At 37.5% G+C, this 72,089-nt stretch overlaps 4 protein-coding genes across 4 annotated transcripts in view; 2 read left to right on the top strand and 2 right to left on the bottom strand.

Annotated features, from left to right (window-relative positions):
• LOC140838693 (potassium channel KAT3-like) overlaps positions 1-2,920 on the top strand; it is a 3,374-nt gene extending 454 nt beyond the window's left edge. The window contains exons 1-11 of the mRNA XM_073205181.1: positions 1-31; positions 146-361; positions 471-626; positions 726-783; positions 875-1,192; positions 1,279-1,518; positions 1,606-1,704; positions 1,783-1,815; positions 1,955-2,140; positions 2,233-2,671; positions 2,748-2,920. The exon at positions 1-31 is cut by the window's left edge and continues 454 nt beyond it. Coding sequence (XP_073061282.1) covers positions 1-31; positions 146-361; positions 471-626; positions 726-783; positions 875-1,192; positions 1,279-1,518; positions 1,606-1,704; positions 1,783-1,815; positions 1,955-2,140; positions 2,233-2,671; positions 2,748-2,878 — 1,907 coding nt within the window. The 3' untranslated portion in view covers positions 2,879-2,920. The remainder of the gene's footprint in view (positions 32-145; positions 362-470; positions 627-725; positions 784-874; positions 1,193-1,278; positions 1,519-1,605; positions 1,705-1,782; positions 1,816-1,954; positions 2,141-2,232; positions 2,672-2,747) is intronic.
• A 6,149-nt stretch (positions 2,921-9,069) lies between these two features.
• LOC140838694 (uncharacterized) lies at positions 9,070-9,728 on the bottom strand. The gene has a single exon (XM_073205182.1). The coding sequence runs from the start codon at positions 9,664-9,666 to the stop codon at positions 9,223-9,225; it is 444 nt and encodes a 147-aa protein (XP_073061283.1). The 5' UTR covers positions 9,667-9,728; the 3' UTR covers positions 9,070-9,222.
• A 12,026-nt stretch (positions 9,729-21,754) lies between these two features.
• LOC140838692 (alkaline ceramidase TOD1-like) lies at positions 21,755-23,893 on the bottom strand. The gene is made up of 4 exons (XM_073205180.1): positions 23,541-23,893; positions 23,244-23,456; positions 22,332-22,889; positions 21,755-22,249 (listed from the first exon to the last, which is right to left on the bottom strand). Exons 1-4 carry the CDS (start codon positions 23,788-23,790, stop codon positions 21,912-21,914), a joined length of 1,359 nt encoding a protein of 452 aa, XP_073061281.1. The 5' UTR covers positions 23,791-23,893; the 3' UTR covers positions 21,755-21,911.
• A 27,863-nt stretch (positions 23,894-51,756) lies between these two features.
• Positions 51,757-53,713, top strand: LOC140837732 (gibberellin 2-beta-dioxygenase-like). The gene is made up of 3 exons (XM_073203846.1): positions 51,757-52,252; positions 52,736-53,093; positions 53,170-53,713. The coding sequence occupies exons 1-3, from the start codon at positions 51,846-51,848 to the stop codon at positions 53,410-53,412; spliced, it is 1,008 nt and encodes a 335-aa protein (XP_073059947.1). The 5' UTR covers positions 51,757-51,845; the 3' UTR covers positions 53,413-53,713.
• The last annotated feature ends 18,376 nt before the right edge of the window (positions 53,714-72,089 follow it).

Raw genomic sequence — 72,089 nt, 5'->3', positions numbered from 1 at the left:
ACATCGTGTCCCCATTCGATCCCTGTTATCGGTTATTATCTTTCTTCGTCTCTCAATCCTCCGGAAAAGAAAGTTGCACATAAATATATTAGAATTCATGAATTCAGTAGCACTTATTTCCGACCGTTTGTTGTTTATTTTCCAGGGCCTGGGAAATGTTTCTGATTCTTTTGGTCATCTACTCAGCCTGGATTTCTCCATTTGACTTTGCATTTCTATCTTACAAACGAAATGGCCTTCTCGTATTCGACAACATTGTCAATGGTTTCTTCGCTGTTGATATTGTACTCACCTTCTTCGTGGCATACCTGGACGGCCAGTCGTATCTCCTCGTTGATGATCGTGGTAAAATAGCATTAAGGTAGAGATAAGCATGCATTCATTACGTAATCGTGAATATGGAGTCCAGAAATCTTTCAGCACTACAACCTTGAACCATAATTGCTAACACTTCTTATTTTTGCCAACAGGTATCTGTCGACCTGGTTCATTTTAGATGTTTGCTCAACTGTACCATTTCAATTTCTCGGTGCTCTATTCACGGATCAAAATGGTGGACTGGGCTATGAACTGTTAAGCATGTTGCGACTTTGGCGTCTTAGACGAGTCAGCTCCATGTTTGCAAGGTTCCACGCCACTCTCCCTTCGATTTTCTTGAAACTTTTAGGATCACTGATACAGCATGCAGTAAGGTTAAAAGTTATATCTATTTCTCCTTGTTTCAGGCTTGAAAAAGACATCCGGTTCAGCTATTTCTGGACTCGCTGCACTAAACTCATCTCTGTAAGGGACTATTACTTCTGTATAGTGAATCCTCACGCTTAGCATGAATATCTAATATTGACACAATGTCACTGTTCTTGATCATATTCAGGTGACATTGTTCGCGGTACATTGTGCAGGATGCTTCAACTACTTGATAGCGCATAGATACCATGATCCATGCAAAACTTGGATTGGAGCAGTATATCCAAATTTCAAGCAAATGAGCCTTTGTGATAGATATGTAATCTCACTGTATTGGTCCACAGTAACACTAACTACAACAGGTTATGGAGACTTACACCCTGAGAACACGGAGGAGATGCTGTTTTCCATTTTCTTCATGCTGTTCAACCAAGGATTGATAGCTTATCTCATCGGAAACATGACAAACCTCGTCGTTCACTGGACCAGCCGCACCAGAAACTTTGTATGATCTGTCCCCCTCCCTCTGTATATGTGCTGTATTCGAGTGTTTTTGGAGCGAATTTTTACAGATTTGTTTCTATACCGCAGAGAGATACCGTTAGAGCTGCTTCAGAATTCACGAAGCGAAACCAGCTTCCTTTGCAAATTCAAGATCAAATTTTGTCCCATATATGTCTCAAATTCAAAGCAGAAGCATTGAAACAGCAAGAGGCCATAAATGGGCTGCCAAATGCTATTCGGGCAAGCGTTGCACGTTATTTGTTTTATCCTGTGGTTCAAAATGCCTATATTTTTGATGGAGTTTCACAGGACTTCCTTTTTCAATTGGTACCATTTCTTCTCCAGTAAAATAATCGTCCAGCTTTCTTTATAAAGAACCAAAGGAAACATATTAATCCTGGATTTTCTTGAAAGATCCCGGAAATGGAAGCCGAGTATTTCCCTCCTAAAGAAGATGTTATTCTACAAAATGAATCTCCAACAGATGCATATATAATGGTCTCGGGAGCTGCGGTAAGCTACCAAATCTCATATAAATTACAAAAAATGGTCGCTTTATGTTTATTTTCTGAACGTGGCGATGGTTGGCAGGATTTGATTGCAGATACCAATGGCCAAGATCAAGTAAGAATCATCAAACCAATACATTTGCCACACACACACACACACACACACACACACACACACACACATATATATATATATATATATGACATCGTGTATAAATTACAGCAAATACTTTCATATATATATATATATACAGATTATGGGAAAGGCATCCACCGGGGATATGTTTGGAGAAATAGGAGTTTTATGTAATATGCCTCAGCCTTTTGGTGTTCGAACAACTGAAATTTCGCAAATACTACGGCTGAACAGAACCACATTTATCAACACTCTTCGAGAAAATCCCGTGGACGAGAGCATTGTCATGAACAATCTTTTTCGGGTACTTATTAACCATTGGCACTGTACATTTCTTAGATATCCTTTCTTGAATCAACGCTTATCTGCAATAACTACTTTCTGGTTCTTTCAAAGCACAAAGCACGGAGAAGTTTCAATGATATTGAAGGCCAACACGATGCAAGCTTGATCCTAAATAATTGCCTCAACAGAGAAACGGGAGAATTCAAAAGTCAAACCAGAGAACAATTCATGCCCTTTGGGAACACAACGAAGTTTGAAGCAAAAGCAGACATTTCCAATTCAAGATTCATCAACGGAAGTGAAATCGATGTGCACCCACTGTCCTCTCATGAAAATGAAAATAAATCAAACAGGGCCACGAATTATGCCGATGATAATACACACGTTAGCTCCACCAATTCCACTCATCCTTCTTCCATAGATGTAACAAATTCCGCCAGGAAAAGAGTCACCATACATATGAAGTTTGGAAAGAAGAAATGTCCACAGAACAAGCCTGCAAAGCTAATCATTCTACCCGATTCGCTCAGAGAACTGTTCATAATAGCAGGTACGTGTTGTTTAGAACTTGCTGTACATTGAACTGTACCTGATATATCTAATCATCCCTCCTTGCGCAAGAACAGGCAAAAAATTTGGAGATGACAAGCTCACAAAAGTAGTAAACGCAGAGAATGCAGAAATAGATGACTTGAGAGTAATACGCGATGGTGATCATTTATTTTTTCTGCCAAGCCAAGATGCAGGCAAAGAATGATGTCCGATAGCTAGAAGTAACAACTATAACTCGTGGGAAACCGGAAATTACGAAAGAAGTCTATAGTATATAGTTATACCAAAACATAGCTTAAATCGATCATTGTCTTCTGTGGAGGAAATCATGATGAAGAGAAATTGGTGGTACTCCGTTGAATATCCGATAAGATTAATATGAATATGCTGTTTTCTTAGATAGATTTTTATCCTCTTTTTTGTAATTTAAATAAGGGATAGATTATGGTGTTTTTTTTTTTCATTTCATGTATATATGTAGTTTGTACATTACGAGATAAAGAAGAAATAAGATTTCTCTTTCAGCCCATATTTCTTCTACATAAATCTACATGGTATCTGATTGAATGGTCTCGGGTCAATAAAATATATATGATTCATTTAAAATTTAATTAAATAGAAGGGAGTTTGATTTTTTTTAAATCAAGAAACAGAGTTGACTTTTTTAGGTATGTGAGATCATTGATTAGCTCTATTAATTAGTTAGGTTAAATTTTTGAATTTTTCAAAAAATATTTTTTAATTGCTCTCGTCCGCACGTTCGGTTCAGTTGTTTATCTCTTTTTTATTCAATTTGTTTTTCTTTTCATTTCTCTAGTTTTGTGTTCCCTCAAATGAAACAGAACAAAATATAATCAAATATCATTTGAAGATTTGTAAGAGAAGTAGGTATTACAAAATTTGTATAACAGTAATATTGTAACAATTTTACAGAAATCAGTTTCTTTTGAGATTGTGATACGTTTATTGGGCAAAAGTGTGAGTGAGTCGAGTAGTGGATTTAATGGGTCGAGCAAGGTTGAGTGGGTCGAGCATGAGTGTAGTGGGTTGAGTAGGGGTCGAGTCTTGTTGCATATTTCAAATGGGGCATGGGTTGAGTGGGTCGAGCATGTAGCATATGTTAGTATTGCCCCCTGTGATCAATAGAAGACGTGGAAGAAAAAACAAGACAAATTTTCTTCTATTGGAGAATTTAGTATAAGATCTGGTTGAATGATATGCAATTTGTTTGAATTTAAATAAAAATTGATTTTATTAATGTGTTGAGTTTTGTCTTTCTCTTGACAGAGATTTTAATGTGTTTGTGGTAGACTGTGTCAAGTGGGTGGAGTGCGTTATTGTAATGTGTTTGTGGTAGAGTTTGTGTGAAGTGTAGGTAGAGTTTGGGTGGAGTGAGTTATTGTATTGTATTTCTGGTGGAATGGGTCCATGAATGGAGTTTGGGTAGAGTGGATGGAGTTTTGGGTTGAGTTGATGCATTTTGGGTGGAGTGGGTCGAATTTGGGGTTTGAGGTTTAGGGTTTAGCGTTTGGGTCGATTTTGGTTCGAGCAAATAATTTGAGTCGAGATTGAGTCTAATTGTTAAACATGCTAACACATAAACAATTTATATTTACGTTAAACATTTTAATATGCGATAAATAGAAGATTAAAATTGATAATCAAAAGATACTAATTGAGTTAACATAAAAATTGATAATGTTGTAATATATAATTAACATCTAATGATGATGACATAAAATATAATTAAAATGTATCTCAAGTATATAAATAATTTATAATTATGTAAACATTTTAATATGCAATATGTATTATAATTTAAGTAAGTTGTTAAAAGATATTTATGAAAATGATAACGTTATAACATCATCATAAATGCTACCAAATGTTAAGTTTTTTAGTCCAGCCTAATGTTAAAAATGTATCGTTTAGTCGAGCCTGATGTTAAGATTTAATGCAAAGACACTCACTCGACCAATCGAGCATACTGTTTGAATGTTTAATGTATCTCAATGAGTCGAGCCCCAATGTTTAGTATCTTGAGCGTAGGTCGATGGGTCTCATTTTTAGTCGTGAAAGCGTGCGTCGATGGGTCGTAAAGTTAACTTACAATCAAAGAATTGATTCATTCCAAGTTTTGTGGAAAAGTAAATCTGTAAAAAATATGTTATTAATTGTAAAAATTAAAATTGTTTTGTGTTATAGAGTAAAAAAATTGGGTCGAGGCTCGACCCAATGTCTCGACCAAACATCAAGCCTCGACCCACCACTCGGGTCGAGTTCTTAGCATCGGGTCGATCGACCCGATGTAAAGAACTCGACCCACTTCTTACAAGCTCGACCCAATGTTAAGTTTCGACCCAAAATTCGTTGTGTGTGTGTTGTGTGTCGAAATCGATCTATTAGGATGGGCAACAGCTCGAACAAGAAACCAACAAATAGATCTACACTCGAAGAACCTGCTAACCTTGAGTAGAGCTCGACCCAATCAAAAAATTAGTGGTAAAAATCAAAATAATAAGTTGATTGTCTCGTTGGATTTACTCTGTATCAATATCTTGTAGACTCATTGTTACAACGTGTATAGTGAAAAACAAAACAACTTTTAAAAAAAATGATGAACGTAGTGATGTGAGAACCCGAATTTCCAGCAAAAGCATTTCAGTAAGCAATGCAAAATTCCAGCAGAAGCTAGCAATTCCAGCATCAAGCTAATATTTCAGAAGTTGATATTTTCCAGCAGAGCAGACATGTAATTTCCAGCAGACAGAATCCAGCAGCAGAAGAGCGAGAAAGCAGCAGCAGCAGAAGAGCGAAGAAGCAGCAGACAGTTACTGATTGAGCTTGAACTTGTAACTGAAGCATTTAACACGAAATAAAGATTGTTAATGTCATATTATGGCCTTTAATGTGGAGGCTAACAGTCAGAATTTCATCTATAAATATCACTCTCAAACATCTGAATTGGTTTACCAAAAACCTTGAGTTATCACCTGAAATTAGAGCTAAGAGAGTGCATTTTCGAAGCTGTAAAATCCAGTAGCGAGGCAAGCAGATTTCAGTAGACTTCAACCGAAACTCTAGCAATTTACTGTAAGTGGGCTTATATGTAAATATCTTGAAATCCGTTTGATAATTCTGTTTTAAAGTTCAGTTTCTGTATGTTTGATTTCTGATTTTGAAGCACTGAAACTCCCTAGTGAACTAATGGTAGGAATATATATTCTGAACATTTCTGATTCTGAATCTGGCCTCACCCCTTAGAGGAGAAAACATATAGGGGACTGATATCAGTTTATCCATGAAATTCACTAACGTGCTCAGTGCTTACTAATTCTGAATTCTATTCTGTAATTTCTGAATTCTGATTACTGTTCTGAAAACAAGAGTTCTCTGTATATTATCGTATTACTGTTTCTGTTGAAAATGATTTCGAAACTGGGAGTTATTCCTGCCCCCGCTTACTGAGTGACAATCATATCACTCACCCACCAAACCCATCTCAGATAAAAACGAGGAAGAGTTGATAGAAGAAGAGGAGCAACGTCAGTTTTGGGGCTGGTGATGAAGATCGTTGTTATCAGTTCTTATTTACGTTTATTTCGCTGCATTTGTTAAGACGATGTTGTAATTGGTTTTACATTTCCGCTGTAAAACATTATTATTGAGTTGTATCAGACAATGAATATTCAGTATTATGAATAAAAGACTAGTTTTTCTGAAATTCTGTACTTCTGAGGCTTGTTGTTTTCGAATGTAAATTTGAGAGCAACGCCGGTGTCAACCAACCCCCGTCCCGGGGCGTGACAAGTGAGATGTAGGTCGTGGGTATTTTAAATTTTTAAATTTTATTATATATAAAGTTAAAATTAAAATTTAAATACACTAATCGACAAAATTAAATTCTAAATAAGTTTAAATAAAAGGTAAAAAAAAGTAAAATACAACTCGACTCCCTTTTATTGAATAAACACTTCCGACGCTCCCAATTTCCTCATTTTCCCATGGCCGGAGCTGGAAGTGCTCCAATGATGAGAAGCTTTACCTATAAATAAGTTTACCTATCGATGTGACGATCATTGTTATACGTAATTCTCCCGAAATTACTCTATTTTAATTTGGTTCATCGTCACATACTTCTGCGGCTTCTGATAGCTCTGCACTCACTTTTCAACAGCAACCTCATTCATCTTCTGGTACTAATTTTGCCCCTAAGGGAACTTGCAATGCGCAGTCTTCAACCAACACTAAAGGCATATGGTTCTTGGACGTCCTTGGTGCGACGTCTGCAACTACATCAGCTTACTCCTGCATCTGCATTCGGACCTTTTATCAAGGAACAACTTGAGGTTTTTCAACAGCTGTTTGGGCAGCACACATCTGCCTCCTCGAATAATATTATTGTTGTAGGATCTACTGCAATCCTAGGTGCAATTACACATGTTTTTTTTAATCACATAATGATTTTTCCCAATATTGATATTGGTTCCGGTGCGTCGGATCATATGTGAGGCCAGTTACAGGTGTGACGTACTACCCATTCAGCTTTCCTCAATCAGTTCGGTAGCATATGTGCCATGTTACATGTACAAGGGTGCTTGGTTCGGGTTCCATTTGGTTATGCTTACAACATGTGTTTTTTGTTCATGCACTTCATTGTAATATGTTCTCCATGAATATATTAAATAAAGACATGCATTGCTCTACCATCTTTTTCGGCTGATTCTTGCTTTTTTCATAAACTGTCATTGGGGAGGATGATTGGCAGTGCTCATTGTTGTGCTGGCCTGTGCCTCTTTAAGATGACATCTCCCTCACAGTCTCCCATCTCCACTATCTCAGGCTCTAATCTTTTTGTGTTTCAGTCCAACAAGGATAGTGATATCTTATTATGACATTATTGCTTTGGTCATCCGAAATTTTTGTATCTATAAAAATTGTTTCCACATTTATCAATTAATAAAACTCTGCATTTTCCTCGTTGTGATGTCTGTCAATTGTCGAAACATGATCACGCCTCATTAAAACCACAAACATATACATCATCCAAACCTTTTACACCAATATACAACGATATTTGGGATCCTTCTTTTGTGAAAAACGTCACAGGTACAAGTTGGTTCTTATTATTTGGGTTTCCGAGAACAATTATTTGAAGAAAGTCTTGAGACGCTTCAACATGCAAGATAGTAAGCCAATTTCTAGTCCTCTTCTTGTTAACTTCAAGTTATCTTCTGAGATGTGAACTAGTACTGAAGCAAATAGAATGAAAATGTCTCAAGTACCATATGCATCAACAGTAGAAAGTTTGATATTCGTCGTGATATGTACAAAACTAGACATTGCGCAAGAAGTGAGAGCAGTTAGTCGGTATATGGCTGGTATATAGCGAATCCTGGACGAGAGCATTGAATTACGGTTAAGAGGATTCTTAGAGATATTAAGGGTACCTCAAATGTTGCATTATATTGTGGAGGATCGGATTTTACGCTCAGTAACTATGTCGATTCAGATTATGCAGGTGATCTTGATAAAAGAAAATCTACTACTGGTTATATCTCTACACTTGAAAGGAGAGGAGTAAACTAGATTTCAAAACTGCAAACAATTTTAACGTTATCTACAAGTGATCTATGATACAAATTATACAAGAATTGTGGAAGTCCTTTCGCACTTAACTGAGTTATTTGAAACTATTGTTTGTGTTATCATTTTTTTAAAATTTTTAACATTAAAATATTAAACTAAAAGTCAATAGGATCAAATGTTATTCGATATGGGGAAAAACGTGTGATCCAACTAAAAATCAAATTGAGCAACAAAAAAGAAAATTGGGCAACAAAAATAACACAAAATAGCTCCCTGGAGAGGAGTGAAGAATACGTGGTTTGACGTGTTGAATTTTGTGAAGATGCCACGTTTAAGTAGTTGAGGGTGACAAACCGTGTGATTATTTATTGAAATATACGCGTAGTTGCGCCTGAGGCAGATGGATGATGTGTCCCACTCCCATGCTCAGATTCGGGCAATTTTCCATTTTAAATATTAAATCCGCTTTTAGCATCGTTTAATATCTCATTTTGAAGCATGAAAGGTCAGGATGAAATCCAAGATCATATAACAATTTAGCTATGAAGTGCAGCAGGTAAATTCAAGTGGATCGGCAACAAGAAATCTGGACTGATATGAATTGGGATTTTTGCATAAAAACATGCTAGAGAGGGAGGTATCTGTCAAATTTGTAAAAGAGATAGATACTGTCAAATTCATCGAATATAGAAAAGGTGAATGCGAAAAGCTGAGCTTCACCGTGTCGTTCAACTTGGTTCAGCGTTATTCTATACCCTAAATCAATTTATTTACACGAATAATTTTTAATTAACTGACAGAGCGGTGAATAAATATAATGAACGTACATTAGCTTGAATATTACGCACTGGCACTAATTAAAATAGAGTAATTTCGGGAGAATTACGTATAACAATCCCTGGTTTATTCACTAGAACATACGAACTTACACGGGATATCCCGACTTACCCTCCCAACACGTCAAGTAGTCTGCTTCCCCTCTTCCTCATTGAACGCCGAGACCGGAAACGCCCTGGAGAGTCCCGCAGCGGTGCCGAAAGTAATTTTCCCGGAATTAGGGTCCTGAATGGAAATATCACAGATAGTGATCCAGATCAGGAGCTCCTTGCTTTTGACACCTGTCAGCCTCTTCATTCGAAGATCTTCGACGAACGCCGTGACCTCGGTGTCGTACCAAACGCTGCGGCCGATGGAACGGAAGAAGTGCGTCTTGCTCTTCTTCTGCTTCAACCATACGAAGCCGGAGGACTCGTTGTAGCCGACTTCGACAAGGTCGTCTAGGGGAAGCAGGCCTTTGGGGAGGTGGATTTTCTCGAGCAGCTCCTTGGATTTCTGCTTGCAGATCGCTTCACCGGTGTAGACCTCGGCATTCTCGCGGTGAGACGAGATTAACTGGGACGACATTTCGATCCACTACGACTTTGATTCTCGTCAAATTTCGAGCGGTGATTGTGTAAAGGAGGCCTCGGGGGTTGGGATTTATACACGGACATGGAACCCAAATTACGAAAATATCCTCCTAGTGGTCCTGAGATTGTACACAGGGATGTCAACTTTGAGATCCGTGACAAAACTTGAAACGTGGACTGAGATTTCCGATTTTTTCGAATTTGAGTTTAGGTTCGAGTTGGGGGATTTGAAGTGCATCGAGATGTATATGAGATTATTATCCGGGTGTCAAAATGCAATATGATTCGTCAATCTGATATGATCCAACACGAAAAAAATCAGATTCGAGTTGGGGTTTTTCGAGTTCGGGTTGAGTGGGTTCGGGTTAGTGTCATGTTAGACGGGTTTCGGATTGAGTCGCGGGTTGACCCGAAAACTTTTTTTTGGAAAATATTACTGATATTTTTATATATGGTATGTTTAAACAAAATTTATTGTATATTTATATGATAATTTTTCATCATTTAATATTTATTTTGTATATTTTTATTTTTTTACAATTTTTTATTTGATTTAGTCAATAAACTTTAATTTTCTACAATTAAACTTTCAAATTTAAATCGAAAATTTTGTTATTATGTGTTTAAATTAAAATATTATTATTATTTTTTCGAATTTTTTTCATTATTTTTTTTAAAAAAATAAATAAAATTCGGGTTAGACGGGTTGAGTCGGGTTAGACAGGTTCTTGTTCGGGTTGGGGTCTTCGGGCTGGGTTTAGGTTGAAAAAAAATAAAAAAATTCGCGGGTTAACCCGAACCTGACCCGATTGATACCCCTAATTATTATTCATATTTTGTGACTTACCCCAAAAATAATAATAATATAATAATATTATTACTATTGATATTAATATTATCGTTAATAATAAAATAATAATAAGTTTTGGTTTGAGAATATTTTGAACATGTCTTCGTACTCATTAATATTTTTGAAATAGAAGTGGGGTGGGATGGAAAGTTAATCCCCGCGATTTCTCGAACCGAAAAAACAAGGATGAGATGTATATGAGGATGATGATGAGATTCGAGGACGGTGATGAGGATGGAGATGACAAACACCCGCCCCCATTGTCATCCCTAATTGTACATCATTAAACTATGACAAAAACTTCTGTAAGACGGTATCGCGAGTCGTATTTTGTGATACGAGTCTCTTATTTGGATCATCCATGAAAAAGTATTACTTTTTATGCTAAGAGTGTTACTTTTTATTGTGAATATCAATAGAGTTGACTCGTCTCACAGATAAAGATTCGTGAGACCATTTCACAAGAGACATATTCTTAAACTATTGTATCATATATCAGTTAAGTGCGGCAGTCAGTAGATTCTGTCGATTTTGCTTTATCATGGTGGTTCGGTTTTAGTTTTCAAAATATTTTGGTCGAAATCAAACCGTTTTATTACGGATAGTTTCACTTTATTTTTTAATATGATCCGATTTCTCGTTCATTATATCTAGTTTTGATAATTAATTAAACTTGCAAATATAAGTTTTAAAGATAAAAAAAATAACGCTTAAATTAAAATAATTATGATTTTACATTTAAAATTAAAACCAAAATATAAAAACATCAGTATTAAAATTTGTTAAGAACTGATATTAATATGATACATCACTTTATTAATGCGACACAAAATATTGACTCAGAGATAATAAAACATAAATTATTCCAATATCAAAGAAGCCGTTCCGATAATTAAAACTGTTACTACTAAATATTAAAAATAAATAAATTAAAGGCTCAAATGTATAGTCCATAAATTCATAATTCATAAAATATGAGTAAATTATTAAAAACCCAAATATATGGTTCATATTTCATAAAAATCTAATTTTTAATATTTAATTAAATAATTTCAGTCTATTCGATTTTCTCTGTTTTTTGGAGAATCGATCAAAAAAAAAAACTATTTTTTTTAAAAAATAAATTCTGATTTGCCCACTTTGAAATGGACATACCAAACCAAAGCTGATCAAGAGATGTGATCCAATGATCGTGCGTACAAATATGACGTGATTTACACCATTAGATCCAGATCTGACGGATCAAATTAAATCTGATCAAAGAATCACAACTATTTGTGAAAAGGCACCTACAACCCTTTGGGTAGTATAAATAGACATTTTGTGATTTGGCGTGCTACTATCAAGAAACACAATTCCTTGGATCTTAGTATACAATTATCACTTTCCATAAGCACATTGTATAGTGCAAATTTGTTTTTAAGAGAGAAATACTAACTCTAGTCATTACATTATTTGTTGCAACATCTCTTCGACAACAACATGAAAATTTCGTATTTGCAACTCATACAACATTGTGACACTCAGAGCCGAAGAGAGTAGGAAGTAATCATCAGTGACAAGATTTTGCATGAACAAGGAGCAGTATCTAGACGAAGAGAAAATGAATGAACCGATCTCACGTCAAAATAAAAGGAATTTCAAGTCTATATTGGTATAAGACTATACATTTGATGAGGGCATAAAAATATTTGATAGATACTATTTATATTATGAATCTTTTGTCGAGAGCTTTAATTTAGATAATTCTAAAATTGGTGATCTCTGGAAAATTCAATGTACATGTGAGTGAAGACATAAAAACTTTGGAAATATTTGTTTTGGTATACAATAAGACAATCGTTGAATATGTGACATTAAATAATGTATCAGAGCGTATCTCTCTTAATATGGTGTTGTTCGTGGACGAACCAAGCGAAAGCTAATTAGCATGTGACGTTCAGGGCCAAAGAGGGCGGAGAGTCATCGTAGGTTCCAAGAAGTTGCAGGGAAAATGAGCGGCTCCTAATAGGCTTTTAGACGAAAGAGAACATGAATGAACCAATCTCAAACTGAAATGAGAAAGATTCCAAGGCTATGCATATATGAAACTGTACAGTTGAGGAAAACTTAAAAAGATTTGATAAATATTATTCATAACAACATAATGCATCTTCTTTTCAAGATCTCGTAACTTAAAAACTCTAAAGTCAAGTGTGCTTGAATTAGAGTAATTTTGATAGGGGTGACTCCTGCACTCCTGAGAAGTTTCTCACGTTGAATAAGAGCGTGGAAAGGGTGGGGACGAGATGTTATCCCGAGCTTTGTGGGGATGATCTGAGATGGAATTCTCGAACTATCAAACTGGATTTGGGATGGACTCCTCCATTTGGGTTCAGGATATGTCCCAAGGTCGCAGGACGGGACAGAGCTCAGGGTGGGGTGATCTGTGACAAGGGGAGTCAGGGGATATGCGATTGGGAAGGATCTCTCACATGGGCTGGGTATCAAATCTTTGTGAAGATAATCTTCTATTTAGATAAGAAAAAATACTGGATGAACTTAGAAATAATTCCAGTAAGGCTCGGCAAATCCTAAAGACATGTTTATTCACTTGAGTGAGTCTCATGTGAGATTGTCTCACGAATCATAATCTGTGAGACGGATCAACCCTACCCATATTCACAATAAAAAGTATTACGCTTAGCATAAAAAGTAATACTTTTTAATGGGTGACACAAATAAAAGATCCGTCTCACAAATATGTCCCGTGAGACCGTCTCACACAAGTTTTTGTCTATTCGAGTGAGTCTCATGTGAGACCGTCTCACGGATCTTAATCTGTGAGGAGGGTCAATTCTACTCATATCCACAATAAAAAGTAATACTCTTACCATAAAAAGTAATATTTTTTCATGGATACCCCAAATAAGAGATCCATCTCACAAATACGACCCGTGAGATCGTTTCACACAAGTTTTTGTCATCGAAAATATGGTATGACATCAGCATAATACCATTTATAACAAAATTTTAAAAAAAAATGGTGTTAGTCACATCAAAATATCGATTTTTTTTTAAATATCATACCAAAATATTGAAATTGTTTTAATGTCATATCAATATCGAAATTGACATTATATTTTAATTTTTAAATATATGAATTTATTTCGATATTTATCGAACTACCAAAATTTTTTGAATGTCACATTGGTACCATATATCGAAATACCAAAATTTTTTGAATGTCATGCTGGTACCGAAAAGTGATATCATACCGAAATATACTGTTTACCATTAAATTTGATATGCGCGATATTTTAAAATACAGTAAGTAAAATATATCAGAATATTCTATATTTGTTCGCACTCCTAACCTAAAGTCGAACAAGTCACAAACTCTAAAAAAGTTTTAGCAAACTCTATTATGTTATGCATTAAAAATAAGGTACAAATCTTTTCAAAAAAAAAAAATAAGATACAAATGAATTTAATAAAAGTTACCTAAAGTTGAACAAGTTACAAACTCTAAAAAGTTTTAGCAAACTCCGACTTTGCACATAAAAAAAAATGAATAACAAATGGGCAAATGCCAAGTATCAACAGCAGCTACAAGAAATGAAGTGTTTTTTCCCCCTCGGATAAAGATCCATTCATATGTAGTTGTTAAATGAAGTGTTATGTTTACAGCTGCACGTTTGTACCATATTTTTATAATTAATTTGACATTAAATTTGTGTCTATTATCTAGATTATTAATAATACTAATATTTGTTCTAGAGAGATAATTTTATTTGGTCAAAAAGCATGCAAAATTTCACAAGTTTTAACATATCGATAACGTGTGTATTTTGCCCACGAAATCATGACTATGCGAAAGATGAAGAAAAAAATGTGTCCCCAACTGCCTAAAACAAACTCTATGAACGAAAAAATCAATAGTATGTATTTTGTAAGACGGTCTCACATGCCAAACATACATATTTACAATAATAAGCAATATTTTTTATATAATGGATGATCTAAATAAAATATATGTCTCATAAAATTGATTCGTGAAATAATGCGTGAAAATTTAAATATTTAAAATATAATGGTACTCCCTTTAAAACACTTGGATTTGACACCTTCTCGTAAATCCAGTCGTTGAAAAAATGGTACATGTGTTTTTCCATATGTCTTACACTGAACAAATCAAGAATCACATATTCCCAAGTTTGGTCTGAATTGCTTGATGACTGATGAGTACAATGGTAAAAACGAGCACGCTAATTAATTTCAAGGATCAAATTAGTCCATATCAAAGAATTTACCTCCACTTTATTTTACACCTAAAAATCGCATCAAACACAAACCCAAACGAATCAAAACCAATTTTTTTAATTTTTATTGATTTTGAAAGAGTGGTTAATTTTTTAATAAGATCAAATTTTAGCCTTTAAATAAATTACTCTTAAAAATAGCAAAAGAAAAATGTTTGTTCAGTTCAAAATTGAAATATAAATCTTATGTTTTTGTGTACGCTCCATCATATGAACTCACCCAATGAGCATTATATAAAAAAAAATTGTTAGCTCTAAGTATGCCGAAGTATTGAGATCAAGTATTACGTTTTAAAAATTGAAGTATGCTTAAGTAAAAAAAAAATGTAGTGAAAATTGTTTTTTGCGTCTTCTATGTAGTCGCTTTGTGATTTTGGTCTGGCACAGTGTTAAAATTGAGTTTTGGTTTTTGATTTTTTTAACATTTTATTTTTGTAATTTTATTTATTTTTCACGGAAGTGTACACGTGAAATTGACACGTTAGCTACACGTGAAAAAGTGACTAAAACTGCCAAAAAAAATAAAGATTAATACTGAAATTTGACTATATAGATTAACAGTATCGCCAAGAGACTAGCATAAAGAACAAAAATTATAATTTTTTTTAAAAAACATTTATCCGAATTTTACTATTAAATTAATAAATTTAAGTATCTCGATTCCAACGAATAGTTACATCATGTAAAATCTAATAAATTTAAGAGTTTTAGATAATTAAAAAATAAAGTAAAACCTTAATATTGTTTGAAAATTAATTTTGGTATAATATTCATATTAAAACTAAAAAGTTTGCGCCTTTCTGCATGTTGAGTCCGTTTAATACGATTAACCACGGTTTTATTTTGCTTTTTGTTTTACAAAAAACAAAAAGTTGTATGAGACGGTCTCACGGGCCATATTTTGTGATATATATATATCTCTTATTTGGGTCATCCATGAAAAAGTATTACTTTTTATGCTAAGAGTATTGCTTTTTATTGTCATAAATATCAGTAGGGTTGACCCGTCTCACAGATAAAGATTCGTGAGGCCGTCTCACAAAAACTTACTCTTTACCAAATTATTCATTTTGTGCTTCAAGTTTAGTTTGAGTTAATATTCACACCCAATCCATGTTTAGAAGGATAGAGGTGGATATGGTAGAATCTTATTTATACTCGATTTGATACTTGATTAAATTATAATCTGTTTTTATTGAATGATTGTAGTTAGATGAAACGAAAAATATCCGTATAAAGTCGATGTTATTTTTGTTGAATAATGATGTTGTGATAAACTATTTATAATATTTTGTTATTTATTTTATAAGGTTTAGTTTGTTAATTTTTATCTTTAATTTTTTTTTATTTTTCTGTTAATAATTTGGTAAAATATCCATAGCTTCATTGAAATAAATTAAATTTGAAAAAATACAATTGTAGTGATAATAAGATATTTGGATAATGTATGAATGTTCAATTCTCCAGCGGGTATAAGAATGATAATGAAATTTAAATAACCAATAGGGATAAATAGAGATATAGATGAATATAATAAATTGATATATGAATGGAGGATATGAAATATTATATGAATCCGACTCATTATTATCTCTAAGGGCACCCACATTGGTGCATTAATGGATGTTAATAACGCCGATTAATGTTCATGCATCAATGTGGGCAAGAAAATTATTAATCTTCGCTGACATGACAGCCAAGAAATTAAAGAGAATGAACGGCGTTATTCCGCAATTTGCGACGGTTTTTCAAAAACCGTCGCCAATTCAAAAGCGTCGCTACTTTCGAAAGTTTTTAAAAAAAAGTCACTGCTAGCGACGGTTTTTGAAAAACCGTCGCTAACATTATTCGCCAACGGCCTTTTGAAAAATAAATACTACGTATCATATTTAACAAACTATAACGGCTAGTTTTTATACAATATTGTAAAATACAAACTATAACGGCTAGTTAAATAAAATAATAATAAAAAATCACTATAAATACAAATCAATTTCTACAAATTTATTCATTCATCCAACACATTTCTACTCATCAACCACACTCAATATATATTCTCTACCATTCTCAAACTTCTATTTGTAGGTTCAATATTTATTTCTTTAATCCTTATTTGTATACAATGTCTCATTCTTCGAGCAGCTCGAGCTCTAGCCCAACAAGCGAAGACGAAGTACAAGTTGAAGTTAATGACAAAATTTATGATCCGGGAGAAGAAATGATGTTATGCATGCTTGAACTAAGCAGAAAAATACATGAATCTTCTGAAAGTAGTAACGATATTCGACGAAGAAGAAGGTTCATCCAAAGAAATTGTGAAGCCGGTCACTTGCGGCTCGTCAATGATTATTTTTCCGACAGCCCAGTGTATCAAGATCATATATTTCGAAGAAGATTTCGTATGCGAAGAGAATTATTCCTTCACATTGTGAATGCACTTGAGGCCAATTCAATGTATTTGCAAATGAGGAACGATGCTGCTAGAAGGAAAGGATAGTCACCACTACAAAAATGCACAGCTGCTATACGTCAATTGGCTTATGGAGTCCCTGCCGACCATCTTGATGAGTACCTACGTATGGGGGAATCAACTGCCATCAAGTGTCTTTTCAAATTCTGCCAAAATGTGGTTGAAAAATTTGGTGATCGATACCTGAGAAGGCCGAATGCTGATGATATTCAACTTCTTCTTCAAATGCACAAAGAGAAACACAAATTCCCTGGCATGTTGGGTAGCCTTGATTGTATGCACTGGCAGTGGAAAAATTGTCCAGTTGCATGGAAAGGGCAGTTTACCAGAGGCCATGGGTCGCCGACAATCGTACTTGAAGCAGTCGCATCTCAAGATCTGTGGATATGGCACGCATTCTTCGGGGTCGCGGGTTCACGTAATGATATTAACGTGTTGTACGAATCTCCCATATTCAACAATATCTTGCAAGGAAATGCCCCGGAGATCAATTTCACAGTTAATGGCACTCATTATACGAAGGGTTACTATCTAACGGATGGAATATATCCGGAATGGGCTACTTTCGTTAAGGCTTTTCCTTGTCCGGAGGATCCTAAAAGGAGATTGTTTAAGGAAAGACAAGAGTCTGCAGGAAAAGATGTTGAACGGGCATTTGGAGTGCTCCAATCTAGATGGGCGATTGTTAGAGGTCCAGCTCATTATTGGTACAGAAAAAAATTAAAATATATTATGTTAACATGCATTATTTTGCACAACATGATTGTTGAGGATGAGGGGTGTAACGTGACAAATTGGTCTAACGACGAAGGTAACGAACCCGCACAACCTGTCCAAGGCTCAAACCGAGGATTTCATGATTATCTCCGTAGAAATTCCGAACTACGTGACTCTCAATTACATCACCAACTTCGTGCCGACTTAGTTGAGCATATTTGGACAGAGTACAACAACAATTAGTGAAGTCAGTTTATTACAAATTTCAAAATGTTAGATTTATATGTTGTTTTTCATTATGTTCAACTGTTGTTTCCTATGTGTACGCTTTCAGTCAAATTTATAATAAATTTTTAAATTTACATAAATGAAACTCGTAAAATAATAAATAAAACTATTAAACAGTTGTTTTTTCATTTTTTAAATAATAGTTTAAATAAAAAATTCCAACTTTTTTTTCATTTCTTAATAATATTTTAATGAATATTGGAATTAAGTTATTTTTAAAATAATAATACTAATTATTTTTAGTAATATTTGTTGTAAAATTTTAGAAATATTAGAAAGAAATTGAAATAATTAAAAATAAAAAAATGAGTAAGTGGACAGTGGGACTCATAAATAATGAAAGTTGAAATTAAATGAATGTGGGTGTGTGTTAATAATGGGGAAGTGTTAATGTAATAAATATGTGGCTCGTGGACCCCATCATTTTTGATGAGATGGAGAGTTATTAACATGGATTAATTCTGACGGATGCAGATGCCCTAATACTATCCACATAGGTGGTTGTTATAATACCCGCCCGCCACCTTATCAAAAAGTCTATGGTCCATATTTTACATATCCATTATACTGACATTTTCACTCTTTCACATTCATTTTAACATTATCATTCATTATTTATAGATTTCATTGTTCTCTCATTCATCTTTATTCATATCTTTCTTACAATAAATAAATATATTTTCAATTTTATTTAGACAATTTAAATGATTATTACTTAAAATAAATAATAATATTATTTTGAATATATTTATTATTTTAAATTATTTCATTTTATTTTACGGGTATAGTTTATTTAAAATATAAATATTATTATAAAATTTGAAATGAAGAATTACATAAAGAAAAAAAATAACACTTGCATACAATTTTTTAAAAAAACAAAATTTAAATTAAACGTTCTGAAATATATAAAATATTAGTTTAATAATTATTATTGTATTTGCTCAAATATATACTGAACTAAATCGACATGAATTTTCTGATGCACTTGATTGTCACATAGTTCGAATTTGTTCGGATAGAATCATGAAATTCTAGATTTAAGTTCTGAATGGCTTGTGTAGATTTGTCACCCTCATCATTGTGCCAATTTGTCATGTGACATCCCACATCTTCAACAATCATGATGTGCAAAATAATGCATGCTAATTTTTCTTTTTACCAATAACGAGCTAAACCTCTTACAATCGTTCATCGAGCTTGAAAGTTCAAATGCCCGTTTGACAGTTTTTATTGCATCCTATTGTATTTCTTTAAACAACTTGTTCTTGGATCTTCCGGGAAAGGAAAAGTCTTCAGAAAAGTAGCTCATTTCAGATATATTCATTCTATTAGTTAATGCCCTTCGTATATTAGGTTTCAATAATCGTGGAATTAAAATTCGGGGCATTTCCTTGAAAGATGAATAGGGAGATTCATACAACTCGTTAGTGTCACTACGTGAATCGTCGACACCAAAGAATGCATGACATGTCCATAAGTCTTGAGGTGGGACAAGTTCAAGCACGATTGTTGGTGAATATGAACTATGTGGATAATTTTATAGATATGAACTATATGTGAAAAACATACGTGGATTAGATATATAAATTCGTGGATATGAATAGTTGGTAGATTTTGTGAATTTTGAAAATAAATATTTTTTTTCGTCCTTTTGAATAATTTACGAAATTTCTAAAAAAGTCATACATTATTTTCATCTTTTTCGAAAAAAAAATAGAATTATAGAAATAAATATTAAAAATTAAATTGAGATGATGAGAATAGTATTGAGAAGATTTTTAGAGTAATTTATGATGTACAACCAAATATAATTTCTGAAAAATGATGAGTATTTATCGATGAAAAATTGATTTTTCTTATTAAAATAGATTTGTTTTTAGATTTTCATTCACTCATAATTTGTCCAGTCGGGTTTACAATTGAAAGGCTTCCATATATCTTATAATTTTTTCTTTGTGCAAAATAAAAAAGAAAAAAAAAAGAAAAGAAAGGAGGAGAGACGGAAAGGGTGGGCGCATGTGGGGGTGGTCCAACAGGCCAAACACCCCACGCCATCCTATGTCGCATATTCTTTATATATATAAGAAAAGAAAGGAGGAGAGACGGAACGGGTGGGTGCATGTGGGGGTGGTCCAACAGGCCAAACACCGGATTATTCCACTGCCTGCACTGCAGGGGTACATCTAAAGATCGGAATTTTTTCTGGTCCAATTTTTTTTTAAAATTTTTTTTTCTTATGAAGTGGAATCTCAATCATTCATATGGGTGTGAGCACTGCCCCCACACCCAGGATCGAACGAACCACGAAGACCCCACGCCCTCCTATGTCGCATATTCTATATATATATATATATATATATATATATATATATATATATATATATATATATTAGATTTGTACGGCCAAAAATTGAATGTCCAATTTTGAAACTTTGGAATTTTCTTAAGTACAGCAATTGCCTATGGAATCATCAATTTGCTAATGTATCTCGAATCCTTATTTATTGGTGGGTGGTGGAATTGGAAGCAGAGACGGATCTACGCTAGGGCTATACTGGGCTGTAGCCCAGCCCATTTTTTTTTATTTAGCGACGGTTTTAGCGACGGTTTTTTGACAACCGTCGCTACTTTTGCGACGGTTTTAGTAAACCCGTCGCCGATGTGGATAGGCGACAGTTTTATCAAACACCGTCGCAAATATTAGCGACGGTTATTTCTAAAACCGTCGCTAAAGTATTAAAAAATAAAAAAAAGGTGGATCGGCGGTTTTAATTAGCGACGGTTTATTCAATAGAACATCATTACCACTTTGATGTTTTTAATGCAGCAATAAATTTCATTTTGATGGAGTTAAATACTCGGTTCAATGAGTCATCGGTGAAACTTCTTTCTCTTAGTATAGTTTTAGATCCTAAAAATTCATTTGACTCATTTAACAGTGATGATATTTGCAAGCTTGCGAAGAAGTTTTATCCTGGAGATTTCACAGATCAAGAAATTGTTGTTTTGAAGTATGCATTGATACATTTATAAACTCGATGTGATGCAGAATTTAAAGGTTTCTACACTTGTTGAGTTGTGTCAGCAATTGACCGAGAGTGGACGGTCAATTGTTTATGTTATGTTGACTAGATTGATTCATCTTGTTTTGACATTATCTGTGTCTACTGCCACTATTGAACGGGTTTTTTCAGTAATGAAGCATGTGAAGACGGCACTTCGCAATAAAATGGAGGATGACTTTCTTGCCGATTGTTTGACACTCTATGTTGAACGAGATTTAGCTAAACATATTGATGTAAATTCTATTATTGATGAATTTTATGTTTTAAAATCCCGTAAGGCACAACTTCGTTGAACGATATAATGTACTTTTTTTTTAATAATATATAATTTATCATATTGAGTTCAAGCCCACCCCAACTCTTATTCCTGGATCCGTCCCTGATTGGAAGGTCTCCAAACTATCTCGAATTCGAGTTCTATTTCATTTTCGGTATAACATTATTATGTTAATAAAATGAGATTAAAAGATCTCGAGTTCGAGACGAAAAAAAAATCCAGGAAAATTTCTCTCCGATCCTGTAAAAACCCTTTTAACAAAATAATAATCAGTCATGGTTTTCAGCCCACATCTCTGTAAGATATCCCTGGCATTTACTGCAGCTCTCATTAACAAATGATAACAAATCAGAGCCTGCCCAGTTGACTTTGGCTCCAACAATGGCCCCACCTTGCTTAAGGTTGTGTCTATATTCCACCGCAATTTGTTCGAACACTTCAACTTCGAACATGTTTAAGTTTAACTTGGGTTTCATTCTGTCCCGCACATATGCGAAGGGGAGCTGATCTCTTGGGTTGAAAGCTTCCAATTCATTGAACACCATGCAAGAGAAAAGATTGGTTGCTAAACCGTGTCTCCTCAAGATCAGAGCGCTATCTGGCACATCTGCAAGTTTATATATATATGAAATGATGCAAGCAATAGAGCAGTAGATTTCCCACACATGAAAGAGAACAATCCACCTTACCTGTGGGATACGGCTTCTTTGAGGACCACGGCTGCAAGCCGTTTTCGCAATATGTCTCCATTTGAACCTTTAAGGCATTCACACCCCACCATTTCTTCCATCTGGCAGTTGCCATAGCCTCTTCCATCGTATGTGTAAAGTAGGGGTGCTTCGATATCGCCATGTCGACGTTCTCCTTGAGCACGAGGGAGTGGATCAATAGTAGAGGATCGACCACAAGCTGCAGCTTCGCGTCCACCCAAATGCTATATTTTGAGTTTGGGAAAAGGCGATGAATCAGATATTTCGGAATCATCCCATTCATGGCTGCATTTTGATATAAGTCCTCGTTCGAGACCTTGATGATTCTCCATGCACCAATTTTTTGTGCCTTTGACTTTCTTGCAATCAAGTTGTGGAAGTCTAGTCTTTTGAGTGTGGTCTCATCTACGAACATGAAAAAGCAAACGTGGTCCAAGGTTTTTGATCCTAGGCCCTTCGGCTGCCGGATTTTGTCGTGGTCATTGAATATAGCAGAGACTACTACTACTCCGGCGCATTTCTCCATGGAAATTCGATCTGAAAATCCAACCAAAAAAATTACAACCCAAGTATATTCTCTTCGCAAACTCGGTACCACGTTCACTTTATAACTCATATGAAACCAATAGATATTAACAACCCAACAATTTAAATACTGATTGGAAGAAATTGTAGATGGTTTCACATGCATTGAATGAAGAGGACTTCAACAATAAATGAAAAGGCAGCCAATTCAGTCGAATGAATGAATGAATAATGATTCAGCATTAATGACATGTTGATAATAAGCCAAACGAACAATTCAGCTGAGGGAGCCCATTAGTGTTACAGGTCGTGAAACTTACATAATATAAAAAACAGGTCTCGACAATCCCAATGCATGAAACTAACCAGAACTAGTAATCGGAAATCGTGTAAAGAATCCACACGGGATTTCGAATCCCACTTCAGGATTATAATCAAAGTACGATAATCTTTTTTCAATGCTCAAATTCCCACCAAAACTTTCCGCATCGCCCTGCGTATACTTGAGAACCTGCGTCCCTAACAAACCCGACGAATTCGCGCATTTTTCTTGAATTTCCTTCAAAGCCACCCAATAATCTAAACAAAAACAAAAAATAACCATCAAGAAAAACACAGAATTTAGAATCAAGATTCGATCTCCAATCAATATTCGATCTGTACCGGAAAAGTAGACCGGAGAATCACAGGAGGAACGCGTGGTAGGAATGGCGTACTTGTGTTCACCGTAGGAGGGAGGGTAGGAGAAGAGAGAGGCCTGGATTGGGTCGAAAAAGGATGACCGGGAAAGGCATTTGGTGGCGGAGAAGGTGGAGTAGGCGGCCAAGAATATGGCGGAGAAGAGGTAGAGGAAAGAGAAACAGAAGAGCTTGGATTGGAAGAGTGGCGGCGTAGAGAACATCGGTTTCCCCATCTACTGTCCCATGACAAAAGCTTTATCCAGAAACTCATCGCTTTGATCTCTTCTTTTTTCGTTATTCCATAACTTCAATAACAACCAAACTTCAGTTGTTTTCTTTTTAGTTTTAACAAAATAAATAATAATATATTATTGACAGGAGAAATTTAAATTTGGAAAAGAATGGAAAGTTTTGAGTCTTTTTTTTTTTGGCAAATCAAATAGTATATAATATATCATTAATGGAAATAAAATTAGAATAAAACACATGAAGTTATCTTCAAACTTGAAACGATTATCTTCAGAATAATTGGTGTATATATATCTCTCTCACACGATGAAATTGGACATGCACAGAAAAGTAAACTCAAACGAATGGTAATTGATCTAGGCAAAAATTTGTGTGAGACAGTTCACGAGTCGTATTTGTGAGACGGGTCTCTTATTTGGTAATCCATGAAAAAATATTACTTTTTATGTTAAGAGTATTATTTTTTATTATGAATATTCGTAGGGTTGACTCGTCTCACAGATTAAGATTCGTGAGACGGTTTCACGTGAGACACACTCATTTATCTATTGTTAAATATTTAAATTTAACTAAATTAACCGTATATCAGAAATAGTTTGAGGAGGTCTTTTGTGAGACGGTCTCATAAATATTTATCTTTGAGACGGGTCAACCCTACCGATATTCACAATATAAAGTAATATTCTTAGCTTAAAAAATAATATTTTTCATGGATGATCTAAAATAAGAGATCCATATCACAAAATACGATCCGTGAAACCGTCTCACACAAATTTTTGTCAAATAATTCAGAAAAATGACAATTTCAATTCTACGTTAGGTTAGTGTCCTATCAACTTTAAGTTTAATATTTTATCTCAATGTTATATCAACTCTATGTCACTAAAAGATCAATCAATAAAATTTACGAATCAAATACTTCCATTCCAAAAGGCGAAAAAGAAGAGTGGGAGATGGAATCAGAAAGCTACATTATTGTGGCGTATAAGTGAAGCATGGATGGAGTGGTAATAAGTGGTATAATCATGAAAATGAACTTAATTCTTATTCAATCTGTCCGAATATTCTTGAAAGATGATCTATTTTTTTACGAACGTATGTTGCCATAAAATGCAATCGATGAAGTCACTATAAAAATAAATGCTTATGGTGACATTTATAAATATCATCATATTCAATATTTAGTGACATTTAAGTTTTAGTGACACCTTCAACAAATGTCCTCAATTCTAATGTCGTCTTAAACTTCTTGATATTTTTTAATGTAATTATAAGATGTTAATGACAACTTCATACGTGTCACTAATTATTCATATAATGACAATTTTAAATGTCAGAAAAACTCATGTTTTAAATACATTTATACATGCCTTGTAATTAGGGACCCACCCCATCTGGATGGGTTTTGGCATATTAAATGGGTTATGGGGAGGGTCTCGGGTCTAATTTTTCAGACCCATCTGGGTATGGGGCGGGTCATGGGTCCTATAATACCCGCCCCATACCCACCCCGTATATGTAGATATAAATATTATAGGGTTTTAGTTTTATTAATTTTCATTTTTTATCAATCCATTTCAAGGTCAACCATAGACATATTTGATTCTTTAGGTTAATTGAATTTTTAATTGGGTTGGACTTTAGTTTATTATCCAAATAGATAGATCAATTATAAATAAAATCCTACACCACCATAACTATTAACTATATGCTAATATCTCTTTTTTATGTAATTTTTTATGTCATAAAAATAATTTGTTTTTTATTATTAAGTGTGGTTGAAGATATGAATTAGTTTTCTATTGTATTCTATTTAGAAATTTTTTTGTTTCATAATTCAGTCATGTGAGAAAAATATTATTGTTTTCATTTTAAAAAAATTCGGGTCTCACGGGTCTCACGGGTCTACCCGGACCCGTTTCGTATTCGGGGTGGGGTGGGTCCGAAGAATATTTAACCGGGGTGGGGTGGGTAATGGGTCTAAGTTTTCTTCATGGGGTGGGTCTTGGGTTTAGCCATACCCGCCCCATACCCGCCCCATTGACATCCCTACTTGTGATTATAGAAATAATGACAAATTTATATATCGGTTAAAATCATTTATAATGACAACTAAAAGTACCATGTATGTTATTTATAGTGACAATAACAAATGTGAAAATATTTGGATTGGATAAATATTGGAGGAGGGAAAAATAGATAAAATAAATGTGGGAATAAAAAAACATATTAAATTAGTTATCCTGACATTTTTAATTGATGTCATTTTTTATATGGAGGGAAACAATTATTTTCCCTCCTCCAATATTTATTCAATCTAAATATTCACACATTTATTTATAGTGACAATTTTTAGTTTTTTAATGATTTTTTACGATATGGGAAACTTAATTTTTTCCATCCTATATAAAATGACATCAATTAAAAATGTCAGGATAACTAATCTAATATGTTTTTTTTTTTATTTTACACATTATTAATTTTTTGCAAGTGTAATTATTAAGTTTTTGCAACAACATTTAATTAAAAGTATCTACAAAAAAGTGTCACAATAGCCATTTATTATTGTAGTGAGTATTTAGATGATCAAGAGGAGTGGTCCAAGAGGCTATTCCTTTATGTGATAAGCAAAAATCTTATGTAAAAGTTTTAGCTTCGGTTTTAATTCTAAATATCATCGACTTGGGAACAGACAGCTAATTGCATTCCGCTTAGTGAATAAAGTTTTATGGTTTGTCTGTGACATATGAATATTGTAGACGCTTTTAGGGTAATCTTGTAGTTCTTACAGGGTGGATATGAAAGGGTTTTTTTTTTTTTTTGGAGAGAGCAAACCACGGTAGAGTAGATGCTACCTGTGGGGGCAGTGTCCTCACAGAATCTCAGCCATTGATTTTACATGGTGATTAAATCTGGGCCTTTGATCACTTCATGGGGTGTATGTGTGTTTAAATCTGGGCCTTTGATCACCTCATGAGGGCAGTGCCTCACAAGGTAGGGTGAAATAAACCGCAAACCACCTCATATTAATTTCGATTAAAGAAACACATTATTTTTTCCCTTTTTTGAGAAAAAAACATGCTATTTTCGAGCACATGTGACTGTGAGGTTTTACATTGTTGAATTAAGTTGGGTAAAAGTGGAAGTAGATGCATATGCTTGTGTCCACAAAAAAAGGCCAACAGTATTTAACCATGCACTTTTCAATAAGATTTGATTATTTAACTTACAAACACTTCAAAACCAATATTTATAATTCTATTTAAAATTTTGGTCAAATTACAGAAAAAAAATTCACTGGAAAAAAAGGTTTCATATTCTTTAAAAACCTGTAAAATTAAAACTACGTCATAAAATCCAATCTTTTGATTTTCATACCAAAAAGCCTAAATTACAGAAAAATTATGTTTTCTCGCTACAAAATATCCTTTAAAATTTCATTTTTTAAAAAAAAAATATAAGATTTTGATTAACTTTTTAATTTCTTGAAAAACACTTTTCTAATTTAGCTATTCCCTCCAAATCCTTTAAATTTATTTTTTATTATATCATTATAACTTCTTAATTATATTATATTTTTTATTATCAATATTTACATAGATTATTTAACTTTCAATACAATTTAATAATTTTTTATAATATTAAATGAATTTTTTATTGTATATAATTTATTAATTTCACCAGATACGTACATAACTTTAAATACTTACTATGAAAGAAGAGTATGTCATAATATTATTTACTTTAAGGAAAACTATATCAGATTTGGTCACTTGGATATATATTTATATAAAAATGACAAAATGCATATAATACAATATATTTATGTATTATATTACACACAACGTGTGTAGGACCGGTAGTATTTTTTCGGTTTTTAAGATTTTTAGTGGAGAATACTTGAACTCGAGTCGCTTTTATTTGTGAGAGTATAATGTCACTCAACCTATTTGACTTGTGACGACCACAAATATTAATTAATGAATTTAAGCGTCTAACCATTCCTAATCCATGTTCTAATTTTATTTTCAAAGTCTAAATTCAGCTTCATTTTTCTTCTGAAAGTTGGACTATATATCTTCGGTGGAAGACCCAATGTACATAAATGCTGCTTGATAATGCGAAGCCGAGCCAAACTCGCCCTCACCCACAGGGCCAATTCCACACAAGCCAATAGAAAAGTATGGGTCATTGGAGCTGGGCTTTGGCGGAATATCAAAGAGATTTGGGCCAATATTTAAGTGGGCAGAACCAATATTCCTTTTTTTTACTAGTGGGCTCCTGCCTTTTAGCCCAATTCTGTAATCTTCTGGTAAGACGCAGGGAGGACAACTTTCCTCACGGACTTGGGGCCTCGTGGGGAAAACTCGAAATGGAGATGGGGATTCAGATTTTTTCGAGTTAAGTTTGGGTTCGAGGATTTTTTATAATCTCCGAAGTAGTTCAGGACATGTATGAGATTACTATCATCATCTTCGAATATACCCCGAGAGTAATATCAATAATAATATAATTAGTATTACTAATATTATATTAATATAATTTTTATTAAATATTAATAATATTATTATTATTATCGATATTAATATTAATATTATCATTAATAATAATAGATGATAATAAGTTTTGGTTTGAGAAAATCTCTGAACCCGTCTTCGTCTTGTCTCGTTAATATTTTTAAAATGAAGATGAGGGCGATGATGAGAAGTTGATCCTGACTTTTTTGGGTTCGAGGACCGCGAGAATCAGGCGACTATGCCCGCCCTCACCCCGCTCCATTGACATCCCTAAGCAGATCTCCATAAGACATTCCAAATTTAATTCATCAAACCATTATGTTCAACTGCATATGAATATAGGATTCCTATTAAAAAAAACATCATGTTTCTTTCGGTATGCAAGCTACAAGTAGCTAGTTCATGAGCCACTTAGTTTACGGATTTATTACAATGATTCAACGTAGCATCATGTGCATTGGAGTATAGACGCCATTAACAATTATAAGATCATCCATGGAGAAGGTGGAAATTGTTCGAATGGAGTGAAGGGCGTTGATAGCGTCTGATTCAACAATACATTTGTCCCATCCGTGGTGTATTGCTGTCGCAACTCCTTGGACAACCACAAGATTTGCTAGGTGAGGTGAAAACTTTCCAGGGAGACATCGTCCTTCAGCGAAAAGAGCATGATCGTTGCTATCTCGACCCATGATACCCACACCAAAGAAAGTGTAGGAAGTATGAACTACATCGTCTACATTTATTTTAATTGTTCTCTATGGAGAAGGTTGCCATGTAGTTTAGTGGATTGGTAAGCAAAACATAAGAGGCCCTATCTATTAGAGTCGATGTCCAGCAAATCAACTTGTGATTTGAACTTTATTGATTTTTATGTAAAAATCATATTTATTTTAATAATAATTTATGGTTTTATCCGATTGTGACAATTACTTTTTTAGTATAGACATGCAAGCTGCACATATAAAACTTTTGAATATACAATAAGTACCATGAGCTATGTCTCGCAACGTAATATCATGAAATTTATTAGGAAGTGTACCGTATATTCTAAATCGATTATTAGTCGAATCAACAGCCTTAAATAGGAGAAAGTTTGATTGAACTTAAGAATAATATCTGTTATGTAATCACATGTTTCATTGGTTAGGACATGAAGATGTCCATTCATACAGATTAATGATCATTTGATGATATACTGAATAATCCTCTTTCGGACTGTCAAAGTGATTATCACTTATCTAGTGGAAATAATATGTGGTTATTGTTGTACATCATTAGTCATTTGACCTGCGACAATATAGAGGCTCTATGTACTATCATACACTTTGATCCATTTAGCGACTCCATTGAAAGTCCTCAGATGGCGAGATTGGGTATAATTTTGAAATATATAGGAGCCAACGTATTGTAGAACCCGTAATTCAGACTACGTATAAGTCATGCATAATTCCTAGTATTTAAATTAAAATGTTTTTTTTTTTATTGCATGAGTATTTAATTGCTTCTCTTTAAATTTATTTATTTTACGCAGTAGTTTAATCGTCATCTTTTCAGTATATAAGTGAGGCCGGACTGGAGATGGAGTATTGAGATAAATTAATAAAGTCATGTTTAATTATTTTATGCATTTTATGCATAATTCATGCATGATAGGATTTGCTTCACGAAATTTTAAAAGTTCACGCATTAGGATTTCTAGGTGCATTTCACGTTCGAACGAGGATCGGAGACCGGAGAATTTCCAGGGAAATTATTTTATTACATGATTTGTTGTTATAAATTAAGTTAAAGCATTTTTAACTGTATTTTTCAAAATGGGAATTTTTACCCGCAGGACTTTATTTTTTTTTTCGGTACGCAATTTTATCGAATCAGGGGACTTTTTATTGGTTCGGCTAATATTTTCAAAATCTTTTCAACTCGAAATATTTTTGGGAGCGCGTTTGGATTTAATGGGCCTACTTATAAGCTTATTGCGCTTAAATATTTTTTAAAAAAACTTTTAATTAATAATTTAAGGCCCATTACCTATTATTTAATTATATAATATATCACCTAAACTACAATTAACCTAAACCTAATAATTTTCTTAGCCGACACCACCTCCCCTCTCCCTCCCCTCTCGGTTTCAGAGCCTCCATAGCAGCAAGCCTTCGGTTAAGCATTTTCTTGCAACAAAATTCTCCGGCGCTTCCCCGTTGCCCATCTCTTCGCCGTTCTTGCGTGGAATTCATCTAAGGCACGCGCTGTACATTATTTCTGCATCTTTCACGCTATAATACATGCTGTCATGAGTTCCATCCATTTTGTTTCTCGGTTCATGCACTGGTTTTCTTTTCTTTTACGTGTGTGCCTCGGTTGAAGCATGAACTTGCACTTACATTACATCCAGCTCACGTTTTTCATGAACTTGTGCAAGGGGCCTGTGGTTTGGTTGATTAAGGGCTGTACATGGTGTCAAGGGGAGGTCTTGGGGGTTTCGTGATTGCTGGTTCGTGCAAGAGAAGGGCCGAGAGTAGTTAGTGTGCTTTGGGTTTGGCTCCTCTTGAGCATTTGCGAATGGGGTTGTTATGTAGTGTGCATGGGAGTTTAGCTGTGAATCTTATTGGTCCAGTAGGGTCTATTAATATGTTAAGAGGGAGCCGTGGGTGTGTGGAGGAGAGTGAAGCTCGATCTTGTGAAGGGTAGCTCGTGCAAGGAGGTAGAGGCGAGAACTTGGTGTCCTTCGGGAAATGGTGTGTGCAGCAGCAAGTTTATAGGATTAGCTTGGTTTAGGGAGTTCATTTAGTCCCTTGGTGAGTCATAAGGTTGGACATGTGGGGGTAGCAGAGTGAACCGAAGGTAGAGGGAGGTGGGGACATGTGTTGGTTTGTTGGTTGGTTGGTTAATGTGAGTGGCCTAGGATTTGCAATAAGGCAATAGGTTAGCCGTGAGTTAGGGGACTAATTTTGAAGATTTTAGAGGCTGTAGAGGGTGTATTAAGTATGGTAAAAAGTTGGGAAAAATTCGGGTAAGTTTTGATTTGATTCGGGTTAAAATCGGGACCCCGGTCCAAGTTTTAAAACGAATCGATTAAGTTTGGTTTTGGTCTCTAATTTATGTCTAGCGATGCTTTTATTGATGTTTTGGAATATTTTAAGGAGTTTGGTAAGCTTCGGGTAAATTTTAGAGGTCCAGGGGTGAAACGGTAATTTTTGGGTTTCCAGGGGCAAAATGGTCATTTTGCACCCGGGACGAGATTTTGGTCCTAGCAACGCCCTGAGCACAAATCATGATATTTTTAAATGTTCATGCATCACGTTTATGTTTTTTTCGCTATTATAATAATTATGGTGCATGCTTGATTTAAAGGAATTAAGTGAGAAAGTGAAGAGCACTCCGTCTCCGCCGCGCCGCGTCGTTATTTTGTTTGTTTTCAGTCAAAACAAACCAAGGCATGTTTATATCTTCTTTCACTCTTCAATCAAGTCATATAGGTATTTTTAAATATAGCAAGTACATGATTTTAATGCAAGAAGATCGAAATTGTTCATATTTAATTATGCCATTTCATTATATTACGTGCATGAAAACAGAAAATGATTATTTTTTAGATTTATGCGATATGGCTTGTGGTGCATTCACTATGTGGGAGCATTATTTATACGGTCGCCAGTGACCGCTCAGTTCAGGTTGGTACCACCCGGTCGCCAGTGACCGATCAGTTCAGGATGCTACCATCGGGTCTTCAGTGACCCCCAGCTCAGTTTCAGGCTCCCCGGTAGTCAGTTACCGATCAGTTCAGCTTAGTGCAGTGGCCACAGGCGTAAAACATAATCTCAATAGAAAATTTTATCAGTTATTTCAGTACAGGCTCCAAGGAGCAAATATTTTTACTGTGATTATCAGTTCAGTTATGCACGTATTATAATTGCTCAGATCAGTTTATTTTCAGCATGAGTACAGATTATTTTCAGTATGCCTCATGACATGATATTTTATCTCATGCATATTTTTACTCAGATTTTACTCGTTACCTGCGATATATGCATGCTGAGTCTTTAGGCTCACTAGACTTGATTGTTGTAGGTACTGATGAGGTCAGGGCCGAGGGCGGGGACTAGTGAGCCAGCTTGGGTCGGCAGTAGTGGCACCCGAGGACCTCAGTGCAGCAGTGTTTATTTTATTCCGCAAACAAATTTTTATCAGTCATTGGACATTTTTTTTAAATTGTTATGGTGGACAAACAATTATTTCATTCCGCTGCTTTTATTTTAAACATTGAACTTGATTCATCAGTTGGTTTTATGAGTAAGGCCATTTAAGTTCTTTTCAAAAGAAAATTTTTAATTTTCCGCAAATTTTCAAGCAAGCAGTTTTAGGGCCTTTATAGTTGGTATCAGAGCGGTTGTTCTGTATAGGGTTTCACTACTACCGACTGCGAGAAGCTCACGAAGCCACGTCTTCGGTCTGTAAGTTTTACAGTTCAGCATTTTGTTCAGCATTTTATTTAAAGCATGAATTATTTTGTCAGCATGCTTCCAGATTTTCAGTATTTCAGTGTTCAGTTAAAATAAATTAAGGAATTATGCATGTTGGTTACGTACGTGTTATTTTTGGAACAGTATGCCTCCTAGACTTCAGGTAGGACGCCCGCGAGGGGGCCGTGGGTACCGGCATGTGAACTAGTTTGATCAGAGACAGGAGAGGCAGGCACCTCCTCCTCCTCCTCCTCCACCTCCTCCACCGCCCCCACCGGACATGAATGCCCAGATGCTAGCTGGGATGACACAGTTCTTCGCACAGTTTGCGGGGAACAATGCTCTGGTGACTAGGCCGACAGGGCCCGAGGCTGTTTACGAGCGATTCATGAAGATGCGCCCCGAAGAAATTCTCTGGGACATCTGACCCCATGGTTGCCGAGGGATGGATCAAATCTCTCGAGGTCATCTTTGATTTTATGGAGCTGGGAGACGCAGACAGAGTTCGATGCGCCACATATTTATTCAGTGGAGATGCCCGCTTATGGTGGGAAGGAGCTTCGGTGGCCTTGAACTTGGCTACGCTGACTTGGGCACGTTTCACGGAGGTTTTCTACTCCAAGTATTTTACTGAGGAAGTGCGCACCCGATTGACCACGGAGTTTATGAGCTTGAGGCAGGGTGAGATGACGGTTACGGAGTTCATCCGTAAGTTCGAGAGGGGCTGTCACTTTGTGCCCCTGATAGCAAATGATGCCAGAGCCAAGCTGATGCACTTCCTTGTGGGTTTACGGCCGATCTTGCGCCGGGATGTTAGGGTATCTGACCCTGCCACTTATGAGATCGTAGTCTCCAAAGCCTTAGCCGCAGAGCGGGATCAGCAGGACATCGAGAGAGACCGTCAGGGCAAGCGCCCAATCCAGGCACCACACCGCCCTCTTCCTCATCAGCATCAGCAGCAGAATAAGAGGCCTTTTCATGGACCACCCAGGAACCGAGGCCAGCAGCAGCAGCAGCGGGGACGCCCAGCCTCGAGGACTCAGGAGCACCCAGTCTGTCCCAGGTGCTCACGTCGCCATCCTGGAGCATGCATGGCTGGCTCAGGAAAGTGTTTTAAGTGTGGCAGTTCAGACCACATGTTGCTGCAATGTCCTCAGAGGAATCTGCCTACTCAGGGCAGAGTTTTTGCTCTACATGCCACGGAAACGAATCCGGAGACGATGTTGATGACAGGTACCTTTAAGCCTTAAATTATTATTCGAATTTCATTATTTTGAGAACCTGGATTAAAATTTTTGAACTTAGAACTGTTATAGGATTGCATGCTCTACTCAGAATGATTTTGGGAATCGAGATTTAGATTTGAACTTAGAATTTCAATAGGGTTGCATGCTCTACTTAGTATTATTTTCGGGACTTAGTTAGAAGAACTTTTACCTTTGCATGTCTATAAGCTTAGCTCTCGTGAACTTTGGGTTCTGCTTAGTATTCCGAACTTTCAGGGAGAATTTTCATAGCCGGCAAAGCTACCAAGGCCTTGATAGATTCAGGGGCCACTCACTCGTTTATATCGGAGGTCTTTGCAAACTTTCTGAAGATCAAGACCATTGGGCTAGACATAGCCTTTTCAGTAGAGTTGCCGTCAGGCGAGGAGATGGCAGCCACCAATGTTATCCGAGATATAGATCTTGAGCTGCACGGTAAGCTTGTATATGCGGATCTGATTGTGCTACCGATGCCGGAATTTGACATCATCCTAGGGATGGACTGGCTACTGAAGAACAGAGTATTGATCGACTTCCAGCGGAGATCTGTTCTTGTCCGACCGCCTGGAATGGAGCAGTTCTTATTTGAGCCGGACAGGTACTTTCCCTTACCACGCATTATTCCTTATGTCCAGGCTAGGAAACTCATGCATAGAGGGTGTCGGGCATTTTTAGCGACTTTTATATCTGTCCCCGAGGCACCCAGTCAGTCAGCTTCAGATGTCCCAGTTGTCAGAGATTTTCTAGACGTTTTTCCGAAAGACGTCTCGGGTATGCCACCTGAGAGAGAGGTGGAGTTTTCTATTGAGCTTATGTCAGGTACGGCTCCGATCTCCAAAGCACCGTATCGACTAGCACCGACAGAGATGGCAGAGCTTAAGAAGCAGATTCAGGAACTTCTTGACAAGAAGTTCATTCGCCCGAGATTTTCTTCATGGGGCGCGCCAGTCTTATTTGTGAAGAAGAAGGATGGTTCGTTGAGGCTTTGCATTGACTACCGGGAGTTGAACAGGGTTACAGTGAAGAACAAGTACCCACTGCCGAGGATTGAGGATCTGTTTGACCAGTTGCAGGGAGCTTCGATTTTCTCAAAGATAGATCTGCGTTCTGGTTATCATCAGTTGAGAGTGAGAGATGCTGATGTCTCGAAGACAGCTTTCAGGACTCGTTATGGTCACTATGAGTTCCTTGTGATGCCGTTCGGTCTGACGAATGCGCCAGCGATCTTCATGGATCTCATGAATTGCGTATTTCAGCCGTACCTCGACCAGTTTGTGATAGTTTTCATAGACGACATCCTCGTCTACTCCAAGAGTCGGGAGGAGCACAGCAGGCATCTGACCACAGTGTTGCAGACTTTGCAGAAGCATAAGTTGTTCGCGAAGTTCAGCAAGTGCGAATTCTGGTTAGAGAAGGTGGCGTTCCTAGGCCACATTGTTTCCAGTAGTGGTATTGAGGTAGACCCCGCAAAAGTTGCAGCAGTCAGAGATTGGGTTGTGCCTCAGAATGCATCCGAGATCCGCAGTTTTCTTGGGCTGGCAGTATATTACAAGAAGTTCATCCAGGGATTCTCATCCATTGCCGTTCCACTCACAGCACTGACCAAGAAGAATGTGAAATTTGTGTGGAGCGAGGAGTGTCAGAAGTGCTTCGATACTTTGAAGCAAGCTCTTATTTCAGCACCCGTTTTGGCTGTACCGTCAGGATCTGGTGAGTTTGTCCTTTATACCGATGCTTCGAAGCTTGGTTTAGGAGCAGTTCTGATGCAGCATGGGAGAGTGATAGCGTATGCTTCTCGACAGCTAAAGATCCACGAGAAGAACTACCCTACCCATGATCTGGAGTTAGCAGCAGTAGTCTTTGCTTTGAAGATTTGGAGGCACTATCTGTATGGAGAGAAATGTCAGATCTTTACCGACCATAAGAGCCTCAAGTATTTCTTTACGCAGAAGGAGCTGAACATGCGTCAGAGGCGTTGGTTGGAGCTTGTGAAAGACTATGATTGTGACATTAGCTACCACCCGGGTAAAGCTAATGTAGTTGCGGATGCTTTGAGCAGAAAAGTCGCAGTGATGGCTCATTTGACGATGCAGAAACCTCTTCAGATCGAGATGCAGAGGTTTGATCTTGAGACTTATCCTCGAGGTAGAGTTCCTCGTCTATCTACCATGACCATTCAGTCTTCCCTTTTGGACCGTATTCGCAGTGGGCAGGTCGCCGATGAGCAGTTGGTACAGTGGAAGAAGAGGGATGAAGCCAAGGGCAGTGTCTTGTATTCAGTCAGCGACGGTATTGTGAGATACCGAGATAGGATATGGGATCCTAGCAGTGACTCTATCCGAGCAGACATCTTATCAGAGGCCCATACGTCCCCGTACTCCATTCACCCTGGGAGTACGAAGATGTACAAGGATCTACAGCTATTGTATTGGTGGCCTGGTATGAAGAAGGACATCAGACGATTTGTGTCCGAGTGTCTGACCTGTCAGTTAGTGAAGGCCGAGCATCAGAGACCAGCAGGGTTGCTCAAGACTCTTCCTATTCCTGAGTGGAAGTGGGAGAACGTCACCATGGATTTTGTGACCGGTTTGCCGAGGTCAGCTTAGAGGATCAAATGCCATATGGGTGATTGTAGACCGTCTTACCAAATCAGCGAACTTCTTGCCTATTAAGACGACATTCACCATGAATCAGTATGCAGAGTTGTATAACCGGGAGATAGTCCGACTTCATGGTATTCCAGTTTCGATCGTATCCGACAGAGATCCCAGATTCACTTCCTCATTTTGGAAGAGCTTGCATTCGACTTTGGGTACGAAGCTGCTGTTTAGCACAGCTTTCCATCCGCAGACAGATGGACAGTCGGAGCGAGTTATTCAGATTTTGGAGGATCTTCTTCGCGCTTGCGTCATTGATTTCTCAGGGAGTTGGGAGTCGAACTTACCATTGGTAGATTTCACCTATAACAACAGTTTCCAGTCGTCTATAGGTATGGCTCCATATGAAGCACTGTATGGCCGCAAGTGCAGATCTCCTGTTCATTGGGATGAAGTAGGAGAGAGAGCAGAGTTGGGTCCAGAGATTGTTCAGCAGGCACCAGATGTAGTAGTCAAGATCCGTGATAGGATGAGGACTGCTCAGAGCCGACATAAGAGTTATGCCGATCAGCGGAGGAGAGACTTAGAGTTTGCAGTGGGCGATCATGTCTTCGTGAAAGTGGCACCTATGAAGGGTGTCATGAGATTTGGGAAGAAAGGGAAGCTCAGTCCGAGATTCATTGGACCATTTGAGATCCTCGACAGAGTTGGGACGCTAGCTTATCGTGTTGCTCTTCCGCCGAATCTGGCCGGAGTACACAATGTGTTCCACGTCTCTATGCTGAGGAAGTATATGGCAAATCCCTCGCATGTTCTGAACTTCGAGCCGTTGCAGCTGACTCCAAACATGTCTTATGAGGAGAGACCAGTGCAGATCTTAGACAGACAGTAAAAGAAGCTTCGGAACAAATTGGTACAGCGAGTCAAGGTCAAATGGCTTAACCATTCAGAGGAGGAAGCTACATGAGAGTCTGAGCCAGAGATGAGGAGTCGCTATCCAGAGCTATTCGGTGAGTTCTAATTTCGAGGACGAAATTTCTTTTAAGGGGGGGAGGATTGTAGAACCCGTAATTCAAACTACGTATAAGTCATGCATAATTCCTAGTATTTAAATTAAAATGATTTTTTTTATTGCATGAGTATTTAATTGCTTCTCTTTAAATTTATTTATTTTACGCAGTAGTTTAATCGTCATCTTTTCAGTATATAAGTGAGGTCGGACTGGAGATGGAGTATTGAGATAAATTAATAAAGTCATGTTTAATTATTTTATGCATTTTATGCATAATTCATGCATGATAGGATTTGCTTCACGAAATTTTAAAAGTTCACGCATTAGGATTTCTAGGTGCATTTCACGTTCGAACGAGGATCGGAGGCCGGAGAATTTCCAGGAAAATTATTTTATTACATGATTTGTTGTTATAAATTAAGTTAAAGCATTTTTAACTGTATTTTTCAAAATGGGAATTTTTACCCGCAGGACTTTATTTTTTTTTCGGTACGCAATTTTATCGAATCGGGAGACTTTTTATTGGTTCGGCTAATATTTTCAAAATCTTTTCAACTCGAAATATTTTTGGGAGCGCGTTTGGATTTAATGGGCCTACTTATAAGCTTATTGCGCTTAAATATTTTTTTAAAAAACTTTTAATTAATAATTTAAGGCCCATTACCTATTATTTAATTATATAATATATCACCTAAACTACAATTAACCTAAACCTAATAATTTTCTTAGCCGACACCACCTCCCCTCTCCCTCCCCTCTCGGTTTCAGAGCCTCCATAGCAGCAAGCCTTCGGTTAAGCATTTTCTTGCAACAAAATTCTCCGGCGCTTCCCCGTTGCCCATCTCTTCGCCGTTCTTGCGTGGAATTCATCTAAGGCACGCGCTGTACATTATTTCTGCATCTTTCACGCTATAATACATGCTGTCATGAGTTCCATCCATTTTGTTTCTCGGTTCATGCACTGGTTTTCTTTTCTTTTACGTGTGTGCCTCGGTTGAAGCATGAACTTGCACTTACATTACATCCAGCTCACGTTTTTCATGAACTTGTGCAAGGGGCCTGTGGTTTGGTTGATTAAGGGCTGTACATGGTGTCAAGGGGAGGTCTTGGGGGTTTCGTGATTGCTGGTTCGTGCAAGAGAAGGGCCGAGAGTAGTTAGTGTGCTTTGGGTTTGGCTCCTCTTGAGCATTTGCGAATGGGGTTGTTATGTAGTGTGCATGGGAGTTTAGCTGTGAATCTTATTGGTCCAGTAGGGTCTATTAATATGTTAAGAGGGAGCCGTGGGTGTGTGGAGGAGAGTGAAGCTCGATCTTGTGAAGGGTAGCTCGTGCAAGGAGGTAGAGGCGAGAACTTGGTGTCCTTCGGGAAATGGTGTGTGCAGCAGCAAGTTTATAGGATTAGCTTGGTTTAGGGAGTTCATTTAGTCCCTTGGTGAGTCATAAGGTTGGACATGTGGGGGTAGCAGAGTGAACCGAAGGTAGAGGGAGGTGGGGACATGTGTTGGTTTGTTGGTTGGTTGGTTAATGTGAGTGGCCTAGGATTTGCAATAAGGCAATAGGTTAGCCGTGAGTTAGGGGACTAATTTTGAAGATTTTAGAGGCTGTAGAGGGTGTATTAAGTATGGTAAAAAGTTGGGAAAAATTCGGGTAAGTTTTGATTTGATTCGGGTTAAAATCGGGACCCCGGTCCAAGTTTTAAAACGAATCGATTAAGTTTGGTTTTGGGCTCTAATTTATGTCTAGCGATGCTTTTATTGATGTTTTGGAATATTTTAAGGAGTTTGGTAAGCTTCGGGTAAATTTTAGAGGTCCAGGGGTGAAACGGTAATTTTTGGGTTTCCAGGGGCAAAATGGTCATTTTGCACCCGGGACGAGATTTTGGTCCTAGCAGCGCCCTGAGCACAAATCATGATATTTTTAAATGTTCATGCATCACGTTTATGTTTTTTTCGCTATTATAATAATTATGGTGCATGCTTGATTTAAAGGAATTAAGTGAGAAAGTGAAGAGCACTCCGTCTCCGCCGCGCCGCGTCGTTATTTTGTTTGTTTTCAGTCAAAACAAACCAAGGCATGTTTATATCTTCTTTCACTCTTCAATCAAGTCATATAGGTATTTTTAAATATAGCAAGTATATGATTTTAATGCAAGAAGATCGAAATTGTTCATATTTAATTATGCCATTTCATTATATTACGTGCATGAAAACAGAAAATGATTATTTTTTAGATTTATGCGATATGGCTTGTGGTGCATTCACTATGTGGGAGCATTATTTATACGGTCGCCAGTGACCGCTCAGTTCAGGTTGGTACCACCCGGTCGCCAGTGACCGATCAGTTCAGGATGGTACCATCGGGTCTTCAGTGACCGCCAGCTCAGTTTCAGGCTCCCCGGTAGTCAGTTACCGATCAGTTCAGCTTAGTGCAGTGGCCACAGGCGTAAAACATAATCTCAACAGAAAATTTTATCAGTTATTTCAGTACAGGCTCCAAGGAGCAAATATTTTTACTGTGATTATCAGTTCAGTTATGCACGTATTATAATTGCTCAGATCAGTTTATTTTCAGCATGAGTACAGATTATTTTCAGTATGCCTCATGACATGATATTTTATCCCATGCATATTTTTACTCAGATTTTACTCGTTACCTGCAATATATGCATGCTGAGTCGTTAGGCTCACTAGACTTGATTGTTGTAGGTACTGATGAGGTCAGGGCCGAGGGCGGGGACCAGTGAGCCAGCTTGGGTCGGCAGTAGTGGCACCCGAGGACCTCAGTGCAGCAGTGTTTATTTTATTCCGCAAACAAATTTTTATCAGTCATTGGACTTTTTTTTTAAATTGTTATCGTGGACAAACAATTATTTCATTCCGCTGCTTTTATTTTAAACATTGAACTTGATTCATCAGTTGGTTTTATGAGTAAGGCCATTTAAGTTCTTTTCAAAAGAAAATTTTTAATTTTCCGCAAAATTTCAAGCAAGCAGTTTTAGGGCCTTTATACGTATCGCATTCAGGCATTTACTGTTTGCCTACGGATGAAGATATTCTATGTGATATGATGAGTTAATAGTGCAAAGAATCTGTGGTCAGAATAAGACAAGTGCATTTTGGAAAGTTATTCATCAGTTGTACATATTGTCACTGTTATTACTCAATGATATATAACATCGTTATCGAAACCATTTGCAACTCTCGATATACCAATGGTTACAAATTCGATCGAGATATATGAGTTGACAGGACCGTATGGTATATTAACCATAACTTAAGGTTCCTCCATGTACTATCAATGATACCTAGGAGATCATGAGACGATGCTTCTAGTCTCTCTTACCATTATCCGATGAGTGAAATCAGACTTGAATTTCTACATTCTTAATCTAGGGGTTGATGAAAAGAATGTTACTAATTAGGGTAAGTCTGAATGAGAATAAATGTTATTCTGTATCGCATGAAGTTGTGAACCAACAGCTAGATGTATCATGAACCATCGAGGGTCACACAAGTATTGGATTATGTGTTCTCATTGAGATAATCAAGTTCAAGGAGTTGAATTTAGCGACTGCAGTTTGATGGAGATAAAAAAGATTGTTATAAAGGAGTTTATAAGTTGATTACATATTATAAAAGATATTAAAGTTAGACAGCTAATTAAGTGAGAAGAGTGAAAATGCATGTTTTAGTGAAGGAGTTCACAAAACTTGTAGTTGCCAAAAAATGGATTAGTGGAAAATTTTGTTATTTGTAATTTCTATTTTTCATTATATGACAATTAAAGAAGGATGAAGATCCATTCTTAGGAATTTACAAAAAAGACCAACTCCGCTAATTCCGGATTGATTCGGTGTTTGGCGTTAAATATGGGAAGATAAACAGATCTAAACATCTTATGAATGTTTTAAATTAAACGACGCTCAAAAAACGTTTTGAATGTCAAAACAAACTTTTTTGAACTTCTGCCACGATTTGAGTGCGAAAAATCGGTGCCAGGGCAATAACATCAGCACCAGATTGATTCTTTATCTTTTCCTTGAGCGTTATCCACAATATTGTCAAAAAGATCCCCAAAAGAACCCCCTTAGAAGTTGCAAAGGAGCGGCCAAAGAACTGTCGATTTCCAGATGTTTTGGACCTTACGGCAATACCAGAATGCATGTGTGAATGATATCTTCCCGTTGTGATCGACATCGAGGGAATTCCAGTATAACACCCAATCCCCTCTCGAGCGGCCGGGTTGGTTCGGACATGAAGCGCATGAACAAAATCCTTCACAGGCGTATTTTGATTTTTCTAGGAATCTTTAGTGCCTGATGCGATCCTAGTGAAATGGGTGAGCTGGGTCGGGTGCTCCACCGGATCGAATCAATAATTTATAGTGTTGTTCAGAAAAATGAGCAAAGTAGATGAACTTGTGAGTTATAGCTTCCACTATGACCTGCAGAGAAGGAGAGGAACTCGTGAATCGGCGCCGGAGGGGTGTCCGGCGTGACCACTCCGATGCTTAAGTCAGCAGAGTACTCAAGCAATAAAACCAATGTAGCCAAGTGATGGCTGTGATATTGGTGTGTATGAATCCAATGTAAATGTAAAGAGAGAACCTAGTATTTATAGTATGAGGAGTAATGATGACCTCGTTCTCCGTGCTACCTACTAATTATAGTAGGACGGCTGAGCACACCCTATATTCTGACATGTCAACTCATCGGCACGGTGTCAGAGATGGGACAGTCGCCCACATCCTATTCTGCTAGTATACTCGAGTGCGGTGCTCATACCGAGGTGGCCGGGTAGAACGCCTCCCTGGAGATTTATACAAGAGCCCGGGCCTATGTCTGCCCGGAGACTAGAGCATGGGCTTGCACCTGCCCGGCTCCAGAAGAATCCACCTGCAGACTTACTCGGATTTGGGAATCCATTTGATATTCCGGGTCATCCATGACTCGAGCTCTTACGAGGGTATCATCACACATCCCTTAAATAGTCGGGCTAGAGTCATACTCGCTGTCCCGATCAGTCATGCTTGGATTCCCAAAGATATAATCAATCTTGTTCTATAAAAGCATCGGGGGCTTCCTGTCTCCCAGAAATGAGATGAAATGCCGGAGTCTCGTGTCTCATGGACTTGAGATAAGATGTCGGGGCCTTGTGCCTCCCGGTCTTTGCATAAGATGCCAGGACCTCATATCTCCCGGACTTAGGAATGGTCGAGGTACGGAGCCCCGAGCCAGGGTACGGGTCCCTCGACTTGGGAATGGTCGAGGTACGGAGCCCCGAGCCAGGTTTGAGAACCCTGGGCTTATAAATAACCAAGGCGCGGAGATTTGGCCTTCAAGAATGGTCGAGGTACGGAGCCCCGAGCCAGGGTACAGATCCCTGGACTTAATAGATAACCAGGGTGCGGAGTCCTGGCCTTCATGAATGGTCGAGGTACGGAGCCCCGAGCCAGGGTACGGAGCCCTGGACTTTCAAGAATGTGCCGGGGCCTCATACCTCCCGTGCTTAATAAGAATGTGCCGGGGCCTCGTGTCTCCCGGACTTAGGAATGGTCGAGGTACGGAGCCCCGAGCCAGGGTACGGGTCCCTGGACTTAATAGATAACCAGGGTGCGGAGCCCTGGCCTTCATAAATGGTCGAGGTACGGAGCCCCGAGCCAGGGTACGGATCCCTGGACTTAATAGATAACCAGGGTGCGGAGCCCTGGCCTTCATAAATGGTCGAGGTACGGAGCCCCGAGCCAGGGTACGGATCCCTGGACTTAATAGATAACCAGGGTGCGGAGCTCTGGCCTTCATAAATGGTCGAGGTACGGAGCCCCGAGCCAAGGTACGGATCCCTGGACTTAATAGATAACCAGGGTGCGGAGCCCTGGCCTTCATAAATGGTCGAGGTACGGAGCCCCGAGCCAGGTTTGAGAACCCTGGACTTAATAGATAACAGGGTGCGGAGCCCTGGCCTTCATAAATGGTCGAGGTACGGAGCCCCGAGCCAGGGTACGGATCCCTGGACTTAATAGATAACCAGGGTGCGGAGCCCTGGCCTTCATAAATGGTCGAGGTACGGAGCCCCGAGCCAGGGTACGGATCCCTGGACTTAATAGATAACCAGGGTGCGGAGCCCTGGCCTTCATAAATGGTCGAGGTACGGAGCTCCGAGCCAGGTTTGAGAACCCTGGACTTAATAGATAACAGGGTGCGGAGCCCTGGCCTTCATAAATGGTCGAGGTACGGAGCCCCGAGCCAGGGTACGGATCCCTGGACTTAATAGATAACCAGGGTGCGGAGCCCTGGCCTTCATAAATGGTCGAGGTATGGATCCCCGAACCAGGGTACGGATCCCTGGACTTAATAGATAACCACGGTGCGGAGCCCTGGCCTTCATAAATGGTCGAGGTACGGAGCCCCGAGCCAGGGTACGGATCCCTAGACTTAATAGATAACCAGGGTGCGGAGCCCTGGCCTTCATAAATGGTCGAGGTACGGAGCCCCGAGCCAGGGTACGGATCCCTGGACTTAATAGATAACCAGGGTGCGGAGCCCTGGCCTTCATAAATGGTCGAGGTACGGAGCCCCGAGCCAGGGTACGGATCCCTGGACTTAATAGATAACCAGGGTGCGGAGCCCTGGCCTTCATAAATGGTCGAGGTACGGAGCCCCGAGCCAAGTTTGAGAACCCTGGACTTAATAGATAACAGGGTGCGGAGCCCTGGCCTTCATAAATGGTCGAGGTACGGAGCCCCGAGCCAGGGTACGGATCCCTGGACTTAACAGATAACCAGGGTGCGGAGCCCCGGCCTTCATAAATGGTCGAGGTACGGAGCCCCGAGCCATGGTACGGATCCCTGGACTTAATAGATAACCAGGGTGCGGAGCCCTGGCCTTCATAAATGGTCGAGGTACGGAGCCCCGAGCCAGGGTACGGATCCCTGGACTTAATAGATAACCAGGGTGCGGAGCCCTGGCCTTCATAAATGGTCGAGGTACGGAGCCCCGAGCCAGGGTACGGGTCCCTGGACTTAATAGATAACCAGGGTGCGGAGCCCTGGCCTTCATAAATGGTCGAGGTACGGAGCCCCGAGCCAGGGTACGGATCCCTGGACTTAATAGATAACCAGGGTGCGGAGCCCTGGCCTTCATAAATGGTCGAGGTACGGAGCCCCGAGCCAGGTTTGAGAACCCTAGGCTTATAAATAACCAAGGCGCGGAGCTTTGGCCTTCATGAATGGTCGAGGTACGGAGCCCCGAGCCAGGTTTAAGAACCCTGGACTTTCAAGAATGTGCCGGGGCCTCATACCTCCCGGGCTTAACAGAATATGCCGGGGCCTCATGCCTCTTGGACTTAATAGAACGTTCTGGGGCCTCGTACCTCCCGGACTTAATAGATTTTGTTTCTCCTGCTGTATTAGTTTTATTAAAAACCAAATCACTAACCTGGAAATACTGAATCCGAATTCATTTTCGGTAGAGTGAAACTTCTCTGGTTGAGCTATATTAGTTGACTAATATAGCTGTATGCTGCTGAGTGCACAACAAATGGTCTTCCACCACAATCCGGGATAGCTGCTGAACTTTGAGCCCATATAAAATCCACATATAAAATCTGAGTGCCGAGCTGGTCGGACTTGTATGTTTGCCAAGCAGAGTTGGGCTTATTTTTGAATGGAAACCATATCTACGTCTTGAGCTCAATTTCCCACAGACGGCGCCAATGATGCGATCCTAGTGAAATGGGTGAGCTGGGTCGGGTGCTCCACCGGATCGAATCAATAATTTATAGTGTTGTTCAGGAAAATGAGCAAAGTAGATGAACTTGTGAGCTACAGCTTCCACTATGACCTGCAGAGAAGGAGAGGAACTCGTGAATGGGCGCCGGAGGGGTGTCCGGCGTGACCACTCCGATGCTTAAGTCAGCAGAGTACTCAAGCAATAAAACCAATGTAGCCAAGTGATGGCTGTGATATTGGTGTGAATGAATCCAATGTAAATGTAAAGAGAGAACCTAGTATTTATAGTATGAGGAGTAATGATGACCTCGTTCTCCGTGCTACCTACTAATTATAGTAGGACGGCTGAGCACACCCTATATTCTGACATGTCAACTCATCGGCACGGTGTCAGAGATGGGACAGTCGCCCACATCCTATTCTGCTAGTATACTCGAGTGCGGTGCTCATACCGAGGTGGCCGGGTAGAACGCCTCCCTGGAGATTTATACAAGAGCCCGGGCCTATGACTGTCCGGAGAGTAGAGCATGGGCTTGCACCTGCCCGGCTCCAGAAGAATCCACCTGCAGACTTACTCGGATTTGGGAATCCATTTGATATTCCGGGTCATCCATGACTCGAGCTCTTACGGGGGTATCAGTGCCCAAAGTATTTTAATTCCAACAATGGAGCCACATCAGTATCCATTACTGTCTCTTTCATCACAATCTTGAGTCAAACGATATCCGAATTTAACCATTTATTCCCCTTTAGAAGCACAATGCCATATCAATTTATCGTCCCTTATATCCATACCAACGGGAACGCGCATCACCTTTTCCCTATCCGCCTCCCATTGAACTCTGCCTACCTTGTCCAAATCCCAATTTCCAGTCTCTTAACACATCACAAACCTTCGCAATTAAGAAAGAAGTTTCATGACTTGAAACTAAAAATCCAACATGTTTTGATCGAAATATTCAACACGTTAGTCCTAAAAAAGTGTCGCTTTCAGGGTTTCAACCCTACATAAACATGAACTCCTGTAATACTCTATATTCGTTATCGATCTACAAAAATAGTTTATTAAAATTGTTATAAGAGTTATAATTCATAAATCACTTCATAATTGTCATCGATCTACGAAAATGATTACATATACATTTTTTCATTTACTATCACATAGATGATAGAAAAACTAAGAGTGACCTAAAAATTCTTTGATTTATGTAGGACCGAGTTCTAATCATTTTATCAGAACTACCTATAACGATACATATAATGATATGTGTATCGTTCTATTGGCATAAATGATTATGATTTGCCGACAGTTAATGGTAATTCATGACAAAAAATTTTGGAGCAACAAAAAACCCCGGGGATCTCAAAATCCTATGAATATATACATCCTCATGGGACACAAGATGTAACCCACGAGAACCACGTGATCATCTCATATACAGACAACAAAGTGCTCATGGTCGCGTAGATTTCATGAATCTCAGTGCCCGTCCGACTCTTTTGCATATGTGCTACATTCGTATTTTAACTTTTGAGACGTCTGGCCAACATGCCCATAATTTTGTTTTGGATATGGGGGAAAATTATATGAATATTCGATAATTTTAATATCGAAAAAATTTAGGGATCGGCGAAAAATTTGAGAATTTCTTCTTTTTTTAAAAAATATTATTATTACAATGACGTGACATATTTTTGTTATAACATGATATCAAACTCACACATCTCCCCGTATATGTGACTGTACAAACGGGGTGTGGCGAATTTTATTTTATTTTTAAATAATTAAGATGATATAGAAGGTTGTTAAATTCCTATGTTTTCCCGTGACATGTTGATTGTCATTGTATGTGAGTCATCTGTTTTATTTCTATTAATTGGAAAAGTGTTGCTTTTGTATTTTTATAGTGTCACCAATGGAGTCATCAAATCCATTTAGCAAAAATAAAAAATAAAAAAAAAAATCAGTTTATTATCGATTCTTTTAGATTTCAATCAGAAATTTTAAAACTATAGATTTTTTTCTAAATTATCTCTGCAATATTATGGAGTTAATGTTAGAGCACACGTGGCATGTTTGCGCGATTTGGTTTTTGTGGATAATTATATATTTTTAAGACAGGTTAAATGTTTAATTAATTTTTCTATATATATATATATAATATTTGTTCTGTGTAATAGGGATAGCATGGTATCCTTAAAATTAGTTTGTGTAGATAGATAGGTAAATTATTGGCATTTGAAAAATGATAATACAAAGAGAGCAGGATATTTAGAATGTTATGTTGTTTTATATATAATAATAACATTAAGCATATTATAAATCACACAAAAACTGATATGATATCGTTTCAAAGGTCAATTATGTTATACAAATTTTTACTTAATCGAATTTACGAAAAAATATTATTTTTTTATTATAAATATATTCAAGTCAATCCATTGTATAAATATAAATTTGTGAAAACTGAAAAGGGCCAATAATTGATGGGCCCGATGTCATTAAAACAGTCCATTTCAAGCCCATCTCGAATAATTGAGGGGGAATGAGCAAAAGGGAACCAATTATGTGCACATCAATAAGGATAACTAGCGAATAGGATATCGCCACGTCATTTATTCATCCAGAAAAATAAATGAAAATTTCCCAGAAATTTAATTTCGTGGGCTCACATCACACACACATATATATTTATTTACTAGTTTGTATTTATGATTTATAGGAAATTTGATATTGATAGCTAAATATTGACAAAAACTTATGTGAGACGGTCTAATGGATAATATTTTATGAGATGAATCTCTTATTGAGGTCATTTATGAAAAAATATTACTTTTTATGCTAAAAATATTATTTTTTATTGTGAATATCGGTAAGATAAAATATTATTTTTTATTGTGAATATCGGTAGGATTGATTCGTGAGATCGTCTAGACATATTCGTAAATATTACCTCATGATTGTGAAAGTGCAAAGAAACAATTATGAGAGCAAAGTCACATCTTAATTTAAGCATTTCGAACAAGGGACATTGAATCTGGTTTACACGCGCAATCAAGATTTCATAGTCATTTTGACTCTCTCTTTAAACTTTATTGTTCGATTTGTCATATCAACCAAAAAAAAAAAAATAACTAAAACTGATTATATTTAAGGAGAAGTTGGTGAAAAATCTCTAATCAAAACATTTTTTTGGGTTCACTTTATACCCACAAAATTGTGGTACTATGTCATACAAAATGTGGTACACTTCATGTGAAAATTTGATACTAAAAAAGTACCCAAGGACTAAACACAAAAAAAATCGATGACTGGGGACTGAAGACCAATTTTTCGTATTTAAAAGTTAGTTTTATTTTACTCGGATTACGCGAAATGTATCAAATAAATTTTAACAACTTCTAAAATTACGAACACTCTCACTAAAGTTGTAAAATATTACACTTAGGTTTGCACTTATTTGACATTTTCAAGAAGTTAAATGTATGATAAATACAAACATGAAAATATCGTATGTATATTATAAGATAAAAATTTGTATGAGACGATATCACATGTAGTATTTTGTGAGATAAATATCTTATTTGAGTCATCTATTAAAATATATTATTTTTTATTGTGAATATTGGTAGAGTTGACCCGTCTCACAGATAAAAAAACATGAGAATAAATTTCATTACTAAAAAACTTAAACAACAAAACTTAGGTACATTTGTTATTTTTTTTTTCACTAAAATTATACTAATCATGATGAATTTCAAATAACGACTTGAAATTCATTGTTGATGGGTACATGCTCAATATAATTATTTAATCCAATTCGATTATTTATTTGTTGGATTAATAAGAATAAGTTCAATTTAATAAGCTTAATTCAATTAGTTATTTGTTTAGTTTTAACATTATCTAGGCCCAAAATTTTGGATTGTGTGTGCGAAAACCCAAGCTCATTAAGCACTCTTAAAAATCTATAAATAGAGGAGTTTCTGTCCAATTCAAAGTATGCTCTCATTTTGATAAAAGTTCTCATGTTCTCTGAGTTTTCTTTAAACTGCTTACTGACTTGAGCGTCGGAGGTTTCCCGACGCCCACTTGACGAGTGTTCGTGACGCAAGAGATGCCTAGCAAATTAACTGTGTATTGTCTACGTGCATCAGTTTGCCAGCTAGGTGAGCTCATTTACGGGCCAAGTGAACCAGTTTACTAACCAGTTGGATCTCGCGTGCGCAGTCCACACAACTCATTTATTTTAGCCGCATCAATTGTGATTAGCAAAATTATTGTGTAAGCAAGTAGTGATATATTTGGATTTATTTTGTTTATTTGTATAAACAATGAATTTAAAATTTAAATCCATATATTCCTTATTGTTTTTCTTTTATCCCGGTGCATAACAAAATATCAAACATTGTATTCTTTTGAATAATTTAATATATTTTGTATATTTGAGTAAAAGGTGACAGGCGTCGTGGCAAAAATTGTATGATTAATTTCCCATCACGTAAGAAGTGATTATATATTTATATTTGAAACCCAGAAATAGATTGACACGAAAACATCCCCATTTTTTTCTCAATTATTTTTTAAAAATAATTCATTCGATCTTATAATCAATTTTAAATGATTTATGAAAAAATATTATTTTTTATTTTTAAAATATTGTTTTTTATTATAAATATGAATATGATTAACTCATATCACGAATAAATATTCGTGATGTTGTCTCGTAAATAAAAATCCATAAACTCACTCCAAATTCTTATGATTTCAATCACTAATAATTTTTTTTAATCAAGCACTAATAATTTTGAATACGGAGGAAAGTGACCCATTGAGTTACAAACCAATCAACTCCTCTAGTTGTGCGTAGACGAAGTTCCACATTTATTCTATATAATATAATTAATATTAATATAACAATTAATAATTATAAATAAAAAATAGTGTTATTATATAAAAAAACCAAACAAAATTATGTAAGTCAATATTCAGTCCTATTCGGGAATCCCTATCCGCTCGTTTGCGATATTGACAACGACTGAGGACCATTCTAAATTAAATCAATATTAGTTAGCTGCCATTGACTTTTCTTTGTTCCAAATTTATTAGATATTATATTAGAGTGAGTATCATGTGAGACCGTCTCACAGATCATAATCTGTGAGACGGGTCAACCTTACCCATATTCACAATAGAAAGTAATACTCTTAGCATAAAAAGTAATACTTTTTCATGGGTAACCCAAATAAGAGATCTGGCTCACCAATACGACCCGTGAAACCGTCTCACACAAGTTTTTGCCATTTATTAGATATTATATTCGAGTGCGTCTCATGTGATAACGTCTCACGGATCTTAATCTTTGAGACGGGTCAACCCTACCCATATTCAATATAAAAAGTAATACTCTTAGCATAAAAAGTAATATATTTTCATGGATTGCCCAAATAAAAGATTTGTCTCACAAATACGACTCGTGAGACCGTCTCACAAAAGTTTTTTCCATTATATTATTAGAAATCAATACAATCTAATATATTTATATATATATATATATATATATATATATATATATATATATTATGGAACAAATATTTTAAAAAACATTTTTAGTGTTTTAAAAGTAGAAGAAAACTTGAAGTATATGTTTGTATAAACTTTTTGTAAAATGTCTTTGAATAATATTTTTAAAATGTGTTCTTCAAGTATAATTTTTGAAAAATAATTAAGATGAGTTTTCTGTTGTTTTAAAAATGAAGACAATATTGAAAATCAAAACATATTAATTTAAGAGTATGTCTTTTCGAGACAGTGTCACGACCATAAATTTCACGTCTGCAAGCCAAACAATTGTCATGTGATTCATTTGGAAATTTTCTTTAATTTTTTAAACGACGTCGAAAATGTATGTTCGCTATTATTTCATGTGTCCAACCAATTTTTTTAAAAAAAAAATGGACAAGAGACAAGTTGCAGAAATGAAAATTTTGAAAAAGACATTATCTGTTTGTACAGAAAATCCGAAATTATGAAAATTCTGGGTGTCTAAAAAAGGAGAATTGATTCTATTTTTGGCTTAATTTCTGAAAATGTTGTAGGTATACGAGATTATATTATTGAAACTATATTACATTTTTCCTATTTTTTAATCGTTAAAAATGGCGAAATTACCTTATAATTTTTGTTAAACAAATGTATACTTGGTTATTTAGTTTTATTTATTATTTTTTAGTGCACTTTATTTAACATTATTATTTATTAATATATATTTATTTCGTTAAATAAAATATTAGACATGGTATTCTCCACCTCGATACTATAAATATGCAAGCTTACGCACGAAGCCAGATGTCTCTCCATAGTTTCCATCGCCTTTCAAGCTCTCATCTTTCTTCCATGCATTAGCATTTACGAATTCGACCCCTGTTTTTCCCTTTCTTTTCTCGAATTTGCAGTCATGGTAGCAGCTTTATCACAACTAATTCTTGATGATCTTTCCCAAATCAAAACATGCAAATCCACATCCAACATTTTCACAGGGATTCCAGTCGTGGACCTGTTGAAACCTGACGCGAAAACCCAGATGGTCGAGGCTTGTAAAGAGTTCGGTTTCTTTAAAGTCATCAACCACGGGATTTCAATGGAGTTCTTGGCCAAATTAGAAAACGAAGCGGTTAAGTTTTTCAAGTTATCCCAGTCTGAGAAGGAGAAGTCAGGCCCTGCTAACCCTTTTGGCTACGGTAACAAGAAGATTGGGCGCAATGGCGACGTGGGCTGGGTTGAATACCTTCTCTTCTGCATTAATCCTGACCTCGTTTCGCAGGATTCAAACGCCCTTTTTCCAGGGATTTCAGAAACTCTGCGGTAAAAAGAATGTTATGTCTTGTTTAGTTTTCTTTACTCTTGATACTATGGTCTTTGCATGGTAAAGAAATGTCGAATTGTGGAAGATAGAGTGGATTTTTTACATCACTTGGTGTGGGCGAGAGTTTTTGATCAAATAAAAATTAGTCTTTTTCTTTCATATTCATGTGAAAGCGTACGTTTTATGAAACGATAAGAGTAGGATAGTGAGTTAGACTTAGACATATTACAAAGCAATTATTTGGTTCTATATATCAGCTACGCAGCTCAGACTCTATGGTTTTTCTTGTGAACACAGTCGTAACCATTATCAAGAGTTGGGATGGAAAATTTTTTCCACAATTATATATGATAATCAAAATATTGATAATGATTACTTCAGATACCATCGTAGTTGATTTATAATTTAATTGGCATTCTCAAATTAATTTATTTATATTTTACTAACATCTGATTTTTTTGAAATAAAAAAAAACTGCACAGGAGCCTGGTGAATGAGTATGTCTCAACAGTGAGAAACATGGCCTGTGAAGTTCTTGAAATGATAGCCGATGAGCTACAGATTCAGCCACGGGACTTTTTGAGTAAGCTTATCAGAGACAAGAGAAGTGATTCTTGCTTCAGGCTAAATCACTATCCGCCATGTCCAGAAGCTCTGCTTAATCAAGCATTGAGTGATCGGAATATGATTGGATTTGGAGAACACACAGACCCACAAATCATATCTGTTGTAAGGTCTAACAACACATCAGGCCTGGAAATCTGTCTCAGAGACGGTACTTGGGCACCTGTCCCTCCAGATAACACCTCATTCTTCTTCAATGTTGGCGATTCTTTACAGGTATAATACATATAAATAAAACTTAATTTCAAGATGTCCGAAAAGTCGAAAATAATCTCGTTTTTGTGTTTTGCAGGTGATGAGTAACGGCAGGTTTAGGAGTGTCAAGCACAGAGTTATGCTGGCCGATGACTGGAAATCGAGAGTGTCGATGATATACTTCGGGGGGCCAAATTTGAATGAAAAGATCGAACCTTTATCCTCGTTAATGGAAGATGGGGAAAAGAGTTTGTACAAAGAGTTCACATGGTCCGAGTACAAGAATTCAGCTTACAAGACAAGACTGGGCGACGATAGGCTCAAGCCTTTCGAGAAATAGGCTGCCAAACATTGATACATCAATCAATTAATTCAGTGTTCTGTCCAAGTTCTTAGATTTGAGTCATGTAGATGCTTCGTGTACTAAAGAAAAAAAAAATATGGTAGTAATCTTGTCTGTTGATAGACTATAGAATGGGCCAAAAACATGTTCATTTCTCAAGGTTTGGTTTGACTCGATGGATTTGCCTTAGGTGGAAAAAAACAGGTTGCCCCTTTTCCTTTTGGTGGTAAATTATTGTATTCGTAGCAACTACCCTTTTAGGATTAAAGCTAGTTAATGCGAAATGTTATCTGTACCAGTTCTTGTCGGCAAAAATTACCTTAATCGTTCTATACAGGCATTATATCTATCTATTCTAATCTATCGATACGGTTTGCAATCACTTCTGGTTTCTGCCTTAAAGAAACGGGAAATTGGTCTTCTGTTCTCAGTCGTCGATTTTTTTTGTGTTCAGTCCCGGGTATTTTTTTAGTACCACATTTCCACATGAAGTGTAACATATTTTCACATGAAGTGTACCATATTTTGTATGATATAGTATCACAATTTTGTGGGTAGGGAGTGAACTCAAAGAAATGTTTTGATTGGGGATTTTTCACCAACTTCCCCTAAAAAAAATCCCTTATTATTTTTGTGTGTTTTTTAAACTTAAATAATGTGTTAACTTATGTTCAGTTTAATTAAAATTTCGGTGGATTAATGTTGATTCTTTTATGAGTAAGTCTCTTGTGAGACGGTCTCACGAATATTTATCTGTATGACGGGTCAACCCTGTCGATATTCACAATAAAAAGTAATACTCTTAGCATAAAAAATAATATTTTTTCATGGATGACCCAAATAAAAGATCCGTCTCACAAAATACGACCCGTAAAACCGTCTCACACAAGTTTTTGCGTTCTTTTATTTACAATAGTGATTTTGATAATAATTTAGTATTAGTATTAGTATTAGTATTAGTATCAATTATTTATTTATAAACAATATTGAGTGAGTCTTATGTGAAACCGTCTCATGGGTCATAATCTGTGAGACGGGTCAACCCTACCCATATTCACAATAAAAAATAATACTCTTAGCATAAAAAAATAATACTTTTTCATGGGTGATCCAAAAAAGAGATCCGTCTCACAAATACGACCCGTGAGACCGTCTCACACAAGTTTTTGCCAACAATATTTACTTCTGATTTTCGGTTTCTATGTTTTGTTTTTCAAACACAATCCGTTTTGATTTTTCCACATTTCTTTATAATTAATAAATTTAATATTTTCTTTAAAATGATAATTTTTTACAAATACACTCTATATACAGTACTCATCGAGGATGTATATATATATATGTCCTCAAGAAATTATATTCTATTGTGTATCTACTACGTATGTTAAAAACTGGCGAAAATATTTTTTTAGCCCGCTAATTTATCACAATTTTTGTTTAGTATATTAAATCGTCGGACTTCGATTTTGGTATATTAAATTTTAATTTTTCACTACTTTGATCTAATTATGGATGAGACACGAGATGTATATGTAGTTTATCGATATCACATCAATAATTTCAAGTGTTACGTCAGCGGTCTTACAATTTTGAGTTGATTAAATTCCAAAATTTGAAAAAATTAATTAGCGAATTAAAAACCAAAATATGAGAAGTTATTTAGGCGTCACCTATTTATTTGATTGTGCTCGCCTTCTTCGCATGTCGACAATAATGTAGCGTAGTTTTCGCTCAACCTTTTGTTGCTTTTTGCGTAATATAGATTAAATCGCACATGTACTACGTAATGCAACTCTCATCTGTCATACAACTTCCCATACTGATCGAAGATGAACGGTATCAGAGATGGTCACCAACAAGAATATTGAGAAATAAGATATGTTATGTGAGACAAAGTGCTAAGTGGATAGGAGTCACCTTCTGAACGAGCTTTTTTTTTTTTTTTTTTTTGCTATGGACTTCAATTATTGATCATACAAATTTCAAAAGGAGACTCCTAGGTTGGTTGGCCCCAGCACTATCTTCTTCAATGTTCTGGGCTTATAGGTTCTTCCAGTACGGTTTCCATTCAGTGAAAAGGACTTCCAAGATTCTCACAGTGGTATTTGTCTCGGTTTTCTATTTTGTACATGAATTGTTTTTCTCAATTATTATTTGAAATATTTGGACTTTCGATTATTGACATATTATTCAAATCTTCATTAACATGTAACGGACATCGACACGAGGATAATTATTTCAGATATAGCATTATAACGTGTAACCCGACTCCACGGGCTGTTTCTGACTTCAAATATGCATTTCTACAAGTCAAAAATTTCTTCCGATACCAGGGGCGGAGGCACACATTTATACCGGGACTATTTTTTTTAAAAAAAATTATATGTAAATTTTGTATAATTTTAGAATAATATGATATTAGTTTGAGTGGACCAATTTAAAATATTAAAAGATTGTATAGTTTAAAATTCTAGTTCCGGTAGAGCCATATATTTCTGGCTCCGCTACTGTACCGATACTATCTAATATTTACCATATACAAAACAACAATCACCCTGCCAATACTATGTTACAATGTAGGTTTATTCTAAATGATATGGTATTTGGTCTACAGATAAGTTTTCCTTACATTGTCTGAAATTTTGCCACCAAATCCATCACCTTTGGTATGACGTGTTTTTTTTTTAATATAAAAAATTAAATATTGGAAATAGTGACTGATTTTTGTCCATGGAAGAATGACTGTACAGTCCTTGCTCTTTTTGTTGGCTGTGTTTTAGATTTTATTTTTTAACTAACAAATATATATAAAACACACAAGCGGCATTGATTAAATTTAATATTAATGGATAATGGAATATCATGAGATTAAGTAAATAAGGTTTGGTTTCGATGACTTGTTAATAAAATAAGACAAAAACTTGTGTGAAACGGTCTCACGGGTCGTATTTTGTGAGACATATCTCTTATTTGAGTTATCCTTCAAAAAAAATTTATTTTTAATCTAAGAGTATTACTTTAAATTGTGAATATTGATAGGGTTGACTTATCTCACAAATAAAGATTTGTGAGACCGTATCTGTAAAACCCAAGATTTTAAGTTATCGTTTTATCATGACAGTATATTTTGGATACCAGATTTTTATTTAAATTTTAGGATATGAGATTTTGCAAGATTTTAGTGAATAATAATATCATGTATATTATTTATTATCAAGCAGATAAAGAGCTAAGATTTGAGATAATTTTTGATACCGGGATAAAAATCAAGCATGGGATAATACCAACCCTAGAATTTCGAATTCAAGAGTTTATATATCATACAAATTTCGAAAATTTGGTTGGATAAAGATTAGATTTTCGCGTATCACCAAGATTTAGATCACGATTTTGTTGGAGATTTGATACACGGATGATACCTATCGATATAGCATCCAACCCCTATAAATAGGAGGGTCACCTAACTCAAAAACTCACACCTCATATCTTAGCACATTTTCGAAAATCCCCTCTAGTTCCTTAGGTTTTTTTTTCGAGCACAGCGAAGCCCTGCCGCAGTCCAGCCACCGTAGTTTTTCAAGTTTTCTTCAAGAAATTTAAGGTAAGTGGGCTATTTTAATGTTTAAAATTCCGGTTATGCATGTGGGATTATTTTCGAAAATTTTGAAAGAAAAAAATAGTCGAGTTCAATTTTTCTTCTACTTTTATGTTGTCATACGATTTTAAAAACACTGTGAGGAATCGACTGTATATGGGTGGGAATCCCAACCATGACGTACCCTTACGCGGTGGGGGACATAACCGCTATACGGCCTCGCCCCCTTAGAGGAGTAAAAATTAGGGACTGACGACAGTAAACCATAGAAAGTAGATAAATCGCAGTGTTTTGGAAAAGTTATGCAAGTATGTGTTTTTTTTTTAAAATTATGCATGTTGTTTTATTGTGCTCGATATTCCCCCGCTTGCTGAGTATTCCCAAATACTCACCCCCCCCCCCCCCCCCTTACAACCTTCCCAGATAAGTCTGAAGAAGAACTCGAGGAGGAGGAGTCCGAACAATTTTGGGGATGGTGAACGCTAGAAGAATTTAGTTTAAGTTATTTTTTTACGCTTCCGCATTATAAACTCTGTCGTTTTTTTTGTTATTCCATTATTGTAAAGACAATATTTATTTCGGTTGAAATATGAATCATAGACTGGTTTCGGTTTAAACTGTGCTACGAAGGCTTGTTGTTTTCAATCGCGTGACTGTTAAACAACGCCGGTGTCAAACCCGAGTCTCGGGGCGTGACATTTTAGTGGTATCAGAGCCGCCAGGTTCAAGATCCGAGTGGAAGAATCGAGTTTCAAAAAAAAAAATTTCGGAAATTTTCGTATTTCAGCCAAACAGCACCTTACGTGCGCCGCCGAGCTTTTCCTCCGATTCCGGCCTTTTCCGGTAACGCGTTTTCGATCGGAGAGCTGTTCTAGAATCGTCTCGACGAAACGAACGAAAGCCCTCAACTGATTTTAGATTTCGTGTTCGGGTGGAGCCGTAATTTCAGATCTAAGAATTTGGGCATTAACCCTAAATGCCGAAAAACATTTTCGTCCAATTACCCTACCATTCCTACTCCGACTTTAAATTAATTTTACCTACAGGATAGGCAATCCATGGGCAACGTTTATCACCAACCAATTTTAGGATCGGAGCGACCAATCGGAAACGCCCAAATTCGAGTTTAGTACGCAAGTTGCGCGATTCTCCGGCGAAATTAGGTAGCTTCCCGACCGAGTCTGGATGTTCCAGCACCGGTTCCGTGACCCTTACACTGTTTCCGACATGCGCTTTTACTCCGACCGTTCTCCGGCGAGTCAACCCGGCGAGTCAACTCGGCCGAACCATCGAGTCAACCCGCCGATTCCTCCTATTCCGGAAATTTTCGGAAATTTCAAAAAAAAAAAAAAAAAAAAAAATTCACCTAAATTTCAATACCCTGCTCTATAAATTCTTGACATTTATTTTGTCCTATATTTTGTATATATTCTGAGCATTTCTTTTCTTTATTGTTCCCAGGAAATGACTCGTACGCGTCTCACCGCTCGTAAGAAAGTGACCCCGGTTGCTCTCATCGAATCGATTCAGTTGGATGGTCACCAATCTTACGCGCACACCCAGAATATTAAGAGTTCTAACGGATGGGCCCTCAGGAACCATGAGAAGACCATCAGAAGGATGAGGGCTACCAACTTCAAGAGGAGACAACAGGTGGAGGACCTGACGACCAAGCTGGAGGTAAAAGAGAAAAGAATCGATGAGGTCTTCGAAATGTTCAAGCTCGTCAACGAACATAATTCCGAGCTTCGAGACTCATTAGTCACAGCATTGGGTCAAGCTAAGCAGGCAAGGGAGGAAATGGATAGGCACACTACAGAGCTAACTGAAGCACGACAGAGAGATAAGCTGAGGATTGACGAGTCATGGGACGTGGTCATGCAACTATCGGAGTGTAACCAAAAGTTAATCAAGGAGGTAGAAGAACGGAAGGCAAAGGAAAAGGTGATCATCCAGAAGAAGGATGCAAACTACGCGCACGCAAGAGGTGAGTTGGATATTGCGATAGGAAAGATTCTGACCCAAAAGGAACAGATTGCGGAATTGGAATCAGAAAATCAAAACCTCCAGATGCATCTTGTAGAGTTCTTGGATCCCGAGATGCCAGAATCCGAGGATGAAGAAGCCCCGCCTGACGTAGCAGTAGGGAATGGCGAAATAGCATATTAGAACGTTTAGTGGACCATTTCTTTTTAGTAGTTTATTTCCGTTGTTGCTACATGTCTTTTATTCAGTACATTTGTTTATTTCGTTTAGATTGGTCATGTTCAGTTATTTTTTCCTGTTTGAGAAATCAATAAAATCTTTTATTTGTTTCATTGATTTCAAATTTATTTCTGCGCAATCTATTGCATTAAACCTACTCGTACAAACTCTTAGAACTTGCGATTGTAGGAAATGGCCGGCAGACCTCCAAGACAGAACCGCAACCCACGTTACGCTAACACCGATCGCGAGAACAGACAGGAGAATGAGCAGGAAAATAGGCAGGAAAATCGACAAGAGAACGGATCCCCACCTGCAGTCGGCCTAAGCCGAGCCGATCTGATGGCTATAGCCACCATAGTGGCAACCACACTGCAAGGGTTGGTAAACCCGAACGCTAATCAACCACCTCCTCCACCACCGCCGAATGGAGTCAAATTCCATTATGAGTCCCTTCGCAGAAACAGGTGCCCGACCTTCGAAGGGGATGCCGATCCTGAAGTTGGCCAGAGTTGGCTAAAGAACGTCGAGACTCAACTGCGACTATTGGAAGTTCCCGAGGCACTCAAAGTAGATGTGGTTGTGCCTTTCTTAGAGGACAAAGCAGCTAAGTGGTGGGAAGCAGTCTCACCAGCCATGATCGCTACCGGACCAGTCACATGGCAGAACTTCCGAAAGACATTTCTAAACAGTACTACCCAGCGGAAGTCAGATTGCAGAAGTTGAGTGAATTTGAAAATCTCACTCAAGCTCCAGATATGTCCGTAGTGGAATACACATCTCAGTTTAACGCTCTTGGGTCGTATGCTCCGGCAATCATGGCGGACGAAGTTTTGAAGCTACACCGGTTTAAGAGAGGATTGAACAGTCGAATCCAGTCAGCCTTAGCAGTCTATCAGCCTGCCAACTTTGCAGATCTTATGGGCGCAGCTATCCGAGCCGAGGCTGATATTCGTCGAAGAGAAGGGGAAAACAGGAACAAGCGACCCCTTAACAGCCAGCCTTCTCAAGGGAGACCAGTGTTCAAGAGGCCCAATCAAGGTGGACCTCCCTCCGGGCAATCCACCGCCACTAACTATCAAGGACTCAAGCCATGCTCAACATGTGGCTTCAAGCACACCGGGGAATGCCGAAGGGCCAGCGGGGTATGCTTTGGATGTGGGAAAGCGGGACACTGAATTGCAGAATGTCCTACCGCCGCCAACCGACCAGCAGGGCCAAACAGAGGGACTGGGCCAAATACGGGAGCATGCCCTAGTAAGCCAAAGGAGGACAAACCCAATGCTAGGATCTTTGCCATGACTCAGGAAGAGGCTGACGACGCAACTGAGGTCGTGTCAGGTACCATTCTAATTCAATCAGTACCTGCCTATGCGTTATTTGACTGCGGTGCTACCCATTCCTTTATGTCTAAGAGATTTGCTAAGAAGTTAGGATGTAGGCCCGATAAGCTAACCGAACCTTTCCGAATAGCCACACCTACTAACAGGGCCGTGGAAACGGACGAGATTTACAGAGACTGTAAAATCAGAATTGGTGATCAGACTTTTAGCGCTGATTTAATACAGTTGATCATGGTCGATTTCGACGTAATCTTAGGGATGGACTGGTTAGCCAGAAACGATGCGATAGTGGACTGTAAAGGGAAAAGAGTTAAGCTCCGAACCCCAAATCAGGAGGAGATCGTGTATCATGGTAAATCCAAGGAACGGAAATCACTCCTTTCCGCTTCCCAAGCATGGAGGGCCATGAAATCCGGAGAAGACATATACCTAGCCATGATCAGCGAAGTGCAAAGAGAAGTTGAACTGAGGATAGAAGACATCCCAATAGTATGTGAGTTCCCGGATGTTTTTCCAGAAGAACTCCCAGGGACAGTTCCGGACCGCGAAGTTGAGTTCGAAATTAATCTGGTTCCCGGTGCAGCACCAATCTCTAAAGCACCTTACAGGATGGCACCAGCCGAACTCAAGGAATTAAAAGAACAACTCCAAGAATTGCTAGATAAAAGGCAAATCCGACCAAGTGTGTCCCCCTGGGGAGCTCCAGTACTCTTCGTAAGGAAGAAAGACGGAAGTATGAGATTATGCATCGACTACAGGGAATTGAACAAGATCACAATCAAGAACAGGTACCCTCTACCTCGGATAGACGATCTGTTCGATCAGCTTAAAGGAGCCGCCGTCTTTTCAAAACTTGATCTCAGGACAGGATATCACCAATTGAAGGTCAGGGCTGAAGACATTTCCAAGACAGCCTTTCGAACTAGATACGGGCACTATGAATTCACAGTGATGCCCTTTGGTCTGACCAACGCACCAGCAGCATTCATGGACCTTATGAACAGAGTGTTCAAGCCATTCCTGGATCAGTTCATAGTGGTATTCATCGATGATATTCTGGTCTATTCTCCTGACGAGGCGAGCCACGAAGAGCACCTTCACCTTGCTCTGCAAATCTTAAGAGAGAATAAGCTCTATGCTAAGTTTAGCAAGTGTGAATTCTGGCTGAGAAGTGTGTCATTTCTAGGACACGTGATCTCGAGAACAGGGGTGTCAGTGGATCCAAAGAAAGTAGAGGCGATTACAGAGTGGCCGAGACCGAAGAACGCCACCGATATCAGAAGCTTCCTTGGATTGGCAGGGTATTACCGAAAATTCGTCGAAGGGTTCTCCTCGATAGCCGTGCCACTGACAAAGCTCACACAGAAAAATTCTAAATTCACCTGGAGTGAGGATTGCGAGAAAAGTTTCCAGACACTGAAAGAGAAACTCGGATCCACACCAGTGCTGATCTTGCCAGCAGAGAATAAAAATTTCACTATTTACAGTGACGCCTCTAAGGACGGCCTAGGGTGCGTACTCATGCAAGAAGGAAGAGTGATCGCCTATGCGTCAAGACAGTTGAAACCGCACGAGCAGAATTATCCTACTCATGACCTGGAGCTAGCAGCGGTTGTCTTCGCCTTAAAGATTTGGAGGCACTACCTCTATGGTGCTAAATGTGAAATCTTCACAGACCATCAGAGCCTACTTGTTCACCCAAAAAGAACTTAATATGATGCAAAGACGATGGATCGAGCTCTTGAAGGACTATGACTTGACCATAAGTTACCATCCGGGTAAAGCAAACAAGGTGGCTGATGCGCTAAGTCGAAAGGGCCCAGGCAAGATAACTCTAGCGTCCCTCTCTGCCCAGCCATGCCTACAGGAGACCGTCAAGTTAAACCAGGATCGAGACCCGGTACTGACTAAACTTAAGGAGCAAGTCAGAGAAGGGAAGTCTCAGGATCATCAGATTGACGACAAGGGAGTCTTGTGGATGAAGGGACGACTGTGTGTGCCTGACAGTGACAACCTCCGCCAAGAAATAATGGCAGAGGCACACAAGTCAAAATTCTCAGTCCACCCAGGCAGTACGAAAATGTACAGGGACCTCAAGAATAGTTTCTGGTGGAATGGCATGAAAAGAGATGTAGCGGAATTCGTCTCCAGATGTCAAGTATGCCAGCAGGTCAAAGCAGAACACCAGCGACCTGGAGGATTATTGCAACCTTTGGAGATACCCGAGTGGAAATGGGAGCACATCTCCATGGACTTTGTGGTAGGATTACCAAAGTCAAGGCAAGGTCAGGACGGAATATGAGTAATTGTAGATAGACTTACAAAATCTGCACACTTCCTACCCGTCCGTATGAACTACAATCTGGACAAGTTAGCTACACTGTACATGGACAACATTGTACGACTGCACGGAGTACCAGTTAGCATCCTATCTGATAGAGACCCAAGGTTTGTCTCACGTTTTTGGAAAAGCTTCCAAGGGGCCATGGGAACGAAAATTACTCTCAGTACGGCCTATCACCCTCAAACCGATGGCCAAACCGAGAGAACAATACAAACCTTGGAAGACATGCTGCGAGCCTGCACCCTAGAATTCAGTAGCAATTGGAGCACTCATCTACCATTGATCGAATTTGCTTATAATAACAGCTATCACAGCAGCATCGGGATGGCTCCATATGAAGCTCTGTATGGAAGGAAATGTCGATCACCCTTTTATTGGGATGAAGTGGGAGAAAAGACAGTGGTAGGACCCGATCTCGTACAGATGACAGTAGACAAGGTTACAGTGGTCCGAGAGAAACTCAAGGCAGCTCAAGACAGACAAAAGAGCCGGGCCGACCTAAAAAGAAGGCCAGTGGAATTCAACGGTGGTGACAAGGCCTACGTAAAGGTCTCGTCTATGAAAGGAGTTGTCCGATTCAGTAAAACTGGGAAGTTGAACCCTCGCTATGTGGGACCCTTTGAAATTTTGGAGAAAGTGGGCACACTAGCATACAGATTGGCGCTGCCGCCGAACATGTCTAGAGTTCATAATGTGTTCCACGTGTCCCAACTACGGAAATACATCTCAGATCCAAGCCACGTGTTGGAAGTAGAACCGCTCATAGTCGAAAGTAACTTGGGAAAAGAGCTGAAGTACGAAGAGGTTCCCATTAGAATCGTGGACACCAAGGACCAAGTGCTGAGGCGACGAATCATTCCCTACGTCAAGGTGCAATGGTCTAACCACACTGAAAGAGAAGCCACGTGGGAACTAGAAGAAAGGATGAGGGACCAGTACCCGTACCTCTTCATAGACCAAGCCAACCCAAGTTTCGAGGACGAAACTTCTCATAAGGAGGGAGGGATGTAAAACCCAAGATTTTAAGTTATCGTTTTATCATGACAGTATATTTTGGATACCAGATTTTTATTTAAATTTTAGGATATGAGATTTTGCAAGATTTTAGTGAATAATAATATCATGTATATTATTTATTATCAAGCAGATAAAGAGCTAAGATTTGAGATAATTTTTGATACCGGGATAAAAATCAAGCATGGGATAATACCAACCCTAGAATTTCGAATTCAAGAGTTTATATATCATACAAATTTCGAAAATTTGGTTGGATAAAGATTAGATTTTCGCGTATCACCAAGATTTAGATCACGATTTTGTTGGAGATTTGATACACGGATGATACCTATCGAGATAGCATCCAACCCCTATAAATAGGAGGGTCACCTAACTCAAAAACTCACACCTCATATCTTAGCACATTTTCGAAAATCCCCTCTAGCTCCTTAGGTTTTTTTTTCGAGCACAGCGAAGCCCTGCCGCAGTCCAGCCACCGTAGTTTTTCAAGTTTTCTTCAAGAAATTTAAGGTAAGTGGGCTATTTTAATGTTTAAAATTCCGGTTATGCATGTGGGATTATTTTCGAAAATTTTGAAAGAAAAAAATAGTCGAGTACAATTTTTCTTCTACTTTTATGTTGTCATACGATTTTAAAAACACTGTGAGGAATCGACTGTATATGGGTGGGAATCCCAACCATGACGTACCCTTACGCGGTGGGGGACATAACCGCTATACGGCCTCGCCCCCTTAGAGGAGTAAAAATTAGGGACTGACGTCAGTAAACCATAGAAAGTAGATAAATCGCAGTGTTTTGGAAAAGTTATGCAAGTATGTGTTTTTTTTTTAAAATTATGCATGTTGTTTTATTGTGCTCGATATTCCCCCGCTTGCTGAGTATTCCCAAATACTCACCCCCCCTTACAACCTTCCCAGATAAGTCTGAAGAAGAACTCGAGGAGGAGGAGTCCGAACAATTTTGGGGATGGTGAACGCTAGAAGAATTTAGTTTAAGTTATTTTTTTACGCTTCCGCATTATAAACTCTGTCGTTTTTTTTGTTATTCCATTATTGTAAAGACAATATTTATTTCGGTTGAAATATGAATCATAGACTGGTTTCGGTTTAAACTGTGCTACGAAGGCTTGTTGTTTTCAATCGCGTGACTGTTAAACAACGCCGGTGTCAAACCCGAGTCTCGGGGCGTGACAGTATCACAAAAGACACACTTTAATAATAATTAGTAATATACATACCAATGCAATTTCTCATAGAAGACTAGAAAAGCAAGTGTCTCCATAAACTACTGTAGAAAACTTCTATAATGTAAAGGGAGTTGATGTTGCTTTAATTATGATACAATCTTCTCGAAATTATGCTAATTAAAGCCAAAAGCTAGCAAAGTAATTTAATTAAGACAACCTAATTTTTTCCAAAAACTAGTGCGGAAACCTAATTAAAGACCCATTAATCCACGTTCCCTGTCTAAAAAACTGAACTTATAATATATCCATGCACATGCTATATACGTGGAAATAGCGATGAAACCAATGGCTATGACTGTAATAGGTTGGGTTTCTGTTTTTAATAAAATAAATAAAAACTATAAACGAAATTTCAATTATTTTTAAAGAGTCGTTCACAAAAAATTTATTATTATTGAAAAATTGAACTACGTGTGTATAAAAAACGAGAAAATAATTTTTTGGTTCATTAACTTATCTCGTTTTGAGTTTTAGTCCATCAATACTACAAGTTTTGTTTTAGTTATTGATAAATTATTTCATAAATTATGACTTTACAAATATTTTTTCCCACTTTGATTTTTATACTAACAATCGGATTACGATTATTAAAATGTTTTTTTTTTTTCATTTTTTGCTAACTTGATCGGTCTGAAATATATTATGTGCCTACATTTTAATTTTTGTGTACATTTTAATTACTATGTGTACATTTTAATTTGCTTGATAATTAATTATTTTTTAAAAAAAACATTATATTCTCCCTAATTAAAACTTTATAGCTCTGTCCCTTAATATATGCGACAAGTCAAAAATCATAAAATCCATCAAAATTGTACCATTTCTGCCACTTAAAAAACCAAAAAACCTAATTTATATGTACAAAAATTAAAATAAAATCGAATAAGTTAGATAAATACAAACACATAACTTTCAAATATAATAGTAAAGTCAAGAAACAAAAAAAAAAGGTAAATAATAATAGAAACTTCTTCAAAATTTAAAAGCACCAAGCTTCTAATAATTTTCCCAAATATTAAATCAGCAATTCTAATATGGAGCAACAAATGTGAAATCTTTAAATCTTTTAATATTTAAAACCTCAGGACTAAATTATAAGTTATGCTTTAAATGCTCATATCTGAATGGAATTTGGAAAAATAATTTCTTTCTTCACTGTTTTGATAAATTAACTTTTTAGCATTGAAAAAAATGTTGAGGTTTTTAAGAGAAATATATAATTTATAAATTAAAATGTTAAATACAAAATATTTTTAATTGATTTTATTTTCATAAATGGAACATAATATTGGTATTATGATATTTAGAACTATGAAATAATTGAAAAAATTGGATATTAAGCTTACACTGTATGCACAAGGGCGGAGCCACATTACTTTTCACTCGGGCTAATTTTATTTTTCAAATTTATATATAAATTTTTGTATAATTTTGGATGAATTTGATATTACTTCGGGTAGATCAATTTGAAATATTACAGAATTTTAGAATTTAAAATTCTAGTCCAGGTAGAATCAGATTCCTGGCTCCGCCACTGTATACGAATACATCAAATTTTTATATTTCAAACATTTGGTCTAATTATAACATTTTTATAAAATTAAGTAAAATAATTTATTTACTAAGAGGAACATAAGAATTAATATTATATTATGAAAGGAATTGTTGATTCCACATTTTACTGAGATTTTATTTTTGCATTTCTAGATAATATAAATGATTTGTTTCCTTAGAAATCGATACTCATTCATCAGGGAAAATATCTATAGGATATGCCATATCTTGAAAAGAGTTTGATTCTTTTTTAACACACTTGTTTCCTTGATTATAGATTTAGAGAATCGTGAAAGATCGTGATGCAGAAATAAATATGTGAACATCATCAATCAAAAGGGTGTGCAGTAAGAACTGTGAGGTATATACAAAATCACCTTGAAGAGATTCTTGACGACGTTTTGACAAAGTTGAAGATCAAGGGAGGAATCGCTTAAACTAGAAGGATACTCTCGTTCTGGTGTACTCAGCAGTTGTTCGACTGTAACATCTAGTTTTGGGTTAAAAGTTTTTATTTGTTGTCGTTTAATTCCTTGGCGTGTCAAGGAATTTATGTTTCGTTATTCTCACTAGTATCTGTTTTGTGTGTAAACGATTTACATACTTTTCTAGTGAATTTGTTGCCTTGAGGCTTTGCACAAGTATTAGTACTTGTGCATAATTGAATCCTGCTCTTTAGTTACTTTACTCAGTTTATAATTTGATCAGTCAATTTCCGCTGCTGTGTTGTGTGCCGTGTTGACAACACCAACCACAACACTTAATTCTGACATACAAGTTTTTAATCTTTATTTCCTGACAATTAATGCACAATAATTCTTACAAGTGGTATCAGAGCCATCACTTGATACACTAAGTGTTTGATTCTGGTTTATTGCTATTTGCAGGAAATACACTAATAGCTCAATGGATTCACTAGGGTCTAACACGGTTTTTAGACCACCAGTCCTAGATGGTTCGAACTATGCTCTCTGGAAAGTCAAAATGAGAGTGTACATCAAATCTATAGAAGAAAGGGCATGGCAACGTATTTTGGATGGATGGTCCCCGTCGAAGATAGTTGATGGTGATGGAGACAGTCGTAGCAAACCTGAAAGTTCCTGGTCCAATGATGAAGTTATAACCTCGAACTTCAACTCCAAGGCGCTAAATGCGATATTCACCTCGGTGGATATTAATATGTTCAGTCTCATCACCAACTGCATTTCCGCCAAAGAAGCCTGGGATATTCTTCAAAAGCACTGCGAAGGATCAGAGAGTGTTCGCAGAACCAAACTCAGGATGTTGACCTCTAAATTTGAAAGTTTAAGGATGGAGGAAAATGAGACTATTATGGAATATGATCGGAGATTGCGTGAGATAGCAAATGAGGCCAGTAGTCTCGGTGATTCTATGTCAAATGAAAGACTGGTTAGCAAGGTCCTGAGATCTCTTCCGGAGCGGTTTAATATCAAAATCTGTGCTATTGACGAATCCAAGGACACTTCTAAGCTTAATCTGGAGGAACTAATCAGCTCTCTCAGAACATTTGAGATGAATTTAGAGCTACAGACAAGAAGTAAAGGAAAAGCAATTGCCCTGCAAACCACCGATGATTCTGTAAACAACCTAATTCAAGAGGCAAATGAGTCTGATCTAGGTGAAGAAACAATATCCTTGATCACCAAGAAATTTGGCGACTACTTGAAGCGGATGAGAGACAAAAAGAAACCTGTGTCTACACTGAAACCCTCATTCACTCCCACTGAAAGAAACAAAACTTTTGTTCCTACTCAAGGAAATTTCAAATCTAGGAATGAAACCCCAGGTCGACCGGAAACAAAGAAACTTGATTCAGTCCAATGCCGAGAATGCTCCGGATTTGGCCACTACGCCAACGAGTGTGCCAATCGGCTTCGGAGGAATAAAATCATGACAGCCACACTGAGTGACGAAGACACTGATGAGGAATACGGCTCCAAGGAAGGAGACGATTGTACCTCTTTTTCTGCTGTTCATCATGATATGTATAGACTGCAGGTTAATCCCCTCGGTGTTGCCACTGGTGTTGCAACACCGGGTCGCAACACTAGTTCAAGATCACTATGCCTTAATATCAAATCTCTGGGAAATTTAGGTTGTACAGACATCAAGGAAGTTGATCAAGAAGAACTAACTGTGGAAACTGTCCAGATGATGTACGAAGAACTCTATGATGACTGGCTTAAACGAAATGAGACAAACTCCAAACTCACAAAAGAGAATACTGATCTAAAGAGCAACTTGTCACGTCTTGAAACTTTGCTGAGTAGGAAGGACATTGAACTATGTAAAGTTAGAGATGAGCTCGAAAAGGCATCAAAAACACTTGCAAAATTCAATGCAAGCTCTTCAAAGCTTGACACAATGCTGAACATGGGATCGAGGAGTAAGTCTGGTCTTGGCTATGTTGAAAGCACGTATGAGCATGGAGAGTCGTCCAACACTCGCTCAAAGAACACAGTATTTGTGAAAGGAGAAGATTGTACTGACCCCTTATCAACGGACATGCCTCCAAAAACTGTCCCCACTCCAAAGCCAAGCACTGAACAAAAACTGAAGTCTGTTGATTCATCCACTTCATTCCCAAAAGCTCACTCCTCAGCAAGGCGTCACGAATTAAAAAGTGTGCTTCATCAGCAAGACTCAATAAAAGTAAGCGTAATTTTATATGTCATTACTGCCATAAGCCTGGGCACATCAGACCCTTCTGCTACAAACTGAGAAACGATTACTTGTATTGGCATTCAAATGAAGTGTTGCATAAGGTGTTTTCCAACACCAAGTACAATACTGGAATCAAGAAACCCCCTGCAAGGAAAATCTGGGTACCCAAAACAGTAACTCTATGCAATGTTATTTATACCTCGTTAAAAACTAACATTTCAGGAGCATGGTACTTTGATAGTGGGTGTTCCCGTCATATGACGGGATCTAAAGAACACCTCATTGATTATCTTGAAGTTGCAAGTGGTCGGGTGACATATGGTGGAGGTGCCAAAGGGAAAATTGTAGGCAAAGGGACTCTGAATGTTGACGGGCTTCCCATACTCCACAATGTTCTCCATGTTGAAGGACTTAACTCAAACCTAATAAGCATAAGTCAACTCTGTGATGAAAATTTGCATGTTAGATTCAATAAAGATAAATGTGAGGTCATTAATAATGCAAATGTTTGTGTGATGACAGGAACCCGGTCTGCTGACAATTGCTATCTCGTGGGCGAAGGCAATAATTGCCGTAGTGCCAAGGTAAGCAACTTGGACCTATGGCATCAAAAATTAGGTCATGTAAGCTTCAAGATCCTGAAAAATCTGAGCAAGCATGAAGCTGTAAGAGGTATGCCCAATTTAAGATCAGATAATACGTACGTCTGTGGGTCTTGTCAGAAGGGAAAACAAACACGTGTTGCTCACCCGGTGTTGCAACACTTCGGGACAACACGATGCCTTGAAATCCTACACATGGATCTAATGGGACCAATCGAAGTTGAAAGCCTGGGCGGTAAGAAGTACTCATTTGTTTGTGTTGATGATTTTTCGCGCTTCACTTGGGTAAGCTTCCTTAGAGAAAAATCTGAGACCTTCGATGTTTTTAAAAAACTGCATGCAAAAATAACCAACTTGTTTGATTTAAGGGTGGTTAAAATTAGAACTGATCATGGAAAGGAGTTTAAGAATTCTCATTTTTCATCCCTGTGTGACAAAAAGGGTATAACACATGAGTTTTCTGCTCCTAAGACTCCTCAACAAAATGGAATAGCAGAAAGGAAAAATAGAACCCTGCAAGAAATGGCTCGGGTTATGCTTAGCTCCAAAAGTGTGTCAAAACGCTTTTGGGCTGAGGCTTTGAATACTGCATGCCATATTTCGAACCGAGTTTTCTTACGAAGGGGATCCACTATGACCTCCTATGAAATTTTGATGGGGAGAAAACCAAACCTTAAATATTTTCATATCTTTGGTTGTGTTGGCTATGTATTGAATGATCGAGACCACCTTGCTAAATTTGACTCCAAGAGCGATAAATGTCTTTTCCTTGGATATTCTGTGAATAGTAAAGCCTATCGTGTCTACAATTTGAGAACTAGAACAACGATGGAGTCAATCAATGTGGTATTTGATGATCTTGCTGATTTGACAGGGAAATCAAAAGAGGATGACACTGAAGGACTACTGGAAACTAATACTGGTGCTGAGACTGGTGTTGAGTCAAGTCCAGCAACACCAAGCACAACACCATCTCAGGATCCTACCGAATCTGTGGAAAATGAAGAAGGTGAGGATGATGTGATTTTGGATGATGTGATAGATATCCCCAGTAAAATTCAAAAGAATCACCCATTGTCTCAAGTTATTGGAGAAGTACATGAAGATGTGCAAACAAGGAAAAAGGACAAGGTGGACTATCGAAAGATGATTGGTCTGGTATGTATGAGCTCCACATACTCTCAGGTTAGTCACTCCTGCTTTGTGTCATTAATTGAACCCAAAAATATAACAGAAGCACTTAAAGATGAATTTTGGGTAAATGCAATGCACGAAGAACTTGAGCAATTTGTGCGCAACGATGTGTGGGATTTAGTGCCAAGACCCCCAAATACAAATGTCATTGGAACAAAATGGATTTTTAAAAATAAGACCGATGAATCTGGTAACATTGTTAGAAATAAAGCTCGACTGGTCGCTCAAGGGTACACACAGGTTGAGGGGGTGGATTTTGATGAAACCTTCGCACCTGTAGCCCGTATTGAGTCTGTCCGTCTGTTGCTCGCCATTGCTTGTCATATGCATATAAAATTGTACCAAATGGATGTTAAAAGCGCATTCTTGAATGGGATCCTAAATGAGGAAGCCTATGTTAGCCAACCAAAAGGATTCGAAGATCCACACTACTTGGACCATGTCTACAAACTGAAAAAGGCTCTTTATGGATTGAAACAAGCTCCTCGAGCATGGTATGGTAGGTTGGCCGACTACTTGATTAACTTGGGCTTCAAACGAGGTGAGGTTGACAAAACTCTCTTTACACAAAAACTCAAGCATGATATTCTGATTTGTCAAATTTATGTGGATGACATTGTATTTGGTGCATCATCGCAACATCTGGTTGATAAATTTGTACACCATATGTCTTCGCAGTTTGAAATGAGTATGGTAGGGGAGTTAAATTTCTTTCTTGGATTACAAGTTAAGCAATTACATGATGGAATTTTCATATGTCAATCCAAGTATGCCAAAAATCTGATTAAGAAATTTTCGAATAATTGCTCCAAACACATGAGAACTCCTATGGGGTCCAGTGAGAAACTGTCAAAAGATAGTGTTGCAGACGGTGTTGACAACACCATGT

This window comes from Primulina eburnea, chromosome 8, assembly GCF_022965805.1.
Source record: "Primulina eburnea isolate SZY01 chromosome 8, ASM2296580v1, whole genome shotgun sequence".
In the NCBI taxonomy this organism is placed as follows: Eukaryota; Viridiplantae; Streptophyta; class Magnoliopsida; order Lamiales; family Gesneriaceae; genus Primulina; species Primulina eburnea.
This window is presented reverse-complemented; position numbering and strand designations above follow the sequence as displayed.

Bases quoted from the DNA above. Each gene is read 5' to 3' on its own strand.
- LOC140838692 (XM_073205180.1), bottom strand. From the start codon at position 23,790: ATGGGGAAACCGATGTTCTCTACGCCGCCACTCTTCCAATCCAAGCTC. The intron at 23,457-23,540 runs GTACAGATCGAA...GTTTTTGTTTAG, and splicing joins TTCTCCGGTCTACTTTTCCG to ATTATTGGGTGGCTTTGAAG. The intron at 22,890-23,243 runs GTTAGTTTCATG...TTGGATTTTCAG, and splicing joins ATTTCCGATTACTAGTTCTG to ATCGAATTTCCATGGAGAAA.
- LOC140838694 (XM_073205182.1), bottom strand. From the start codon at position 9,666: ATGTCGTCCCAGTTAATCTCGTCTCACCGCGAGAATGCCGAGGTCTAC.
- LOC140837732 (XM_073203846.1), top strand. From the start codon at position 51,846: ATGGTAGCAGCTTTATCACAACTAATTCTTGATGATCTTTCCCAAATC. The intron at 52,253-52,735 runs GTAAAAAGAATG...AAAACTGCACAG, and splicing joins GGGATTTCAGAAACTCTGCG to GAGCCTGGTGAATGAGTATG. The intron at 53,094-53,169 runs GTATAATACATA...TGTGTTTTGCAG, and splicing joins ATGTTGGCGATTCTTTACAG to GTGATGAGTAACGGCAGGTT.